A 69,995-nucleotide genomic window follows, 5' to 3' on the forward strand; every position below is an offset into this window, starting at 1 on the left:
AATTTTATATAGTAAAGGAAATTCAAACCCAAATGAGTTTCCCAACAAAGCACCACCAACGAGACCCCTTTCCAACTTGGAAAAGAAAAAGAAACAAAAAAGGGATGGAAAGGAGACTCTTCCTTGATGCCAATGGGAGCAGCAGACATATCCAATCTATATAGTATGTTTCATCATATCAATACCTTTGCCCAACTGAGTGATTCTCTACAAGGCGAAAGCAGCTTTTCTTCATTCGTTAGCTTTCATTTGTTCTTTGTTGGCTGTGCAGAGGAAATCGATCAGTCTATGCAAAAACAATCATGTGCTGGGGAAACAACATGGTGGCATTTCAACTGCTGATATTAGCAATGTTAGAGGTGCTTAATGAGTTGAGTAATTCGTCAGCAACTCCAATTCGACTTGGTCAAAACTCGATTAGATTGGCTCAACTCGAACTCGAGCTTGACTCAAAACCTTAACGAGTTGAGTAAAACAAAAATCCAACTCGACTCGATAAGTTTGCAAGTAGCTCATTAATTTTTTATATATAATTTTTAGAAGTTATCTTTAAAAACTATTTCATTCAAAAAATTACTAATTTACTATGAGATAATAAAAAAGATGATAAATTGTTAATCTATTAATTTTCTAATAAAAAATACTAAATTATCAATTAATATTTTACTACACCCAAAATCAGAACCTATTTATTATTTTAATATATTCTTAGATTGTTACTTTGGAGTTTAGACTTTGAAATTGCTTCATACACTCTTTTGATAATTTTTTAGTTAAATTTATTAATTTATGTTTATTATATTAAGCTCTATATAATATTAGTAGATTTTAACTATAGTTAAGAAAATAAGGTAAAAATTTTGATGATCTTAACGAGCAACAAGGTTTTTTTAACGCGATTGACTAGATTGATAAGCACCCCTAGACATTGCCATTGCAGCTCCAAGAAGTAATGGCATGGAGATTTCTTAAGTCAACTAGCTACATTATCGGCCTTTAAAGATCCCATTTAAAAGGTCATAGTGATTAGCATATATGTATATATATATATGAGGCAGGATTCGTTCAAAACGTTTTACACTTTTTTAGGATCGTTAGATGATTGAAAATAGACGATTGAGATTAACAATAAGAAATGAGAAGACATTCACATGAAAAGAAACATGATAATCTCAGCAATCTGTTTTCACTTATCCAACAATCCTAAAAAGCTGTAAAACTTTTAGTTTTACAATAGGTGCAAATGGATCCTAACCCCCACTATATAGTTGTACGAACCATCTACATTAAGGCATGCTATACATGGCCTTGTCGGAATGCGTGAGGGGGTTAATATAAATGTGCCTGTATTTATCTATAAAAATGATATTAAGACGCACCTTGTAGAGATTTTTCGAACTCTTTCAATTGCTGGATGAAACCAGGATTAGGAGCTGCCAAGGGTCGTTTGCTCCTCACATGTTCCAAGGCCTCTGATAAGCTCATACCATGCTTTTTCATTAAATAAGCAAGAACAACGGTCACACTGCATGACAACAATTTCAGTACACAAAATGACTTATGTGAGAAAAGAAATCTTCATGTTATGCATCTAGCAATTCAAAGGACCAAAAAAATGTGTTATTTAAGCGTTGCAAAACAGAGAAGAGAATTATGTTACAAATTGTTGATCCTTGTAAAGTGAATAGGCGCTATATGCAAAATGTACTTTTGATAATAGGGCTGCTAACTGGAGCAAATTATACCAACCCCTGGATGTTTAACTCTATTTCCAAATGTAATTGTTACAGTGCTTCTCAATTCGCCACTACAGCATCAACAACATGAGCAAAGTAACCATACTTAAAAAGGTTAATCAGTACATTGCTTCTTTATAGAGATTACATTCAAGTGCAATTAAATCCTTTATTAATGATTTAAAGCAGAGATCTGAAGGCATGTAAACCTGGGCTGACGCCTCACAAAAAAGCACACTTAGACACATCATGCACGTGCCTGGTCGAATATGACTCACAAAAAGGGTTTGAGGCATTTTTTAGTTTTCTGGTGCTAAAATGCATGCCTTAAAAACAGTGGATATAAGTATGCCAAGTTGGCAACACAATACAGAAATGTGGATATTGAATGCAAGTCAACAAAACGCATAAATATCTGTAGGAACCAGTCAAGTCAGAAAGAACACAAGATCAGTAGTGACATTACCTTCTTGATTTTCCAACAAAGCAGTGAACCAATACACCACCGCCTTGTCTTCTTGCTTCATCAATGAAATTGAAGCATTCATCAAAATACTGACTTATGTCTGTGTCTTCTTTGTCTAAGACTGTCTCAAAGATGGGGGGAAAAGATTATAAGAGTTGTTACTGAAAGCCACATTTGGATGCTCAGTAGGGTTATAGTTACAAAAAAAAAAGCATAAGAAACCATAGATGCAGGATACACATCAGATTGAAGCACCAACACTTGTTCTATGGAAGGAAGAAATTATAAAGCGGCAGACGAAGCACACAAAAAACTATAAAAAATCATTATATAACAAGAGGAACAAATCTGGTAGAAATTAATAAAACACAAAGGGAACTATCAGGATGATGGAGCACAGAGAGCAGACAGCTAAATATGCGGTGATTAACATTCAATTGTAACTCAAGGATAACTTGTCACAATCTTAGTTTTCCTTTTTTGACCAGTGAGAACAATCTTCGACTTAGTTGGAAACTCATCAATGGATATTACTTTTACATATAATCATATATTAACTATCATCTTACTTCTTTTCCAAGTAAGAGGATTTTGGGCTTACATTTGGCATTTTGTAACTTATAGGGGTCTTGGATGTTGAATATTTTCTCCCTCTGTTGATTCCTTTCTAATGTTCTCAATATTTCTTTTGTTCTCCCCAAATTTCCTCCAACCCCTCACTCACTATTTTCATTCAATTTCCGATTTCCCCACCCGGTTTCTATAGTTTCTCTTCTGCTTGCTTATCCTACATCACTCGTTTTTAAACAAAATTCTGGCAAAGTTAAAGTATGCATTAGAAGATAATTTTATTTTCACTTGGGTATCGTCAAGCACACTGAACAAATGCACACCTTTTAGATAACAACAGGCAAATGAAGTTACAATGCCAAGGAATTCGGAGCATGAAAATTTCCAGTTTTACGATATATTAGTTCAGTCATACAACCTGATAAGGGAGAACATTCCCACCTGGTATAACTTTGTACACAAAGTCATCAGTATTCGCAGGCTGCAGGGAGCTAGCCACAGTTAAGATATGAGTTATATTTAAACGTTTAAGTGCATCCACATTATTAGCAGCTGCGATAGAACCCAAAAAGAGACCCTGAAAAATTGAAAGCAAAAAATAAACACAAATCTTCAGAAAACGATCAAGGGTATAAACAAAATAAAAAAGAAGACAAGGAAGCCATGTCTATTACCTCTTCAATTACGCTTGGTACGGTGTCTTCTTTGAAAGCTTTTGTGAAATTTATAACTCGCAAAAGAGCTGCTATTTGATTTCGCATAGAATCTTCAACGTGACTCATTGCGAGAAAAATAGATAAAATCTCCTTTATATCTCTCTCCTTAAAAAACAAGCATAAAACAACCATAAATTGCATGCCCCAATAACCCTAACTAGAAATAGGCATCCTAGTAAGATTTCAATAACAATGGAATTACAATTTCAAAAACCTTCTGAATCAAAATCAATAAATGATTTTGTGCAAGAAATTAATTAACCAAATCCAGAAATGTTTCAGAAACCCAAATTAATATTTCTTTTTCATATTTATAAGTAGAGAAATCTATAAAATGGGGGGAAATTATATGAAAAAACATCGTCAAAAGTAGATTATATTACATGAAAAATAAAAAATAAAACGATTTCTGCGAAAACAGCGAGATAGGTAATTCAAGAAACCAAATCATCATCAGAGCCCCGTAAAATTATAAATTAACATAAAAAATAAATCAAAATCCATATCAACTTTCAAGAGCTGCTCCCAGTTCTAAAACAATAATATTAATTGCATTGGGTATAAAGGTATTTTAATTATTTATTGAAAAGAATCAAAATAATTTTACCTGTAAAGATGTGAATCCCCTGCCAATTCAGAGGAAATAGTTCGAAGGAAGAAAATATGGAAATGGGAGAAATTCCGCCAAGAAAATCCAATGACGATCCCTCGCCTTGGGTCGACTGAAACGGTGCTTTTAACTTGAAAATATTTTTTATTTTTAGGATAAATATAATTTTTGGTATTGTTATAATATTATCTCAATTTAAATTATATATTATATTTTATCTAAACTTTATAGGCACAAACATCATATTTTTACCCTAATTTATTTAACTTTTATATAACTTTTAATTTTTACTAATAACCAGTTGGTCCAATGGAATGAAACATCATATTCCTTAAGCAATGTCAGATGTTTGAATAAACTGCATTAGAAGGGTTGTGTTGAAAACATTTTGATGTTTCGATATAACAAATTAAGTATTATTGGATTTTAAGATTTTATAATCATTTTCAAGGTATATTCGATTTAATTATTCGAATATTACAAAAATTACTCCAAGGATTTCAAAGGTCAATCTCAATCCTTACTAAAGTGTAAAATTATGTTTTATACTTAAAATATTTTTAAAACAATTTTCACAAAATATTTCGAACCAAAATCGAGCCAAAAATCAAATTTACAAAGTGACGTACCGATGCACTACATGATGCATCAATGCACTTCCCATTTCGAATGCATTTTGTGTACCGATGCACAAGCCATGAATCGATGCACAAGCCATGCATCGATGCACTCTTGAATATTTTGAAACATCGAATACATTTTGTGTACCGATGCACAAACTATGCATAGATGCACTCCTGGCTTGTTTGAAACATCGAATGCAATTAGTAAACTGATGCACCCCTAGTGTACCGATGCACTAAGACTTATAACGGTCGAAATATTTGAATTTTATACATAGTGTACCGATGCACCTTGTCTATGCATCGATGCACCCCACGCTCCCACCAAATTTTTAAATGATAATTACACAATAACGGCTCTATTGACTTCACCAATGATCCCCAACGTTCAAAAGTGATCCAATGTGTTTTAAACAAGCTTAGGAGCCATTGATCAACAACAATTAATAAGAATTGAGATAGAATCAAAGAGAAAGCATCAAACCCCAAGTTTGAGCATTTTCAAGCCTATTTCATTCAATATTCATCTTTGCTTTCAAGAACACTTATTGTGCTCAATTGTATTATTCTTGAGTGTTCTTTTTTTGTTTTAGAATTGTACAAACATCTTGCCTTGTGAGGTTTTTCTGTAAGTTTGCGAAATTTGTTTGTTCTCTTTGGGAGTGAGTGTTCTCAAGATTTTGGGGTATAATTCTTGAGGGATTTGTAATATTACTCTTTGTCCTCAAAAGAAAGACAAATTAGTGAATTTGTGGAAAATCCTTAGTGTGGATAGCTAATGTAGTGGACGTAGACTTTGATTGAGAAAGTCGAACCACTCTAAATCGCTGTGCAATTATTTTCTATTTTCTGCAAAAGCTTCTACTAAAATTTTTATTGCCAATTCACCCCCTCTTGGCTATTTCGTCGATCGATTAACTCAATAGGTTGTTCTTGCCTCTGCAGTACCTGATCCGAATTAATCGATCAATAAATTAGAGACCGGTGGATGTACTAAAAAGGTATAATTTTTAATAGAGAAAATAACCTCATTGACCAAAAATGCCTTATAATATACGATTTTAACCAACTTTTTTTGGATTTGCCAAAATGACCAACTAAATCGCAATGCGATCGATAATTCGCAACGCGATCTCAAGTATCGCAAATCAGTTTCCAGATTCGCAACGCGAACTTCGACTATCGCAATGCGAACTTGGACTATCGCAATGTCAAATTACCTCTATTATTTATAGAAGTTAGTTGTGATGTTCTTCTATGTTTCTTAGCAATGTGGGATTGTTTTGTTCTCATATTTTTACTCTTTAGACTTTTGGGATGCTCTTCTATGTTTCTTAGCCATGTGGGATTGTTTTTTTAAAAAAAATTAAACCAAACAATATCATTTTGTTATGATTTTTTAGCCCCAAATTTATTTTTTAATTATAGTTATATAATTATATTTATTATTTAATATGTTTTACCTTAAATATTATGTTGTAGTTAATTTGAATCATTTTGTTTCACTTGATTTTATGGTTTTTAATTTATATATGTTATGACTTGCTTTGAATATGACTTGTGATATAAAAAATTATTTTTTATTAAATATTTTTGGTATTTTTATTTAATTTTTAAATAATTATGACGTCGTCCGGTTCGACCGGTTGAACCAGTGAACCGATAGCATGGCCGGTTCGCTAACCGGTCCGGTTCTGAAAACCATGCTCCATGGACGCATTATCTTTTCTTTTATGCCATTAGTAACAATAGGTTATATATAAATTATTTTAATTCATTATTAATTAGGTAGTTTTTTCGCACGAACAAGTGATTTCAATGGTAAAGAAATTGGTGTTATTCCTTGAGATTCTGGATTTGAGTATCAGAAATATCAGGGTATTAACGTTCAATGTTAAATAGTTGAGAGTTGTTTTTAAACAAATATTGCCTTGTACTTATCCCAGATTAATAAAAAAATTAAGTAGTTTTGTCTAGGGGTGTAAATGAGACGAGTCGAACTCGAGTATGGAGAGCTCGACTCGACTCGAAAACTCTGAAATGGAGCTCGACTCGACCCGAAAACTCGTGAGCTTAAAATTTTCAAGCTCGACTCGAATTCGAAATTCTAAACTGAAGCTCGTGAGTAGCTCGAAAAGGAAAAAAAATCTTAAACTTAACTCGATTGAAGCCTCAAACTCAAACTCGAACATGAACCTTAAATACATGAAAATCTTACTGTATTTTTAAAAAAAATCAATACATACATATTAATATTATTAATAATTTTATTTTTTTTAAAAATAAAATCTTAATATATTATATTTTCGAGTTGTTCTCGAGCTTTTCGAGTCGAATATCGAGTAGCTCGTTTTCGGCTTGTTAAGAACTCGAGTCGAGCTCGAACTCGAGTCGAGTCCATTCGATCCGAGTATTTATCGAGCCTTGATCAAGTCGATCTCGAGTAGCTCGCGATCTGTCTCGTCTCATTTACAGCCCTAGTTTTGTCCAGTGATTTATGTGTGCCTTGTCCTATCTAATTGAATATTAAATTTATTTAATTGAATTTAAACGAAGACTAAATTGATAAATTATTTAAATATTAAGAGCCAAACATATAATTATGTCAGTTTTTAATTATTACGGCACCATATCCATTAAATGTTAAAGGTTAATGGTTTGATTGAAGTATTTAAATAGTTAGGTGATTTGATTGATGTAATCAAAATATTAATGGTCAAAATGAAAAGAGGCAATAATTGAATAGTCACTCGTGTAGTTTACCCTATTTTATTCTTGTCATTCCAACTTTATTCTTTCTTTGCAATGTTAAGCAAGAAAAGTTTATTCCTTCCAAAGTTATGCACCTCAGCATTAATATACATAACATACAAATCAAACATAATAAAATACGAATTTTGAACATTCTATATATTCAACTATCGCTTTTATTATGTTTCGGTCATCTAACTATTTTAAAAAACACACACACATAAAATTTAGTTTTGATTTTATTTTGGTCACCCACCGTTAAAAAATTAACTGGTGATGTTGACGTGCCACTGTAAGACAATGTTACATCATCATTGAAAATAAATTAAAAAATGCCACATCATCAGTTTTGTTAATTTTTCAACGGTGATTGATCAAAATGAAACCAAAACGTAACGTTAGATATGATTTTGGGGAAAAAAAATAGTTGTGTGATCAAAATGGAACAAAAGTTTATAGTTGTGGGACTAAACTTGTAGTTTACCCTTAATTAAACTCATGATTTTTCGTTAAGGATTCCTTTTCCATCCTTTAGGTAACCTAAATAAAGGTACATGAATACAAGGCACTATATATATAGTGTTCCCTGTCTCGATTGATTAAAGGTTGATATAGTTAAAAGTATGGGTTCTGGAGGATCAAAATCAACTGCATTAATGCTGTTGGTTCTCAATCTTGGGTTATACATCACTCTAACAATAATAGCTGGTTGGGCTGTAAATCATGCAATTGAAACTACTCATGAAACAGGTATTTCTTTCAACTCTTGATTTTGTTTCAAATCCATGCACCTATACATGTATATGTACATGTATTGTGTTTGCGTTTTATATGCAGCATCTGTGTTATCAATCCCGGCTCGGATATTCCCCATATACTTTCCAATGGGAAACATGGCGACGGGTCTGTTTGTGATATTCTCCCTCATTGCCGGTGTTGTTGGCGTTGCCACCTCCGTCTCCGGTGTCACCAACGTTCTTCAATGGAATGGCCCTAATTTATGTGCCGCTGCTTCTTCTTCCCTTCTCACTTGGGCCCTCACTATGCTTGCCATGGGGTAAGTTTTACTTCTTTAAGATTTTCGATCATCGGTCGTGTTTATCGATACTGATATTAATTAATCTAAGTTTTATCTGAGATAAAATTTTGGTATGCTTAATATTTTTCGATTAATGTTTACTTATGGTCTATCTATTCTTACAAGACTAATAATCTCTTTTCAAAAAATATATTTAAGAGAATATGATATCTACGCTCCTTTAGGACGTGATATTCTCTTATTCTATTTCGTTATGCACTCTTCACGATTATTCACCTTATCTACTTTATTCACTAAAAAATTCGAATTAAAATCAAATAATCAAAATTCATTCTGATATCACTTATCGTGGGCTATTACTTTCCTAAAAAATACTATGTGGATGCATAGCATATCAAATATTCTTAACCCAATGGTCTCTTAAGCAAGGTCAGGGGTTCGAATTCTGAAATTTGCGAATGGAGCAAACTGGGTTAGGAGAATCGCCCTGGCCTCTGTAATACCCGATCTGGATTAGTCGGTTAATAGATCGGATAACAGTGATTAATTCAAAAAAAATATTCTTAACCCAATGAATTTTGCAGGTTGGCATGTAAAGAGATCTACATTGGGTGGACAGATGCCAATTTGGTAAGTCTTTTAATTATTAAAATGGTGATAAAAGTAAGTTCTGTTTCAATTAAATCGAAATATATATTATTTAAATTTAATGGTGAAATTAATAAATATAAAACAAGATTTGAAATGGTTGCAATTGATGATAATGCAGCGGACATTGGAGGTGATGACCATAATTGCGAGCGCAACGCAGTTGTTTTGCACTGGTGCTATCCATGCCGGCGCCGGAGATTTTGCTCCGACCACGCTTGCTGCCGGAACAGTTTAAACTTTAAATCCACTTTCTGGTCGTCAAAGCTTATGTCAATTGCCTTTTGTATGAATGTGTATGAGTTTTATTTTAAATAGAAACTTATTTATTATTGGATAACATTGTAAATATTCTTTAATAGAACAAATTAAGTTGGGAGAGTCGTTATCGTCTCTGCAGTATTCAATACAGATTAGTCGATCAATAAGTTAGATATTAATGTTTATACCAAAAATACTATATTGGACCAAATATGAATAGAACTTTTATATAAACATGGGTTGGAATTAGATTAATTTTAAGAGTTAATTATATTATACGTATTTAAATTATATTTTTCATTTTAAATTAGGTTTTATTTTTTAATGTTTTATTCTCATCGTTAAACTATGAGTCTCATCTTAAATTAGTTATTAAATTTTTAAATATTTTAATTTCATCTTTAATCTATGATCATCATTCTAAATTGGTCCTAAGCTTTTTAACATTTTAATTTTATCTCAAGCTATCGGTATATGCAAATCACACCTCTTGCTAATAAAACTTTAGGTCAAACTATATTATTATATGTTTGAAAAAAAATTCATGGTTTAAATTAATTACATAATTGGAAGGATTTGAGGATGGAATTGGAAGATTTAAAAGTTCGGGGCTAATTTAGAATGAGGGTCATAATTTGGAGATGAAATTAGAATGTTTAAAAGTTTAAGGGCTAATTCAGAATGAAGACATAATTTGGGGACGTATAAGATGTTTAAACCACTCTAATTAATATTAGTAAGATGTTTAAGCTTAGTTAGAAAATAAGTGCTCAAACTATACAACTTTTCTCAAATAGGTACTTCAATTTTTTTTGCTCCATCTAGGTGTCTAATGTTACAAACGTTATCATTTTAGGTGCTCAGGCCGTAACAACTATTAAATTTCTCCGTTAAGTGATACATGTCATGTTTTGATAATTTTAAGAATTTTTATTTAAAACAAAGAACAAAAAATATAATTTAAAAAACTCTAAAATTTTCTTAAATTACAAAAAAACTTAAAAACCCTAATTTCAATCCCTTTGCCACTCTCAACCGTTACCATCATCGTCAATTAGTCGAAATTCTAACAATGTATGGTCGAAGAACACACAACGGCTGAAAACCCCTACTCAACCTTTAATTGTAGCGAAAATCAGTGATGGAGGTGGAAATCAACGTCAGTGAAATGTTGCACCTACATCGTTGTTAGGTGCTCAACCGATTGCGGAAACAAGGGGATTTTGGTCATGGGTGGTTGGCTGATCACACGTTGTTGAGTGATCGGCTGATTGAAGGCGGTGATGACGGTCGACAATGAAAATGTGATTAAAATTAGAGTTTTAAAGGTTTAGAGTTTTTTGTAATTTTAAATTTTTTTGGTTTTTTTCTTTTAAAAATTATAATTTTAAGGTTTTTTTTTTCAATTTAATTTTTTAAAAGTTTTAAAAAGGTGACATGTGTCCTTTAACAATAGAATTTAACGGTCAAAACACTTAAAGTTGTAAACGTTAGGCACTTGGATGGATCAAAAAAAATTATACTTAAAGTGATAACGTTTGTAACATTAAATACCTGAATGGATCGGAAAAAAGTTTATGCACCAGTTTGAGAAAAACGGAGTAATTTAGACACTTATTTTTTAATAAACCTTAAATCAAACCCAACTATGACCCGATTTGATCCGACGAACCACTGCCGGGCATGTAAAGTGACAGCATATCCAGTGTCGTTATAGATGGAAGCTTGAGCTATAACAATGGTGGGATTGGGCATTGTTGATAAGGATCTAAAACCCGTTTACATTACCCAATAACCCGCCAATCCTTCACAATCTTAACAAAGAACAACAAATAAGCCCTTCCAACTCTCTTCTTCCCCATCAATTCCTCCAATGAACTGCACTCACTGTCCATTTCCAACTGTTAAACCCCCTTTCCTTTTCTTATTGAACCCTAATTTCAAAACCCTAGCCTACCCAACATCTACCCGGGTTCTGAATTTCCCTTCGAACCATCCAATTCGTAAACCGTTACTATCATATTGGCGTAAATCCCCCAATTTTAACCCTGTTTCAGAGAATTTTCAAGTTAAAGCTTCAATCGGAAGTAACAATGGTGAAATGGGGAAATGGATGAGCTGGTTGCCCACTGGAGGTTTAGCAGCTGATAAAATTTTAAGATTGATTTCAACTGCTACTTCAAGTCCAATTTGCCAGTTCATTTCTTCACCAACCACTTTCTTGCATTCAGTGGACCCTAGAATCAAATTGGTAAAGACTTTAAATTTTCAATCTTTTAAGATTGTAAAATGTGATGAAATTTGTCAAGTTTGGTTCTTGGATAGTTGGCTACTTGGTACTTTTGATTTCTTCTGTGGGGGGCTTGTTTTTATGGGTTAAGTTGTTTTTGGGTTGATTAGATTAATATCATTATTGAGTGCTATGAATAATTTTTTTGTGTGGATTTTTTTTAATGAATTTTCTTCATTGCAATTTGGTGAAAATGTCCAGCTGAAGTTATGACACATTCTAAGCTTGGAAGTTGCCTAATTATTTAGCTGAATGTTATAGTATTGTGAGTTGTCTTCAGGTTTCCTTTCTCTCTCAATGCCTTATGCCTTAATTGTTTATGCCATTGGAAAAATACAGAGACTAACTTAGATACTGATCTTGATTATGCAGGTATGGCTGTTGGCGTTAGTTGTTTTACCAGCACGTGCCCAAATAGTTGTTCGTTTTGGATTGGTAGCATTCATCGCTCTTTTGTCAGTATTGTTTCTCCCAAAACCTGTGTGGGTGGTAAGGTTTTAATGTTAACTGCTAGAGCTCAGTATATTTGGATAAATTATTCAGTTTCTGAATGAAACTTTCATGTATATTTCTTTGAACTTTTTGCTTAATGATCTTGATCAAGTTTGGATTTTAAAACATAGAGGGTAAAATGAGAAATTGTATTTTTCTGATGAACAGAGTTTGTTGCTGGAGATTAAACTTCTGTTAACTTGTGCCAAATGTGTTTGGTTTTTTTTTTTTTTTTGTTACTGGAGGTAGGTACTTTGTGCAAGTTGGTATAGTTTATAATGACTTGTCAAAGGTTCTGTTCACCTCCTGTCTATATAGTATATATGAGTGCAAAATTATGCTGTTTTTAAACTTTGAAGACACTTTACACCATAATGGCTTTTGGTTGCTTCCTCTGTTGCTTGGTTGGTTTGTGTGCCTTAAGCTGTGTTCCGACTTTTCACGTCGCGTTTGAAGTTTAACTTGCATTGTACTAAGGAAACATTCTGTCTGTGATTGTTGCATGTTGTACAATTTACTGATTTAAATAATATTATATTGTAATACTAGCATACTGATCTCAGCAATTCTTGTAGGATCAATTGGGAAGGGTGTCACTCCTTTGTGGAATTTTATTCATTCTGTCAGGGCTTGGTACTGATGGTGTACCACAACTTGTTCAGTCAAGAACCCCATCATCTTCGCTAACGGGGTTGCCTGATCTTCCTAAATCGTTAAGTGGGTATTCATATTTAATCATGAAGCTAGGACCACTACAGTTAACACGGAAGGGCTTATCTGTCGCTAGCACAGCAGCAAGTTTAACCTTCATTGTAAGTTGCTTACAACAGAAAAAGGATATAATATTACTTTGTAAAACCTTCTACGAGATATACATAGGCAACTATGTAACTACACAAATATGTATATGTCTTGCATAGTAGCTCAGCAGTATTGTGTTTGAGAAACAAACAAACTCTTTATAATTCTGAGATAGGTCTCTATTTTTTGAAAGATCTTTCAAAGTGCAAGCCTCTGCTTAGCAACCACGACCCCAGAACAACTTGCATTTGCTTTGCGGTGGTTTATGCTCCCTTTGAGATATATAGGTGTACCAGTGGCTGAAATTGTTCTTACACTCATGCTTTCCTTGAGGTTTATCAATTTAGTGTTTGATGAGGTAAGAAAGATAGTGACAGTACTACTGCATTCTCTTTACTAGGAAATTTTTCTTGTTTTATGCTTGTGTTTGTTAATGTGGGATTAATCATGTCAAAATTCATGTGTGAACAGGTTCGTAATGTTGCGTTGGGGATTGTATCTCGTAGGATAAATTGGCAGCAGTTGACGATGAAGGAGACGGTTGATGGTAAGAATATTCACTTGACAAGGATCTCTCTCTCTCTCTTTCTCTCCCTCTCCCTTGATTGTGTGTGTGGGACGAAAATTTAAGTTTATGGGCCATAATAAAGTAAAAGATTTTTTTTTGCATAATGGCTAGCTTTCATGACAAAATTACAGATTGTTCATTTCTCAATTTTGTGATGGACAAATTCATTGAGACCGTTATCCGCATCTAATCTTTTCCTTGGGCTTCAATTTCAGTTTTTGCTTCCTACATTCAGCGGATCTTCAAGAATATTTTTAAGCATGCAGAGCAAATCTCACAGGTTCATATTCAGACTGAGCTCTTTTACATGCTATTTCTTTACCGAACTCCAACATTTATTTAAAATCACTATTTTCCGGGAAGAAAATTTAGCATTTTCCATATGTGGTCATCCTTTTTAGTGAAGTTTCCCAAGTATGGATCAATAGGTTGCTTGTGCCTTTGATGAATAATGCATGATTGTTCCATTTTAACACTACTGTTGCCGATGACAAAATCTTGGATCATGTTTAACCATCCTAAACTATAATATCCAACTGGAATATACAAATCGAGTTTGACAATCGATTTCCATGCCTTTGAATGGTTCTATTTCAGTAAACCTAGATCTATAGGTTTACCCTAACTTGCTTGGTGAGGTTTCTCCACTCCGTCACTCGTGGCTTGTTATTTTTCTTAAAGTACTTATTTCTGTCACATTCAGGCATAGCTAGGGATATGATCCTCCAACATATAGAGAAACATATCCGACACATACCCGTATTGGACATTCAGTCTCAATGAGAACGAGTAATTCAGCCTCCGTTAAAGTAAAATATCTGACAAAGTGTATTGTATTTCTACAGGCCATGATAGTTAGGGGATTCAGGGGTGACAGTAATGGTCATAAACTATACTTCTTATCAGACTCATCGTTCGGGATGGCAGATTTAATTGCCGTAGTTTGCTTGATCGGTGTTACGACCGCCGCTCTATTGTCTGAGAATTTCGTTGTCTGATAACTAATTAACTGTACCTTCTTCATCTGTTCACCTCAGTAATTTTCTCCCTCCGAAGTTATTGTTCACTCCCCCCCCCCTCTCTCTTTGGTTTCATTTTCCCACCATTAATCAAAGTATGATCTGTAAATGTTTTTGCAGAATAAGCATTTGAATTGAATTTCTGAAAGAATCAATGTTGGTACAGAAAATGGATGTGAAAACAAACTCTTCAAAAAGCCATTGGACCTCAATGTATGTTACTAAGAATTCCAAAGCTTTTGTAAATTGTTGGTGAAAAGTACAAACTTTGAGGTTTGATGAGAATTTCACTTACCCTATAATTTCAAAATTTTGCACGTATCCATTAAGGTCTAATAATCATATCCCTATTATTGTTTATTTATATATATATATTTATAAGTATATTTATAATTATGAATTCATTGACCTTACTGGTTAAAAAGAGTATTGTTCTCTCTTGAGATTCTGGGTTCGAGTAGCTTTATTTATAGATGTATGTTGTCAATTACTAAGAAATATTATGGACATATTATCTTACAAGTATTTCAGACTATATATAGGATTAGGATCTACTTACAATATGTAAAACTAATAAGTTTTACACTAATTTATAGCCATTAGATTTAAATAAATAAATGGCTTAGATTTAATTAAAGTTTATAACTCATAAATAAATATTTCTTTGACTCACAGTAAAATAATAGTTTTTTGTTTAGGGTTTAAAGTTTAAGAATTTAGAGATTAGGGTTTAGAATTTAAGATTGTGGTAAAAAGAGATTTTTTTATTGCGAGTTAAAATATATTTATTTGTGAGTTATAAATTTCAATTAAATCTAAGTCATTTATTTATTGAAATATAATGGATATAAATTGGTATAAGACCTATTAATTTTACATAGTGTATAGAATTTAAGATTGTGGTAAAAAGAGATTTTTTTATTGCGAGTTAAAATATATTTATTTGTGAGTTATAAATTTCAATTAAATCTAAGTCATTTATTTATTGAAATATAATGGATATAAATTGGTATAAGACCTATTAATTTTACATAGTGTATGCATATTCTGTCCCATATATATATATATATATATATATGTGTGTGTGCGCGCGCGCGCTTGTGTGTTTTAACTGTTTATTTATATTGAAATTACAACGTTAAACATGTATTTAGTTTAATTATATATGGGTTTAAGATAAATTTATTAATTTTTCTATATAAAATTTAAAGTCTTAATTGAATATTAAAGTTTTAATAATTTTGAGTTTAGTTATTTCAATTGATTAAATTTTTGTAAAAATAGTTAAAATCTACTTTGTTGATATTGAGCTCAGAATCAAGAATAATTGTTTAAATTAAAAAAATAATAAATGGTTATTTTATTTTTGATAATCGTTATTTTAAATCTTTAATAGTGGAATAGGACCACACTCTGACCAAAAAAAAACATAAGAAATATTGTCCGCCATTTCTGTGAATTGAAAGCTCAAATTAATACTTTTTTTACGTCACCAAGAGTTTCTTTTAGGGCTGTAAACTAGTCAACAGTAGCTCGAATATTTGTTGAGCTCGACTCGATTTAAATTTTTTAAAATAAAGTTCATTTCAGTTCGAAAAATTTATGAGTCTAAAACTTTTAAGCTTGACTCGAACTCGAAATCATGAATTGAAGCTCGTAAAAACTAAAAAAAACTCGAAAAGAAAAAAATCTTAAACTTAATTCTATTGAAGCTGAAACTCGAACCTGAACCTTAAATACATGAAAACTTTATACTGTAATTTAAAGAAAAAACAAAACATAAATGTTAATACTATTAATAATTTAATTTTTTAAAAAAATAAAATCTTAATATATTATATTTTTTAGTAGCTTGCAAGCTTTTAAAGTCGAGTATCAAGTAGTTTGTTTTGACTCATTAAGAACTCGAGTCGAGTTTTTATCAAGCTTTGATCGAGTCAATCTTAATTAGTTCAGGTATGTCTCGTCTCATTTACCTCCCCAGTTTCTTTATTTTAATTTACAATATTATTTCATAAAATAGTTTACATAATTGTGGATTACTTATCTTTTGTGTATTTTGATGTTTCTAATCATTTATATATATTTTTGTTCAGTCCCTATTTGTTTAGGAATATATATGAAATTTATATTCATGATTATGATAGTCAAATAAATACTATAGATGTAACTTTTAACTCAACAATTTAAGCATAAAATGTCATATTTTATATTCTTAAATAAAATTATAATATTTAAATGTCATATTTTTATAATTCTTAAATAAAATATTTAGCTGTTAACTCTATTTTTTTTTCTAAAGTACTTTATTTTTTAAAAAAGTATTGTCTTTGGCGGTGACATGTTGATGTTGTTTTTCTTTTCTTTTCTTTTTGTTGTTAATTTTCTTAATTTATATATAAATAAACATCATTCTCATTTGGCTTAATACTAACATACGTGCTTAAACTATACAGCTTTTTTAGAATAGGTACATAAAATATTTTTTTGACTTATCCAGGTTTCTAACGTTATAAATATTACCACTTTAGGTGTCTCGATCGTCACTAGAGGAGTCAGTATATATTAACGGGTGTCAATTGGCACCCCATTGACACCCCAAAAGTTTTAAAATTTTTATTTATACCCATATAAATTATATATAATATTATATAAAAGAAAAAACGACACCCCTTTTTAGAAATATTTTGACATATTTTAAAAAAGAAATTGACCCCATATTTTAAAAAATATTTAACAATAAAAATTTTAAAATTCAATTTTCCCACCTTAAAAAAAATCTTTATATAATTTCTAAATTTGACACCCCAAAATTTTTGTTGTAATTCCGCCCATGTCGGTCGTAACAACCGTTATAAAACCCTATTAAATGACACATGTCACAATCTTTGAACTCTTTGATATATCCTACAAGGAGGAGGAAAGAACAAAGAAAGGGAAGTCTCAGGTGCAGCGGCGTTAATATACGACTAAGAAAAGACGCTATCGGTTTTGCTAACATATCCGGTAAAGCGCTACCTAAGACATTATTTATATAATATATAGTTTTGAAATCATTTTGAAAACTTATAAATTTTGTTTCGTTTCCTATTATAAATTTCAGTGTTTTAATATATTTTATAAAATTTATTGCGTGTACGTGAGGAGTTCAACATGCAAGGTTTTACATCCCAAAATAATTCTGAAATACCTTTATATTTCAAAATTTTCTTTCCCTAGATTATTCCCAAAACTACTTCGGATATTTTTACTATAAAAATATTAATTATTTTCCATTTTATAAATATTTTATTATACACCTTCTATTAATTATGTTTAATTTTTATATTAAATTAAAATTTTATAATTAAAATATTAATTTATTATTTAAAGATAATATAATTTTTTTATTCTTTAGCATCGTTTCAATCAACAAAATAAAGTAAATTTATTACTCACTTGTTACAAAATTTGCATTCCAACCATAACTACCTATACGGATAGGGATCAACACAAAATTTTATGTTAGCATGACGATTTTATAAAATTTTAAAAGGGTAAAAATATATTTAAAAAAATTCAAAATATATAAAAATTTAAAGGAAGCGAACGCCTCTACCCGCCTAGATCCATCCCTGATTATATAAATATTGTAAATGTAGTTTCAGTTAGGTTGAGAGAATTATTTCCATTAGATTTGTGTGGTATCTTTAGACTAATTGACTAATAAATCAAATATAAAAAATTGTAAATGTAGCTAATTACAAAAGTTATTTTATTTTTTACAACGACCAAATTAATGAATAATTAAAAGTTTTAAAATAAAAGAGTATAAAAATTTAATGTTATAAAAATATGAATAAATTACATGTTTAGTAATTAAATTACTGATTTTATTCTATTTTAGTCATCCATCTATTTTTTGTTTCAAAATTATATTTAACGTTACATTTTATTTTAATTTTGATCTCTCACCGTTAAAAAATTAACAGTGATGCTGATGTGTCACCAATACTACTTCATCATTGGAAAAATTAAAAGAAAATATCACATAAATAAATTTTTGTTAGTTTTCTAACGGTAGGTGACCACAATGAAACTAACACGTAACGTTAGGTATGAAATTGAAACAAAAGAATAGTTAAGTGATAAAAATAGAACAAAAGTGATAGTTGAGGCAATAAACGTGTAGTTTACCCTAAAAAATAAAATAGAAGAACTAAATTGTAAAAATGAAATAATAGGGAGATTTTTGACATGTTTAGACCTTATACAAATGCATTATGGTTGGAGTGAGTAAAGTCATCAGCAGCGGGATTCATCATTGGTTCCCAGCCTATGTGTGTTAACTCGGCGGCTCATTTCTGTACCCGGTAAGAACTCGGCATCTTCGAGATTTCAGCCTCTAAATTGCCCAATTTTTCTTCAAAAAAGTTCGCCTTTTAGAAAACCATGTGGCGAAACTCCGTCACTTTAAGCTTCTCTTCGAAGCTTCTTGCTTCTTCCTCCTCCGCCAATTTTAATTACTTCCGTGGCGCGTCCGCTTTCTCAATTTTCGCTCCAAACGCCGTCGTGGATCACCCAATTTCTCCTTCTCATCAACGCTTCTACTCCTCATCGGCGGCGCCTTCACCATCTCCTTCATCGGACTCCGTTATAAAGCTAGGGTTTCTCGCTAACAAAACTGATGGTTTCAAAGCTAATGATGCGATCCAGATAGCTCGTCACTACGGCCGATGTTACTGGGAGCTCTCCAAGGCTCGTCTCAGGTCAAATCTCAATTGATTTTTTTATGCGAATTTTGAATATTTGATTTTTATTTTAATTTTGACTTGATTTTGGGGATACTAGTATGCTGGTGGTGGCGACTTCGGGGACTGGATATGTTTTAGGTAGTGGAAACGCTGTTGATTTGGCAGGGCTTTGTTACGCCTGTGCTGGCACCATGATGGTTGCTGCTTCGGCGAATTCTTTAAATCAGGTTGCCATTAAGTCTTTGATTGCTTTCATTGAACGCGTTGTTAAGAACAATTGTAGAATTTGAGAAATCTGGATTAGAGTTTTGATTGAGCTGATTGAATTATCACATTTTATCTATACTTGCAAGGATGCTAACTGATATCTCTATTTTAAAAAACAAAATCACATTGAACAATGTTTCCCTCTTTCATTTCTTGAAGGATAAGGGTTTTTGCAAAATGGTAAAGCTAATGTCTTTCCTGGATATTTGGAAGTATGTTTTGTTAAGAAATAAGGAAAAAATGAAGAAAAATATCACTATTCAGGAGCTTGCCTTTCATGTAACTCCTGCATGCCAGAAGAGGCACGTTTCAGGTGCCAAAATCTTGTACTTCGATAAAGGTCCTTATGAATTAGGACCAGGACCAGGACTAGGACTAGTATGTAGGCGAGGCACAGATGCACAAATAAATTTGCAAAAATTTAGCATCCTAGACCATGGGTACAACAAGGATCCTAGTTCTCTAGCGCCTTTGAGAACTTTGCATATTGGAATTTTGATGGATTAAACTATCAAGGCTCTGTCATCATAATCTCTTGTCCTTGATTTAGAAAGATTAACCTAAGGGTATACCTTACAATTTGTCAATTTTTAGGGTATTTAGGAATGTTCTGTCTGTGTGCTTGAAATCAAGTGTTGCAGTAAAATGAAGGAAGATAGGGCCTTTAGTTCATTTTGCCTGATTTGAATCCATGAAGATAGCTTTCTTGATAGGAACGATAGATAAGTACCCTTACAAGGGGATAGAGAAGGAAACAGTTTAATTCTTTAGAATTCTCAGAATTGAATTCATGATTTGCAAATTGTAATTTCTTTTTCATTCTTTCTTGAAAACTATGTTTTGTTACTTTTTATTTAGTTGATTTGCAAGGATGTGATTGTGCACGGTAGTTGTATTTTAAGTTACTTTTCATGCATTAACTAGATTGACCGACATCAGTTAACCAGTGTTATTATGTGTCTAGGTGTTTGAGATAAATAATGATGCCAAAATGAAGAGAACAAGGCTAAGACCTCTTCCTTCAGGACGCATTGGGACACCACATGCAGTCACTTGGGCAGCTTCTGTCGGAATTGCTGGCACTGCTTTGTTGGCATGCAAGGTGGCCAGATCAATTCACTCACTTTTCTATAATTCTTTAACATCAAAATGTTATTTTATTGCTTCATTAAATGCTTAAGACGTTGTCAGCTGGGGGACTAATGTTGCTTCTGCCACAAGGTTATTGCAGGCTAATATGCTAGCAGCTAGCCTCGCCGCTTCCAATCTTGTTTTATATGCATTTGTCTATACTCCATTGAAGCAGATTCACCCCGTTAATACATGGGTTGGAGCTATTGTTGGTGCTATTCCTCCTCTTCTAGGGTAACTATTTTAAATACTATTAATTATTGTGATGACCATCTAAGAAATTATAGTTGCTCATATTTTATGTTTGGTATGGTATTTAATTATGTCAGTTTTTTCCATGCCTGTCAAATTTTGTGTGTCATACAAACAGTTTGGAACTAAAAGTTATTGTATTGAAGCCAAGAAATATTCTATATATATTATTTGTTCTTTATGATAAAATACTTGCCTAGTGAATTGATATCGATGGCATATTTGGGTTACTTAGGATGGAACACAACCCATATGCTTGCATATATATATTTTTTCTCTGTGATTAACTGCCTTGTATGAGAAGTTGATGATGATGGCATGTTTTGACTACTTGGTAGTTTCATTGAGCTTAGGTTCCTGAATAGTAGTAGTTTTTTTTTCTTGAAGCTATAAGGATTAAGAAAGACGGACACTTTTTGGTGATGAAAATTGTCTATACAAGTTACTAGCTTGTGGTGAGTGAAGTGCTCTCTGATGAGCTTTATCTTTTGGCTTCTGAAGGCAATGGGAAGAAATTTGTAAATAACAGAAGGCCCAAAGATGCAGTCCTTTTATGACTATTGTTTTAATCGGAGGTCTTAATGATGAGATGGAAGAGGTTGTCTGGCTCGTAGCTAGCATCTAATGTGGCTTTTCTTGAGTCTTGTTGCCTTAGAGAGCGTTTTATGAAGTCTTTGATGATCTAGGCTGCTAATAGATAAGGACTTCCTACAAATATTAATAGTCAGAACTGGGTCTATTTGGATTAACTTTCCTGACATAGAGGTGATACCCCACTTACTTAGTCACTGTTCTGACTTTTCTAACCCCACTTATGTAGTCACTAATCTGATTTTTCTGTCAACTGGCCATATTATTTTCAACTAGTGCTTCTGCTTTTATTTTAACATTATTCATTTGAAATTTGCCCCTAGTTGACATGAGTGATTGAGAACACGGGGCAATGATTTGCTGATTTGTTCGCTTTTCATGGTCTCTGGACTCTGAAAAAAATTGCCTCTTTCAACTTGCAAAGCAGGAAAGACTAAGACTCCCTTGAAATGAAGGAAAAAAGAACAGAATATCCCCACACTGTTTGACAGATGTGAATCTGTGTGTAGATTAAATACATATATGTACCACATAGAGGTGGTTTGTTAAACTTTTTATTATATATATATATATATATATATATAAAGATGATCCTGAGGTAGGCTTTGCTTTGAGTTGCATTAAATTTTCATTTAAATTTAACAATTTTACACGGCTTCTTATTTTCTGTTCCGACTTAGATGGGCTGCAGCTTCTGGTCAGATTTCTCTCAACGGATTAATTCTTCCTGCAGCTCTCTACTTTTGGCAAATACCCCATTTTATGGCCCTAGCATACTTGTGCCGTGATGACTATGCTGCAGGAGGGTAAGCATTTTCAGTATTTGTTCTCTCTCGAACATTGTAACTGCTCATTTTTCTTTATGCACAAGAAATTGAACATTTTTGTTTCCTCCTTTTTTTTTGTCTTGTGTTGAAATTTGGGTTTGGCTTCGAGAAATTATCTTCAAGTATCTCCACTGTTGTAGACAAATGCTGTTGAGATATAACTTGGAAAGTGGAAAGTTTTTTTTCCCCTGAAACATAATATTTCAGTTCAGATTTTCAGAAGTCATTTGGGATGATTCTTTGTGATAATGTGAGATATGTCAGTGCCTTAGCATGTGAATTGTGAATTCTTGGTGCATTTCACAAGGTCCAGCTCCCTCTCCCTCCACTTCATTTTCTGTGTTTTGTTATGTTTTCAGGTACAAGATGTTTTCACTTACGGATGCTTCAGGTCGGAGAACAGCTGCTGTGGCTTTCAGGAACTGTCTATATCTTGTCCCCTTGGGGTTCATAGCCTATGACTGTAAGTTACCTTAATTCCAAATGTTAGACGTATCATAGTATCACCATTTTTAGCAGTCCTCGTTTATATTTATTAAAATTTAACTTTTCATATTTAGTAATATATATTTACAAGTTTTAAACATTGGATATGCATAAAAAATCTATTTTGCTTAGATATTCAGAAATTTTTCTATATAAACTATCTTAATTAGTACTATAGCATACGGTATGATCCATATGGACTTGTTATATCTTACATTCTCATTTATATTCCATAATATATAAACCAGTGAAATTCTTTGTGTAGGGGGTGTGGCTTCTGGTTGGTTTTGTCTTGAATCATCACTTATCACCCTAGCAATAAGTGCTGCAGCATTTTCATTTTATCGTGACCGGACTACTCAAAAAGCAAGAAGGATGTTTTATGCCAGCCTTTTGTATCTTCCCGTATTTATGTCTGGCCTCCTATTCCATCGCCTCTCTGATGAGCAGCAATGCCTCGCCGAAAATGCCGACAGAATTGCTGAGCTTTCATCATTCCCCGAAGATGCAACTGAAAGTGGAAATGATGATATGAAGAGAAAATTTAGGTACGTCACCTCTAGTCCACTAGGACGGCCACCTGTAGCATATGCATCCATCGCTCCGTTTCCCTTTCTTCCCGTTCCTTCCTACGTTGATCAATGACATATCGAATTGGCAACTAGTTTTGTATACCAAGTGAAAGCTGTCAAAAAGGCATGCCGGAAAACCTCTTCCGTTTTTCATGAAGCCTTTCTCCTGTCTTCATTTTAACACAGTTTTCGGTTTTTGATCATCTTTATTTTTGAAATAAATGTAACTGGGATTAAGCTGTTTGTGCACTACGAGTGACCTTCATCTTGCAGGCTACCGTGGGAATAAAATTATGTTGTACATGGATCCGTTGCAACATTTTCACTGTTTTTAGTAAACTTTTGTATTTGGTTTCGAGTTGTTATACACTAGGCTTAATACAGTTTTACAAATTTGTTTGTTAGAGGACGTATTAAGCTTAACGCAATATCCTTCCATTTATGGATTAGAGTCTAGGCATCGTATCAAATTTTCAGAAAAAGAATATATGCAATAACCTTAGCGTCACTTAAACTGATTTTAAAGAACTGAAACTCGAGTGACCCAATGAGTCAGACAATCTGAACTGAATATGACACAATTGATCGAGCTCAACCTAATCTGATGAAATTCAATGGGAAAATTTTACCCGAGTCCAAATATGGCCGAACATGATCAGCCGGGAAAGATGTGTTATCCACTTTTGGACCTCACAAAGAGAGAACGAGTCATTTCCTGAGTTCCCCATTCGCAGAGCGAAGAAAGCAGACGCTTTGCCTCGGCTACTGTTACCCCTGTGAAACCAAAAGAGCTACCGGCGTAAAGGGATAATCACCCCGTTAACAGCCCGGAGTAAAATAAAATCTAAACTATTGGGTCATAGGACAAGGTCTTGTAAAATCTTTCATCAAATGCAAGCTTGAAAGCCACTTCAACCTAGTCCTAGAGATGGCAAAATATGTAAATTTCATCAACCAAGAAAAAGGAAGCAATGGTTATGGTTGGGGGTTGCAAAAATGTAGGACTTCAAAAAATCAAACTAGAAATAGAATTGAATAATTACTATACATAATCTCTGACAACATACAAATGATTTTCTAATAGATGGACACAACCAAGGTGAATTTCCAGTTTTTTCCTTCATTTTCTTTTCCCCTCTTGATCTCCTTTCCACGCTACCCTCAATCTCCTTGTTTATTGGGTGCTGTCTGGGGAAAGAGAACGTGATCAGGATGATGGGGATTCAAACCCCAAACTTATTGGAAGTTACTTCTTAAGTGTGTTCACATGAATCAACTGAGGTAAGACCCTGATTTTTCCCCCCATCTCCTTTGAGAAGCCGTTTGTTCATTCCGATGCCTAAGTTTGAAACAAACAAAAATGAAGCAGCAGCTCATGTCCGTCCAAAATTCCTTATCTATTCGAAAAGCAAGCTAAAATATCTGAATACTCAAGTTAGGCCAAATGAAGATGGTCATGAATCATGACATCTATTATAGTTGCAATCCACCGTACATGCAAGAATTGAATTTCGACAGAGGCACCAATATTCTTTGTATGGGATACACAACCATGGCATTGTTGAAGGCAGTGTAGCTCCCATAGAAGATGCAACTCTGGAAAGATGAGGGGGCAGAGGGTACACAAATTTAAGTCTAGAATACAATGTGAAAGCACGAAAGAAAAGAACAGCAACGAAAATCAACTTACTTGTTACCACTAAGAAGTCCAAACACCGACATTGCAATATACGATCGAGAAACTCCTGAAAAAGCTTTTCTGAAATGGGGTAAGACCATTTGTCCTGCAAGGTTTTTCCACAATGGTTAGCTTACTGGCATTCCAATGAAATCCAAGCAAACAAAGAACTAAAACATAAAAACATAACATCAATGAGAACAAGAATATTAAGTGTCATATTCAGTTGCCAGATGAAAATACAGAAAAGAGAAATCAAAAGATTTAGCTTATTGCGTCATGTGAATTTTTTTACACCTTCCATAAAAGCCTTGAGAATCCTGGATGCAGAAATAAGCCCTTCTCCTTCGTTAGATCCTCTATTCCTTTTAGTAAAATGGTGTATGATAAGAATTTGTTAAGAATTGTCCATTCTGATCTAGATTATCCAAAGAAAATCACGAGTTCAAAGAACTGATCCAGGACTCACCTATGCTCAAATAATTGCTGTGGAGAACTGAAATCAAAACGCTGGATACCGTTCTATCTATATCCTCTTTTTGTGGCGCCTCGTCAACCGGAAAACTGTTTCTATTGATATAAGCACTCCAGGGGGAATGACTGCTACTATTGTGACAGGCTATGATTTCAAACCAAATCCCCAATGGAAATCTTTGAGGTTTTATCAACCGAAGGGCAATTTTAATAAAAGGAGTAGCATGGATAACAGATATGATGACTTCAATGAACATACAGCTAAGGCTGATGGCTGTGTTCAAAATGCTGAAGAAAATATAGAAAACGGATGTGGTTGGCAATAGAAGCAAAAGAGGTGTAAATAGAAGAGATCCAACAACATGCTGCTTCACGGTATAGTCAAAGCTATCTAATCTTTGACGAAGAGGATTCCACTTCCGTCCCCTGCAAATAACAGGAACTCTTAGAACACCTTGAAACAACTAAATAAATTTATTGATAGTTTACTTCTAATTTTTTTATAAAAATGGGAGGCCTCGTTAAACCCCCCCCTAATACCCATCAATCTAATCATAAATGATATCTTTGCATGCCTTTCAGATTAGATCAGCTAAAGCTATTGGGCAATAACAGATGCATGACAAAATAATGACATTGATATTATATCGGTATATATCAAATAAAAAACACTAGCCTTTAAAAGCACTGGATCCCTTCTCCAAGAAGCCAGTAATTTACATCGAAACAGAATTCTAAACAAAATGAAATGGGGAAACACTTTGATTGAGATGGAATGTCATGAGCTCGTGATATGATATGGTATGTTCTCCTAGAACATGAAAAAGAAATCCTCTCACGAGCACTTTTTTCCCATCTCTGAAATAGGATCCATGAATCCCATTCATATTTCAGCAGTACCAGATGTCAGAGATAAATTTTTGTTGGACCTGGAATGATCTACAAATATGCTCTATCTACTTTTTAAGTTTTTGCTGCACCATTGTGCACGAAAAATGGGCTTCAGAAGCTCCCAAAAATCATTCAGAGAAGATTTAATACTTCTATGGAATGAATCAAATAAACCGAACTCATTCTACTGCATGGTAGCAATACCCCAGTATGACATAGATATTACTACTATATTTTTACTATAACAACACGTTCAATTGATTTTAATTTACAATAATAAATAACCAGATTAGAGAAGCCAATCAAATCCAAAATAGGGAATGCAGAAGTGGTACCTGAAAATACGCCACAAGGCTGCTAGCGCATGTAACTGCTGTGAATAGAGGATCGAGATAAACCAATGAAGTGTTGAGACATGCAGTGTTACAATCACAATCATGTCTATGACCAAAGCAGCAGGTATCGTCACTCCCAAAAGAATAGCTAATATACCAAGTCCTTTGATGAAATAAATGAAGAGAGAACCCACAAAAATCCAAAGAGTAGACCAAATTTGAATTGTATTAAGAGAAATCATGCCAAGAACTTCAGCCAATTCTATGTTCAACTTGAAACCAGCTGGGACACCCATCAGCCACACAGAACCTGACCTCAACAACTCATTCGTTAAATCACTGGCAAAATTTGAAACCCATGAACAGACAGATTCTGCGTGAAATAAGAGTGCCAAACCAATCAAATCTCCCAAAAAGATATCCACAACCAAACTTGACCACAAGGAATGCTTATGTAATGCAACCTTTTCTGCACATTCCACACTTGTTTGAGACCTAATAAAGAACATTATATTATATATCAGGATAAAGAGGGGAGGCATAACAGACATTGTTCTAAAACTTAGTATAGAAAAACATGCCTCGGCTCAATATGAACTGAGAAAAATATCACTAAAGGAATTCACTTTATTCTACAAAATTTTCACCTGAGGTCATTGTCCTTCAGAAAGATAGGCCAATATAAGATCTGACAACAACGAATTCGGAAATTTATCCAGGAATTGCTAAATGCCTTTGCTGATGCAGAGTATATCCATGATTGTGATTCAAAATTCAAAAAGCTATGGAAAAATTGAAGAAAAATATAAAAAATTGTAGATAATGATGCCAATGACATGGCCAATATATGCCACACGAAGGTACAAAACCTGCAAAGTCACATAATGATAAGTGAGAAAGTGAAGAGAGATACATGGCAAAAGCATGAGGTAAATGAAGTTAGAATGAGATTACATCAAAATAATGGGAGTATTTGCAGAGGATTGCTTGCAGCTATCATGCCTCTCAAAAATAATCTGTGCTGCAGCAGCACTGTTGATTGCCAAAACAACTGTATCCTGCTTTCAAAAATTTTTAAATTACCCCACACACACATATATATATACACATATAAAAGCTTTCCTAACTCCACCATAAGGCTCTCATGAACTATTCTTACCATGTCATTTAAAGGCTGCTTTTGTTGAAGCTCATCAACCCACTGTGGCTTCTTAAGAGAAGCTTTCCCTTGCTCAGAAGAATTCCAGTATCGCAATGAGAAATGGTGAGCACCATATATTGGAATCTCATATAATATAACCTAAACTTGTTCAGGAAAAAGAGCAATGGATTAATCACCAAAGACAAATACAACTCAAATGATAAACCAAAAAGTAGAAGCAATCTAAATTTCATACATGGACATCACATTGAAACACTATTTCCCTCTTCCAATGAAGATGATGCAATTTAGGAACCCAATGAATTCCCTTGGCTTGAAGATGAAGAGAATCAAATGCCAGCTCAATCCAGTAACTACTTTCTATAGATGTCTGTCTACACTGGCCTAATACCCCATCAAGTTTAAGGCATCCGCAGCTACGTTGTCCACAGCATTTGCTAACTCCATCTACACCATGAGTACAGGAGCTTCTCATATCATCCTCTACTAATCCGTTTTGACCATGTCCGAGACAGGATCTATACTGACCCAACAAAGAAAATTTTGATTTATCTTGAAGAGATACATGCATATTGTCATTGATAGAATGGAGGGTCTCCTGTTTACAAGAAAAAGAAAACCCGACATTTTCAAATAAACTCCCGAATTAAAACCATGTCCAAACGCCAAACAAGCTCAGCAAGATAATTGTTCCATAACACAAGAATCATTTTTTTTCTTTAATTTCGAAGTACCCCATATCCTAAGCAATTACAACTCATGCATAAACTTCTTAAAATTAAAAATAATGGAAAAATAAGTACATTGCCTGAAGCATTACAAACTCTAACTTCAAAAACACACCAACTAATTTCATTTCTTCAATTGCTAAGTTCCCTTTTCCCTTAGCGATTATAATTCATAAAATCTTTACAAATTGAAACCAGAATTAGTGGTTTGCCTGAAGCATTACAAACTCAGCAAGAAATAACTTCAAAAACACAACAGCTAAATTAATTTCTTCAATTCCTAGGTTCCCTTATCCCCTAAGCAACTATAATTCATAAAACCTTCACAAAATGGAATCAGAAATTACAGCATTACCTGGAGACCAGATTGCAGATTCAAAGAATACTTATGATTGGCAGCGAAAGCGACAACAATGTCAAGAGAATCCGAAGAACAAGTCACGAACCAACCAAACAGGAATTTGCAGCAAGATAGTTGGGCTGAAGATAGCTGCTTTGGCCACCAAATCCGACACTTTCTTCTCATTTTTCAATCCGCTTTTCTTCACCTCATTATTTTTCACCTGAAAGTTGGCTCAAATTGCAATAGTTTAAAGATTAAACTGTTGATTCCGTCCATTTTCAGTTCGTTTCCTTCATTTTTCCTTCCCCTGCTTGAAACCCTATTTCTTTTTTCCTAAATATTTATTTTCAATAAGCTTATGTTTATGGCGAAATATTATATATTTTAACAAAATTAAAAACTATACAATTAAACTCACAAAAACAATTTTTTATCATATACGTGAATCGAAATTATATTACATTTTTATCATTCTTCAATATCAAATAAATCTCATTGTTTGAGTTAAAATGTTGAACAAGAACAGAATATTTGAATAATTTGGTAAAACTAAAATATAATTATAGTTAGAAACTAAAACATAATTATGGTACCGACTATATAATATTGTTTTATTAAGTCCATCAACTATTAAAAGTTATAAAATGGTCGATCGACTATTCATTATGCTTCAAATTCATCATTTTCTGTTAAAAATTGACAGTTATCTAAGTTGAAAGTTAACACGGTGACCGAGAAATATTAGTCGTTTGAGATTCTATAATAAGATTTTATCATATCACAGTCAGTAAGTTAACTTTCAACTAAAAAACCATCAATTTTTAATAGAAAAGACGAGTTTGGAATATAATGAATAGTCAGGTGATAATTTTGTAACTTTTAATAGTTGAGGGACTCAACAAAGTAATACTCTATAATTAGAGAATCATTTTATAATTTTTAATAGTCGAGGGACTTAATAAAACTGTAATACCCTAAATTTTGTCTAGTGACTAAAATGTAAGTTTTGAAAGTTTAGTAGCTAAAGTATAAACTTTGAAAAGTTTAGGGACCAAAATTATAATTATTAAAAGTTATATATTTTAGCCTGTAAATTAACAGTTTGGATTAAAATATAGATTTTAGTGAGAAACAGATTTTCGGTACGTGATTTGTGTTAAAAGCTATAAAGCGGTAAAATTCGGTATTGAAATTGAATAATCGGATCGAATCAGAATTTCACGAAAATATAAAGGATGCTAGATAAAGGTTGGAAATATTATTTCTATATTTATAAAAGTGAAATTTAACATGGATCAATGGAATTAAGGTCGATTTTCCATGTTAAGCCAAAAATTTAGAATTTGGTGACTAAATTACAATTTTCAAAAATTACAAGGACAAACATGAAAAACCAGAATTTGTAATATTTTTTGTTATGAATATGATGAGGTAAGGGATGATGTCATTAGAGTGACAAAGTTGTAGTTATGAAGATTTATTAAAGGTAAAATGATTATATTAACAAAAAAATGAATTTTTAATTCATTTTTAATGGTTGTTAAACATGTGTAAAGAAATTATAATTATAGAGACTCCATTAATAAGGTGAGAAGCTTTGTTTTTAATTTCTGGTCCATTTTTACTAGAATTTTAAGTTAGGTTATTAAATATAAAATAACCTACACAAAATTCTCTTTCATTTGGTATACAAATCTTCATGTTTCATGCTTAAGTTGGTAAGATGTTGATGAAGGGGAAGTGTGATTTTCATGATTAAAAATTGATTCTTGATATTAGAAGTGTTGTGGAGTTGAAATCAAGCATGGAAGTTGTTTAAAATCAAGTATAAAATTTTATATGGGATTCAACTATAAGGTTTTTATTTAGGAAATATGGTGTTTGATTTATAATTAATATGGAATTAAGTTGAAATGATTATAAATGATGAATGGGTGATGAAATTGAGATTGAATTAAGTTTAGGGATTATTTTGTAAAAAGTTTAATTATTCAGCCTAAGGGGAGATTATTTGGAATTTTTGTTTAATAAGGGTTTAGAATGATTGTAGAAGTGATTTTGTGTATTTGAAATAATGTTTGGATTAATTGAAGTTTGGTTGAAACTTAAGGACCCATTTCATAATTTTTTGGAATTTTGGAGGATTTCTGTACAAATGTCAAAACATTAAGGTCCTTTGCTGGAAATTATTGTAGTATGATAGAATGTTGGAAGTGAGTTTGATTTGGATCAATTTGGAAGCTTGAATAAGAAAAAGGGCTAATATACAAGTTTTGAGAATTATGGGACATTATTGCAAGAAGTTGATATTTGGGGTGTTTATTGTTAATTTTTATTATTTGAATGCTGGAAATTTAAGTTGGAAAGTTATTTGGAATCAAATTGCAAATTTGGTAAAAGTTTGGGTAGGAATTCGAAAGGTTCTAAAAAAATAGGGACTTGTTTGCAAGTTAGTAAATGTAGAAGTATCATTTGGGTAAATTAGGACAATTCTGGAAGCTTTCTGATTTTTTTGTTTAATTATCAAGTTTGTATCAAATTACAAGTTTACACAGATTGGAAGTTAAATTGACAAAGTTTAGGATGGATTTGCAAACTTTTGATTGTTTAAATATTGATTTGAATATTTTATTGAGGTGATGGAAATTTTATGTTATTAATGTGAAATAACCATAATGGTGAAGGATCATTATGAAGTTAATAGAAAAGTTAAGGTGAATTTTGAAAGATTTCATAATTAGTGGTTTGATTGTGTAATTAGCAAAAGTTGAATGGTTGATAGTGAAAATAAATATTATTCACATAAGTATTTTGAGAAGTTTGAAAGTTACGATGGAAGTATGATTTAATTTTATATCGATTTAAGTATCGAATTCATTTTTATCAAATTTTATATTTAAGTTTAGATTATGTTAGTTCGATGCTAACATATAGTTTGAATATTTTATGTTATTATATAATGTCTTCAGATCAAGGTAAATCTAGTGATTCAAGTAGCTCGAAGGGAAGAAAAAAAATTATGGGATCAAGAATATCGTGGAAAATGATTTTGAATTGATTGTTAGAAAAATTGAATTTGGTTTTTATGCGATTAATTGATATGTGGTTTACTATTTTTCAAATGAATGTTTTTTAAGGAACAAAATTTTACTGATATATGGTAAGAAATGTTTTATAAAGTTCATGTGACATCTTCGACTCGTGTTTAGTGACGGATACGCGAAAAGGATGTTTTAGTATTGATATTGTTCGTTGAGTATCACTACCCAAGAGTGGGGTATCGATACCATTTTCCAATTTCAGATTTCAGTAGCTAGTTTTGGTATCAATACCAAGGGTGGGTATCAATATTGATTATTTTTCGAAGCATCGAATTCAGTCCTCAACAGATAGTTACCAATACCCCAAATAGGGGTATCAATATTATAAGTTTTCTCATATTCCAATAGTTAACTTTAGAGGGGTGTGTCCCGAAATGCATCGAACCTTTCTGCCACACCATGTTGCCTACCTCAACATGTATGTTTAGCATACTTGTATGCTTATGTCTTTGCTTGCTAGCATGACCAAGTAATGAATGCATGTTATATAGTTTAGTTATTATTATGGCATTGAGCTTGTGAGCTCATCGTTCACAATTTGTTTCTGTGCACAGGTTCTTAGGAGGAGCGTTGAGGAGCTTATCACACAACTTGTAACATCCCAAATACTGGGCTAGTGACCAAAGTGTAAGATTTTAAAACTTTGTGAATAATTTAGATAAATTAAAAAGTTCAGGGACTTAATTGGAATTTCTTTTGTAGGTTGATTAGGAAGAATTAAAGGATGAAATGGCATAATGGTCTTTAGGCAAGGAAATGGAGGTAATATAAACATGTGAAAAAGAGAGGAAATAGTTAATTGAGAAGTCTATAATTTTCTCTTTCTTTATCCTTTTTTTCCTCATTTCCACCGTGAGTGCTTGGATAAGGTAAGAAATCTTTAAATCAGTTATTTCTTGTAATTTTTTATTAGTTTTGATTCTTGGGGAATTAGGGAAGCTTGAGGAAGCTTAAAGAGAAGTAAAAACTAAAAGATGGATAACTTATGGGTGATTATGTAAAAAGGATTTTTGAGAAAATTTATGAGAAATCATGAGTAAATGAATTTTGAAGGTAAATTTGACTTTTCATAAGCTAGAATAAGAAGTTTAAGGTGTTGGAAATGAATTTGAGATATGTATATTAATTGGTGTGATTTTTAGGTTCAAATGATTTAGTGGGATTTTGGATGTATAGATATACTAAAGTGATATATGTTAGTTTTAAAAGGAGTAGTTGAGTTTTAAGGCTTGAAAGAAGTTAAAAGTGTTGGATTTAGCTGAGTTTTGGTAAATTTTCGAGTTTAATTAGGTAAATCTGGGTTTGGGTATCGATACTGGAAGAACAGTATCGATACTGGAAGAACAGTATCGATACCATAAGGTAAAATTTTATAAATCCTTAAAATAATATAGATACTAAAGGAGTAGCATTGATACCAAGGGTATCGATACTAATGGACAAGTATCTGTACCATTTTTAGAAGTCATTTTCCACAATGTAGATTGTGTATCGATATCATAGTGAGGAAGTATCGATACTGGGCCTAAGGTACCGATACTATTCAGATTGAAATGGTGATTTAAGTGTTTCGTTTAGCTTATGTTATTGATGATTAATTAATAGTAATACGAACTCCAATATTCATCTTGATCGTATTATTGTGTAGATATCGAACGAAGACAAGTTCCGGACGATTTGAAGTTATAATATCGATTAAGAGTGATAAGTGTTTTGCTTTGACTAAGTGAGGCCAAGGTGAGTGCATATTACTATATATATATATATTGTTTTATGGAAATAAGACTTGCGATGAGTCTATTTCCAATGTTTTGATTGAAACAATGTTTTGAAAGTTTATTAAATGTTTTGAGTACATGTTTACATGAGTATATAATATGATTTTGATTTCATTACTACATGAATATGCATTGTTTACATTTCATAATATATGATAATGAACTATGTGATTATATGAATATAATCGTAGTTTTGAATTTGTTATTGCGTGAACATGCACTATTTAATACTATGTGATATTGACATATGTGATTACACGAATATATGATATAAGCTATGTGTAATGTATAAATGGTAAAGCCCAAAAGTATGTGATATGAGAGCTAAAGGTATAATTGGCATACCAAGAGTCGAGGGTTTTACGAGACATTTCTACGTGGCACTTCGGTACATATTTTACGTAACACTTCGGTGCAATTCTATGTGGCAGTTTTGACTGTAACCCAGTGCACAACCTCAATGCACTTACATACCTTAAGTTCTCAGTGATATACCATGAGTTATAATAAAAGAAAATAACATGAATGAACAGTGCATGATGTTATATGTTTATATTTTGTGAAATGCATTATGGTTTCTTTATTATATGATGTTTTATAAAGTTAAGTGCAAGATTAAATGTTTTTAATGTTTTATTACACACTTTATTGTCTTACTAAGTCAAACACTTAGCATGTGAGTGTTTTCACACGTAGGTTCAAAGAATACGGAAGAACAGAGCTAGGATAAGTCAAGACAATATATCTCTGCAAGAAGATCATATCAGAAACAATTTACGCAGTATGTCATTTTGTTGTACTAAATGTGTTGGCATGTAATTTAATGTTTAAATCGCATATGTTCTGATCAGATTTTGTAAACTTATTTTACTTTATTTATTTAATATTAAGTTTTATTTTCAGTTTGAGTTTAAATATCCGTAACTAATTTCATTTAAGGGTTTCACAATTTTGATATAAATAAATGTTTAAAATTTCGACTAGTTTTTAAAAGTAAATGCTTTGAAAAGTCAATGTGACACTTTGAATTCGTATCCGGGTCAGATACGAGTTGGGGGTGTTACACATCTTACATTCCATATCATTCAAAACAACAAAATACATCTTCCCTCTTTTATTAGAGGGCATGTACTATTCATAGACTTTCATGTATTTGAGTCGTAACTCTATTTTTAAATAATGAAATTGTATTATTTTGGGATGTATGTGAGAGCTCCTTGTTTTGTAAACTTGATTGTTTATGTTTTTATCTTATGATATTTAAATGATGTTTCCATGTGATTATAAAGAAAAATCTTGGGTTTGCCACTTCGGTAGTTCCATGAATATTCTAATAGTTTGTTTATGTTTGTTTATTTATTAAATGAACGAACATAAATAAGATTTTGTGTTCTTTTAATTAAATGAATGAACACGAAAGAGAACTCGTTCGTTCATTTACGTTAGTGAACGTTCGATAATATGTTCGTTTATGTGCGTTCATTTATATTTCACCCAATCTCTCTAGATCCATTTAAAATATTAAAACCCAATAAATTTTAATCTAATACCCATAAATATTTTAAAATTCAATTAATTTTAAATACAAATAAAAAAGTCCAAAATAATTAAATAAAGTATAATCCTAAAATTGTCAGAAAAGAAAAAATATATATATTTTCATTTATGTTCGTTTACATTCGTTTATTATGTTCGTTTATGTTCATTTATTATGTTCGTTTACATTCGTTTATGTTTATTTACATTTGTTTGTTTATTTTCGTTCATTTGTGTTCGTTTATCATTTAAGTGAACGAACACAAACAAACTATATTCCTTAACGAACGAACATGAGTAAGAAATTTTTTGTTCGTTTATGTTCGTGTTCGTTCATTCGTTCGGTTAAACTTAAACGAACTAACATGAACCTACCCCGTGAGAAACCGAAAGTAAATCAGTAATCCAAAAACCAGCAAAAATGCCTACCAAATGTTGTATGTAAATGTAAGAATCACATATCAATTTTCCTTCCAGCCTTTTTTTCGTTTCTTTTTGATTCATTAATAGAAACACAACTTTCACGGACGCTTTTACATCCGGGCATCCTTTAAGCCTCACTTCGACTGATTCTGGCTCTTAGCTTTCATTGCTCTGCTCTTTTCCTGCATCTTCTTCTTCTTTGCTTCAGCTGTGATCCAAGCATAATCTTGGGGTATCGCGAATGGATCTTGAAGGTTTTCGATCTTGTTGTTGCTGTGATTGGATGAGCCCGGGCGTTGGTACGGCGCCTTTATCCACTGAAACCAAGATGAACCTGTCGAATGTGTCACTGCAGGGCTTTCTCGCCCGACACAGGGGCTTGAAGGGGGCGTTGCAAACTCGTCCACCGGCTGTACTTCTTCGAACTTGGTGAAAGAAACCAGTACTCTGATCGTTGGAACCACTGGGATAGCAACCTAAGTGCAACCATGAGCATTTCTTAGTATAATTGATGAGACAAACATTGTTTGTCATTGAGCTAAATCTAAACAATATTCATACATTTCATTTAGTGACTGAGCTAAAATAACCGTATCGACACTTATTTGAACATGATAAACAAGATTATAACCCTCTAAATATATGGGAAAACTTGGAACAAATTTGTGCATACCATGTGAGAAGCATACCCATATCGGAAACTCACCCCCGAGTCCGATTAATTTAGAGGATTTGCATGTGTTAAGGAAATACTCCACTCTTATAGTTCAAATTTTCATTAATCTGACAGAGTATACAAATCAAAATCAAAACATTTAAGAACTTTGAACACATTTTAGTCCAAGATGCATATGTAGCGAAAAAACAAAGTTTTCCAGAAATACACCGAACAGGTGACTGCCGCTGTTAAATGCCGCTAAAGTATATGAATAGAAAAGAAGATAAATGAGAAAATAAATACTTGAATCAAAATCTTCTATTGCTATGAGGAACAAGTAACAGCAGAGTCAACTCAGAAAAGGACTACAAGTGTCGACTGTTGAGCATACAGCAAAGATGAATTAAACCAACCAAAAATCAAAATATTCAACGCAAACAAATGAACAAATAATATCCATTTCAAGAAACCTGGAAAGATGAGTCCCTTTTAACACTTTCCATCACTAAATGCAATACTTGGAACGGATTGCAAAAGATGTAAAAGGTTTCAATGATCATGCAAAATTAGTTGGAACAACGCTGGCAATGGAAATAAAAAATAGGACCTTCAAAATCTTTAAGAGAAATGCTTCGAGGAAAATGGAACCAACTGTCATTTTTGTTCGATATGGGTTACTTTCTAGGACTTGCCAATCATTACTGAATAATTACGGCAATGGCTGGCATTCATTTTGCTTAGTCATCACAACTCACAAGTTTTGGGTAATCAGCAAAGCCTCAAAATACGAAGCAGAAAATCATTTACAACTGCCCAGGTGATCACTCTAACATATAAAGACAACCTATCTTTTGCAAACTACACATCTCTCTAGAGGGAAATGTCTTCCCATAATTGACAAGAGATCATACCAGACAATCATAAGAGAAGACAATATGAAGAAAAGTATAAGGTCGTTAAGAAACTTACATGATGAGAAACAACATAAATCTGAACAATAAAGACAAATGAAGTTAGAGAAAATGTCACAGAAATTTTCATCAAAAGAACATACCTTGACAGGGAAGGTTCCAGCAGGAAGCTTTGTAGTGAGTAGTTCCCTTAACCGACGAATTGCCTTGACTTTGTTCGCAAGAATGTCTAGCAATGGCAGGAGTTCTTCGGTTTGAAGTGGGAAGCTTGGAGAAAGCCAAAGAACAGGCCTCAACCCTTTCTTATACTCGTTCTCCTTGCCACTATCCTTGCGCCGATTACCACTCTCTGAGCTCATAGAAGTTGCTCTCAAATCTTTTATCCTCCTATGATCATCCCTTGCCATAATTTCCACAGAATGCCTACCAGGTTTTATCTGGTTCTTGAGAGGAGAATCTCCTAGTAAGTCGCTCACTTTTTCATCCACAGTAAGAGAACTTCTAGGCGGCACAATCTTTCTTGGTGGTTCATGCTTTGCCTCCCGTTTCCTCCATCCACCAAACCATCCTTTCTTTTCCTGCTTAGTCTCTACACTTTTATAACCATTGGTCCCCTCGAGAGGGATTTCCCTAGACTCATAACAACTATGGCGATGCCCAATAATGGAATCACCATTCTCATTGGATATTTCTGAAGAATCCAACTTAAGAGCAACTTCAAGTTGTCTCCTTTCAGCTTCTGTCAATATCTCATCGAGCTCTTCACTTTCTGTTTCATTCTCATTGGAAGCTGCGAAGAACTCATCATCGGTCATGGCCCCAGGCACCCTCCTAGATTTTATCCTAACAATGACATTGTTCATATCATACACCTTAGCCTTCCAGGCACCCACCATTTCAGTTTTCTCTTGTCGCCTCCATGTCACTTGTGGCAAAAGAACTGCCTGTGTCACATCTATCCCTGGCCGGAATATATTAGTTTGAGACATTGCAACCACTTCTTGTCGAACCTCTTCATCAGTTGCTTGAGAACCAGCACCATCAAAAGCATTTATGACCTCTTTATCCTTATGTGAGATCATGCAAAGTGACCCAGGAGGAACCTTCTCATCCTCAGAGCCATCACCAAGGAAAAGAATACTCTGATCTGAACGCTGAATTCTGAATCCGTCAAATCCAGCCAAAGTCATATCGGCTCGCAAATTGGCACCCCTCTTCCAAATTTTATACGTATCTGAAGGAGCAATTCTGGAAATGAACGGTATCACAGAACTCTCGAAATGGAATGTGATCTCCATGTAAAAGTCTCTCATCCTTTGCATAGTTCCCACCAAACGAGGCAACCTTCTACACCATTTTGCCCACGCCAATGGCGGGTAATGCCGAACAATAGTCATAGCAATAGCTTCTTCCCTATTACAAATCGCTTCTTGGAGCGCACTCCATCCTTGTTCATTCTGCAAGCTCCAATCAGCACCGGCAACCATAAGCATTTCGGTTGCAGTTTCATCACCGAGTTTAACAGCCAAGTGAAGAGGAGTATCCCTGTTAGGAACATCGCGCCGATCAATCACAGAAGAGATTCCATCAGCCTTCTCCTCCTCGGCAAACGAGGCTGCCTCAGTCCGAATCTCGGTCGGGTTCCCAAGACGTGGGAGAGAGGCGAGTATCCTCTTGAGATCAGTATAATCCTTCATGGCAACGGCTTTGTGCACCGGACTATGTGCATACTTAGAAACATCAACACCAGCCATGCCACTCAGGAGTCAAATACGCTATTCAAACCCTAAAATTAGCTTCCAAATTGAAAACACGATTTCAATCATTCAACATAAGAACACTCGATTTCAACTCAAAATTCCCCAACAACGCAAGCACATTAGCAAACTATTCCTCCCTAAAAAATAAAACAAATTAAGGAACATTTCACACCCACTTTGCAGTAATGGACAGTTATTATAACTATCATAAAAAGAATCTTTGGGGACACGAAATAGAGATCCAAAAAATTCTTACCTGGTTCTTTCCTTCTTCCTTTTTTTTCCTAGGCAACCAAACAATGTTCCCAGAAAAAGAAAGAAAAATAAGTTCAAGCACTTAACCCCATCAAAGACACCTCCATTTCTCTCTCTCTCTTACTGCTACCTTGCGATCCAATCCAGATCAGAACAATACTGAAGAACATGCACGCCGTTGTTTCAAACAAAATAATAATATTAATTAATAAGAATAACAGGTGGTGAATCCGGTACGGTTGAGAATACAAAATGATGCGCAAAGAATTAAAGAAAAGAATTAACTATACAAGAAAGTAAACAAAACCCAACACAAGATGAAGCATTTATAAAATCAAAAACTGAACAAAGAAAATAAAGGACAAACCCAAAGTTACAGATTTTTTTTTTAAATGTTGAAAATTTGAAATTGGGATTCTTCATGTGGATGTGATCTTTTTATAATAATGTATTGAAATTATTTTTTAATTATTATTTTTTATTTTTTTTTACCTTTTTTAGAAGGATAAGAACAAGGGAAAGTCGAGGGAATTTGCATGTGAACCAGGAAATGTGGAGGATTTGCTTTCTAATTACCAATTTTGTATTTTATTTCTTGTTTTGAAATAATAATATACTTTTAATGCGATTAAAAACAATAATAATAAACAAATGGGTCAATTATGGATTTAGTACCTAAATTATCAGTTTTAATCCGTTTTAATACCTAAGCTTTCAATTTTTTAAAAGTCATATCTAAAGTTCAGTTTTCATTTAAATTTAGTATCACACCGTTAAAAACTTCCGTTTTTGTTTCATTTTAGTACCTCATTCAAAATTTAATGCTAATTTTTTTTAAAAAAGTGAAAGTTTAGGTACTAAAACGAACCAAAACTGATAGTTTAAGTACAAAATGCAATGAGTTTTTAACAAAGATTTACTAAAATAAAATGAAAAACAAACTTTAGGTATGTTTTTGAAAAAAAAAATTAGAAGTTAAAATATTAAAACAGACCAAAATTAATATTAAGTACTAAATATGTAGTTTACCCTAAGAATTAATATTTTATATATCGAATGTGAAGCGTTTTATTTATTTATTGGGTAAACAACATAAATGACCACCCAACTATGGGTTTGGTCTTGAAATGACCACAATTTTTAAATTTATGTCAATATAACTACTTAACTATTTAAATAATTTTAATATAGTCATATGTCGTTAACATTTAATGGAAGTTTTTATGTGGCAATAACAAAACTAGTATAACTAGGGAATAGGTCCTTATAAAGTTACGTATTCGAGGCACTATACCTTAACTTTGTTTCTTCCATTTTGGTCACTACTTGTATATGATTTGTTTCATTTAATGCAATTTGATCCTAATTTTGTTTTTAATTTGTCTAATACCTTAATTTGATGATTAACTTTAAAATCTTTTATTCTAGTCATGTATTAAATTTATAAATTAAATCTCCTAGATTTTAGAATTAATCACTGAGTCAATTCTCATACTTGTTATCAAGATAATACATATGTTATATAACTTGTTATCAAGATAATACATATGTTATATAACTTGTTCAGGTTTAGGAATAAAAATAAATCTAAAATAACCTAATTGCATTTGAACCCAAGATCAATTAATAGTCAAGCAAAACCTTAACCAATAAGTTAAATCTCATATTTAGGAATCAATTAAAATATTTTTATATATTAAATATTATAGTTAATGATAGAAATAAAAATAAACAAGTGAGGACTTAAATCTAGGTCAATTGAGAATATGATAACACTTAAATTGCTAAAAAAATCTAATATAATATTTATAATTAATTTAAGATTTTAATACTTTTAAATTAAATTTATTTATTTATTAATGATTGTATATATGAAATTATATTTAAAATCAAATTAAAAATTTATTTAACATACCCGAACTCACGAGCACAATTTAAAATCAGAGGATAAATTTATAATTTGAATCTTAAATATTTTTTTGTAACACCCTTAACCTGTACGTACTTAAATACAAGTTAAAGATGTCACATTGACTTTTTATACGTTTCGTACTTGATAACCCGTAAAATTTTATTTCATTTTAAAATTTCAAATTATCAATTAAAAATCTATTTAATCATTCGTTTAAAAATATAAAATAATATTTCATCGTCAAATTTAGGCAGCAATTAGGCAGTTCAATGTTGTTTCTCAACATATATAAACTACCAAAATACTAGCTAATTTAAAAATAAACCAATCAACTTTTAAAGCAGTTCTACCAGAACAATAGAACATGTGTAATATACATGTCACTAATAAGTTAAAGATGTCTTATTGATACTGTAGGTCAATAGGATTTCCCAAGAAAAGATGGGCTCAATACTTCTCACTCCAAGTCTTTTTTTTCTTTATTTGAACCTACACATGAAAATCATCACGTGCTAAGTAAAACTTAGTGAGACATTAACATAACTAAAGCGAGATAAAACATAAATTTCATAAAGTATTATAAACATAAATATGTAATTTAAACAAAAACATTAAAACTTCCAAACTGAGTATTCAAGATGTTTTCCTCTTCAAAACCTGAAAATCATCATCTCATGATTTTATTAAAAAAAATCATGTAAATCAGCATCATATATAACAAACATTTCATATTATTTTCATTCGTACATATTTCATAACTTTCATTTTATTTCCATATTCTTTTCTTTCATATACTTATCATAAATTTCATATTTACCTTCATAGCCCAATGTATATGTAAGAGAACACAAGGTATGTGAGTATAACATAAGATGCGTACTAGGCACATCACGGTGCCAATCATCATAGTAAGATGCACTCCAAGTGCAAATCATAACATGTGCACTAACGGTGCAATACTTAATGTACACAAATGTACCATAATTTAACTTAACTTGAACTTGACTCAACTTCCTAGCATGTCAAGTGTACCTACGACTCTTAATGCAACATTGGAAACTAGACTCGAATATGAATCTAACCATATAAGGCACTTCTTCTATTTCAACTTGTACAATTTATAACAAAATTTTAAATTTGACTTACATAAATTGTTTTGAGCAAAATCTGCTGCCTTATTTTTTTACCTATCATCGATTAAAAATTTATATCTCTTCATGTACACCTCGAAATCATTAGTCATTTATTTAAAACGAAACTAAACTGATATAAAAATCCAACGGTATATAGATCATCCTCTAATCGCTTCTATATAATTTTTGGTGATTTTCTAAACTTATTGTTCAAATCATAATTTCTAGGCAACTTTCCCTAATTAGCATCATTAGTTTATTCCATAATTCTATTAGCTTACCAAATGAACATTTATACATTAATCACAAATCTTATAATATTTATGAGTCACTTCTTACCATAGTGACTCTGTCACTGGCTCAAAAAGCCAAACTTCGTTCGAAAAGATAAATACAAATTAAATATGCACTCACATTTACCTCACTATCGAACCTTTTTTACGATAATCTTCTCAATCCTGCACTTTTTCCTTCCATTTTGAGTCACTTGGATCACTAGACTTATCGTGGTCTGACAACATCATTTAATAACATAAAATAATCAAAATATATGTTAGTATCGTACTAACATAATCTAAACTTAATAATATAAAAGCCTATAGAAATAAAATCGATATTTAATAGATACAAAACTAAATCATAAATCCATAATAATTTCAACTTCCCAAAATCTTCATTTGATTCCATAAATATTTATTTTCATCAACCTCCCTTCAACTTTTGTAAATTTCACAATTAAACCACTAATTATGAATTCCCTTTTTGAATTCATATCAACATTTCCATTTAATTCATAACGACCCTTCACCATTATGATCATTTCACATAAATTACTAAAATTTCCAGCATTAAAATTTCATACTAAAATAATATCATCACATTTGAAAATTCATAATTAAGTTCCAACTTTTGAGACTATTCTTCCATCACTAAATTTACCCAAATTTACACTTTGATCCCAAATCACTTATTTAACTTAAAATTCCAGCATTCAATAATTAAAATTCAACATTGAATACTCCAATTTACATATTTATTCATAAATGTACCTCAATTCACAAAACTTGCAATCTAGCCCTTTTTATATCTCAAGGTTCCAAATTGGTCCAAATTAATTTCCAAAGCCTGTAGAATCATTCCAATATTAATTCTAAACATATGAAATTTTTGAATAATTTTCCCTATTTTCCCCCCCTTTGGCCGAATCTTCATTAAGCAATAGGTCAAGTATTTCATTCAATTTCATGCATGAATTCAAGCTCCTAAGATCAAATTCATGCAATTCCAATCATCGCAACATCAAATTGAATCAAAATTCAACCAATTTTCCCAATAATCCCTTACTTGGCCAAAACCCATATAAGTTTTTACACTTGATTTTTTTCATCACCAAGACTTGTAAATTAATCTACAACATCAATAACATAAAAATCAAGCTTTAAATCACCAAAATCCAACTTGTTCTTCAACCACCCAAATCATAAAATTCATCATCCAAGCATGTTTCCATGAACTTTTTATACCAAATGATAGAGAATTTCAAGGAGATTAATTATATATCTAATAGCTTAATCCAAAAATCAATTAAATAAGCCTAAAAATGAAATTGAAAATCCTTTCCTTACCTTCCATGGAGTTCACGGTTTGAGGAAGAAGAAGGCTGAAAAATTATTTTCTTTTTCTTCCTAATTATTACTTAAACACATGGCTTTATACTAATTTAAATGAATTTAAAATTCATTTTATGAGAAATCGTAAATTTTCCATTAATGAATTTTGATAATTACCATTTTCCATTGAAATATCTTCCATTAAAATATCTCATAGTCAAAGATGAATCAACCTGTAGTTGAGTTTTTATTTTGTCCTTGTAATTTTTAAAAATTACAATTTAGTCACCAAACTTTCCCAATTTTAGCTAAATAAGGAAAATTAACTTCAATTCCACTTATCTATATTAAATTTCATTGTTCTAAATATGGAAATAATATTTCAAATCTTTATCTAGCATCCTTCAAATTTTCGTAAAATTTTGATTCGATCCGTTTATCTGATTTCTTACTAAACTTTACTGCATTATAGACTTTAATACAAATCCCGAATCTAAATTCTGATTATTACGAAAACATTTATTTTGGGACAAACTATTCATTTATAGACCAAAATATATAACTTTTAAAAATTATATTTTTGGTCCCTAAACTTTTATAAATTTATACTTTGACCACTAAATTTTCAAAGCTTGATTTTTAGTCACTGAACAAAATCTGAGGTATTTCGTTTTTCTTATGATTATAATTTGAATATTAAATTAATTTTTAATGATTTATCATAAAAAAATATGAAATTATATTTTCTGTTTAAACTTGAACAAGTTATATAACATATGTATTATCTTAATAACAAACGTAAGAATTAGCTCAATGGTTAAGGCATGCGCAGGTTACCCTTGGGACCCAAGTTAGATTCCCTTGGGTGTCAAAACCCATCTTCATTTATTAAATTAAATTGAAATTAGGACCTAATTAATAATTAAGAATTAAAGTTAATCCTGGTGATCAAATCGATTAATTCTAAAATCATAGGGATTTAGTCTATAAATTTAATGCATTACTAGAATAAAAGATTTTAAATTTATTGATCAAATTAAGACGATAGACAAATTATAAAAAATCAATATCAAATTGCATTAAATTCCAAGAAACAAATTATATACAAGTAGTGACCAAAATGGAAGAAAACAAAGCAGGGTTCCAGCACCTCGAATACGTAATTTTATAAGGTTTCGCGCCCTATATATGAATTTTGTTAACTACCACGTAAACACTTCTATTAAATATTAACGACATGTGGCTATATTAAGACCATTTAAATAGTTCAATGGTCATATTGACACAAATTTAAAAATGACAATAGTTTCGAGACCAAGCCCATAGTTGAGTGGTCATTTATGTAGTTTACCCTTATTTTTTTACTCTACGAGTATGATCAATAAGTAAATATAATCATGTTAGGATTTTCGAAAGCTCGAATCGACAATCGGAATATTTTGCAAAGAGGGGTCGAAACGGTTTTGTGTTTAGGAAGTAAGGAGATTGAAATATAGAGAATTGCACATCGATTTATAGTAGTTCGACTTTCTCAACCAAAGTCTACGTCCACTACCTTAGCTCCTCAACAAGGATTTTCCAATAAATTCACTAATTTGTTCTTTCTTTTGAGGATAAAGAGTAACCTTACAAACTCCCTAGTTTTTCCGAGCTAAACTAGAACCTTTCCCTAGCTTTTACACGGGATTAGCTAGAACCTTTCCCCTTTACAAAAGGATAAGAAATGTAAACAAGAAAACCTCTCTAAGGTAGGTGTTTACAAGAATTAAGCTCACAGGAACAAAATATTTACAAGAGAAAGATGAAATAAGAATGAAAAACTCTTCTCTTGTGTTTGATTGCTTGGATGGTTGTTCTCTTTCTTCTTTAAGTGTCCTTAGCTTGTATTTATAGCTTGGAATGTGTTTGAAGTTGTATATAGCTGTTGGGGATGTTTTGGAGCCGTTTGGGGATGAGAATCAATTAATAAAACAGCTTGGAGTGTGGGGGGAATCAGTACCCCCTCATAGGGAATCGATTCCCTAAGTGTAAAATTCAAATATTTTGACCGTTGAACAGGGGGAATCGGTACCCCCTTGGGGGGGAATCGGTTCCCTCCAAGCATTATGTTTTTCTCGGAGCCAAACCATTCAGGGGGGAATCGGTACCCCCTTGGGGGGAATTGGTTCCCTCTGGACAATCTGGAATTTTTGGCTTTGAAATGGATCGAAATACTTTGTAAAATTGTTTTGAAATTATTTTAAGATTAAAACTTAATTTTACACTTGAGTAAGGATTAAAAATAACATTTGAAAGATTTGGAGTAATATTTTGATATTCGAATAATTATATCGAATATACTTTAGAAAACCTTTTGTAAAATCTTAAAATTCATTTAACTTAATTTGTTATATCGAAACATCAAAATGTTTTCAACAATCTCCCCCTTTTTGATATAACAAAACATTTGAGTAATTTTAAGATTTTGAAATCAAGTTTGAAATTACTCCCCCTTACTTTAACACTTCTCCCCTTTAACACCTTAACACTTCTCCCCCTTTTTGTTAAATCAAAAAGACTCTAATCTTTGAAGTTCAAAATAACTTTGGAGAGTAAGTAGTAAATTTGACATTTTAAAATCATTTGAAAAAAAAATCAAAGCTCCCCCTCAATAAATGCATTCTAAATAAAATTATGCTTTTAGGATCTTGACACTTAAACAAAATTGAATTTCAACAAAGAATAACAAACATGTTAGTGGCACATGAAATTCAATACATCCAAGTCTAAAATACTTTATGCAATATCAATTATTGAAATTAAGTGCATATGCATAAAGTTTTCAAAAAGTGTTATGCATTTGAAATTTTTTGAAAACTTTGATATCAATTGTTAGAGAGATATCACTTTCATTTAAACCACATGCATAAACATTTAAATTTAGGTCAAAATGTTAAAAATTTATAAAATAAAAACATTTGAAAAGTTGATATCAATTGTTAGAGAGATATCATTTGCATTAAAACCAATTTTGACCAAAATTTTATTATGATGAACTAAAAATTATAAAAAATCATTAAAAATTTAAAATGTTCATCACAACCATCTTTTCAACATACATGAGATTAAAACAATGATGCATAATCATTTAAAACCAAAACTCATGCATGCTTAAAATCAAATGAGCAACCAAATAACCAAAATTAAAAGTATTAAGCTTAGAGGTTACCAATTCCTTTTTCATGTGTGGCTAGAGCATCTTGAATATCATCATTTTCATCATCATTGCTCTCACACACCTACAAGAGACATTTAAGTAGATTTTGGTATCCAAATTGCTTTGGATCCTTGAACGTTAGTTTCAATGCCTCTTGTTCCTTTAGGAATCCACACTTGTCTAATTTTAAAACGTTTTCCTTTCTTCAAATGACAAGTATGTTCCATATGACCATGATAATGACAATGTGAGCATATTGTCATTATTGAACTAAATGAATTATTTAAAATGATTTATTTTTCTTTTGTTAAGCATTCAAGCTTAACTTTTAAATCAAAATTTTCTTTTTCAAAACTTTCAATTTTTACTTTTTGAAAGCTCTAAATCCTTTTTCAAAATTTCATTTTCGCTTTCAAAATCTATTTTTGTTTTCAAAAGAAAATCGTTTTCGATTTTAAATTTTGAAATTATTTTCTTATATTTGGAGTTCATGGTCTCAAACTCTGAATATAACCTATTAAAAGCATCTTGTAACTCATCAAACGTATATGAATTAAATTCATTTGAGTTAGAAGATACCTCGGGCTCTTCACGAGCCATTAGAGACACCACCTTTGTTGGTTCTTCTTTCTTATTTCCATGGATTTCCTCAAGCTTATTCCAAAGATCCTTGGCACTTGAACATGAAGAAACCCCTTCATATATTTCATGATCAAATGCACAAAACAGCATATGCATGGCCTTGGCATTAAGTTGAGCTTTCTTCCGTTCTTTGTCACTCCTCTTCTTCTCCTTCTTCTTTGGAGAAGAGTAACCGTTCTCGATTATCTCTCATGCATCAAGATCATTGGATTGGATGAATACCTTCATTAATTTCTTCCAATGGTGATAGTTGACTTCATTGAAGTATGGAGGCTTGTCCGTTGGTAGGGAGTCTTCCATGTGGAACGAGTCGGAGGTGAAAGCCATCTTCTCGATTGTGTCGGGAATCGGTAGAGCTTCTTCTAGGATCGTCTCAAGGTGTTTAAACCTTCTTAACTAGTTAGGCTCTGATGCCAATTGTTAGGATTTTTGGAAGCTCGAATCGACAACCGGAACGGTTTGTAAAGAGTGGTCAGAACGGTTTTGTGTTTAGGGAGTAAGGAGATTGAAATATAGAGAAATTTATTTGAGTATGTGTACTTTAGTTAAGAGTATAAAAGGGAATAAAACATGAAGGATGTGAGCTAATATAGGTAAATTTTTGGGCTTAAAAAGTGAATTTTGGGTTAGGAGTATCGATATTGCTTTATCCAGTGTCGATACTTCAAGACAAAAAGAATGACAATTGTTATAGGGGTATCGATACTAGTTAAACAATATCGATACCATAAGCCTGAATTTGACAAAGGCGTTCATGGGGTATCGATACCTGGAAGGTAGTGTCGATACCAAGGGTACCGATACCATAAGGACAGTATCGATACCATTTTTGAAACGAGGATTACAAAATGCAAAATGGGTATCGATACCCAGGCTTGGTATCGATACCACAGCTAGGGAAGTATCGATACCCTACAGGGGGTAACGATGCTACTACAAGTAGAAAATGAAATTAAGCCTTTCTTTTGGTCAAAGAAATTAAGGATCGAATTATGATATTTGGAATGCTGATATGAAATAATATGTATGATTGTGTAGATATCAAGCACAAGCAAGTTCCAGAACGACCATAGAGTTAGGATCGATCCAAAGAGATAAAATCATAGAAGTGGATTTGAAATTAAGTGAGGCTAAGGTGAGTGCATCGTGTATAGTTCAATTGAAATAAGACTTGTGATAAGTCTATTTCCTGTATTGGTTTCATGGTCCAATAGTTATGAACATGCATATATATAATATGATCATTATAAACACATGCATGAGTTATATATGTTTGTATGATTTGATACATGATATATGATTCATGTGAACATACTCAAATAACATATGTTATATGATATAAGATTGGTGGTCATATGCACACGTGATATATGATAGAAGAGAAGAAATATGTGATTATAAGAGAAATGACATGAGTACATAAATATGTGGTGAAATTATGGTTATATGAATGTATGAAATATAATTATAATGCCCATGTTATACGATATGAGAGCTATAGGTATAGTTGGCATGCCAAGAGTCGAGGGTTACATAGGTCCTTTGGGACATATACTTAGGTCTTTCGGGACATATTTCACATGCCACTCAATGGATTCTTATACGAGTTGTGGTGACAGCATATGTGCATAACCTCAATGTACTCGCATACCTTAAGTTCTCAGTAATGTATATGGACCTATAAAAGATGTAAAAAGTATTTACATGATTATATGTTGACATGTTATTATTGTTTACACTGAACGATATATGACATTATTGAATTATGATATGATAAGTATAATTGTATTTGGATAGTTAGATTGCATGTTTATATTTATAGGAAATGCATTGTTATATTTTTATACCTCACTAAGTTTATGACTTAGCGTGTAAGTGTTTTACACGTATGTATTGAGAAGCAAGAGGATCAGACTTAAGATCTGCAGAGCAGCATGTCTCCTCTTTCATAGCCTTGATTTCATCTTTTAGTTGTTTCTATTTCTCTTCTAGTTGTTTGTTCTGTTCTTTTCTGACCTCCTCATTAAAATCTGGGATATCTTCAACTTGGTGTGGGTTTACGGAGGTGTCGGGTAAGTTTATGTGCACTCTTCCTGGCTAAGCAGTCGTTCCTTGTTGTGTTCTAACATGCAGTGGTGTAAAGCCATAAGGGTATAGGGGTTTTTCGGTAGTACCAACAGTTGGATCCTTTCTATGATCTGTTTGTGGTTTAAAGCCCGGGGTATAAAGGTTTTTCGGTAGTAGCACTGAAAATTGGAGTCTCTTCTCGGTTTGTATTCCTTCCTTATAACATGCTTGTAAGTTTCTCAATCATATCATTATGAGATTTCAGTATTTTTTCATAGACCTCTTCTTGAGCTTTCTTTAAACTCTCAAGTATTTCTAGTTGATTTCTCTCAATTTGGTCGATTCTCTCCTCCATTGGCTTTTTCCTAGTATTGTACGGGTGCTTGGAAGTTTCCAGTATTCTTTCATACAACCTTTTTATTAACGTTGATCTTTTATTAATGAATATGAAAAATATGGCTATTAATGAATACAATGCAATACGAATAGTAAATGCAATGTAGAAATTAAAATGTAGATGCAAAAATGTAAGGTGTTGATTCTGGAACGATTCCTTAGAAAAACTTTTTTATATTAGAAACGAAGTTTGATTACAATGATTAAACATATCACAGATAGATCTGAGCTATCTCCCCTAATTGTTGCATGTTCCCGAGTAATTCCAATATCCTCTGAGTTTCTTCAGTCTCGGGCTCTAATCATTCACTTACAGTAGCAGCTTCATGTGCTAAGTCAACTAAGTACTGAGCTACTCTTTGAGCATGTTCCATGTAGCTTGCGATGAGGTTATCCTTTTGCGTAACTCTTAATTAAGCCTACTCCCAACGATGGTGCCATTATATAACTCCTTCATAGGGGACTATCAGTAGTTCACTTGCCTTTCTCTGAAAATCTTGAACCATAGCCTCAAGTTCATTCACATACTTCCTCAAGTTTTAAACTTCCCCACGGCTTGAACTACCTTCTTGACTTCAGTATCGTCGTAAAGCTAACTCTAAACTCAAGACCCTGCCATTCAAATTCTCATTTTGGGCTTGACTCTCTTGTAGTTGTTGCTTTAATACACTCTTTACTTTTGAAAGTAGTTTCACCTGATGTCTACCATGTTTGAGCTCTTCTTTGCTTCCCCGACTTCCCTCTTTAAACTCACAACTTCTTGTCTCCATTCAACAAGCAATTTACTCGAGCTGGTGGCCATATGAGTTTTTACCATTTGTTGGTATGATAACTGGAGATCATCAAAATCCAATCTGAGTTTATTTTTTTACTTTTTCAATTCAGCCAGCTCAACATTTTTAGATATCGACTTATAAACCTCTTTGGTACACCTCATCCTCTATCTTTTGTAACGTTTCCTTCCACTATTTTATTTAAGCCTCAAAATCACGTCTGGCTAGTTCTAACGGATATGGTACAACTCTAAGATGTTCTTCCATAGGCTGAGTATTTTCGGGATTGACCATTGGGATATTATCATTAACTTGGTTACTTCTCCATTCCTTGTATTCATGTGACAATTTTAGGTCAAAAGTGAAGAGATTTACTCTACGAGTCTGCTTCCATGCATCAGTAACCCCTTTAACTTTATTTTTGTATTGCTTTCATTTGAATGCAAACTCTGACCCAGACAAATCCCAAGTTGAAAGAATGAACCGCCTTGACCCAAATTGCTTGGAAACCAGTAAAGAAGTGTATCCTACAAAACCCCTTATACCTGGCAACATAACCCAATCTCGCTCTCCACACCTATAAAGTATGTCTAAAGAGATGTTCCACGAAGCGCGCCATAATATATCACCATTTCTAATATCCTTGAAGATGACCATCCATTTTTCTCGGTGAAACCCCCAAGCTATTCTCGAGAAAGGAAATCTTTCAAGGGCGAAAACCCTTCTAGAAGCACACAGCCAGGTGCCCTCTCCACGTGTTTGAAGTGATTAAGGATCCAAAATAGCAATAGTGGTGCACACCCTATGAAGCGTCATTCTCTTTCTCATCTGCAGGAATTTAAGGAATGGAATATCTCTGCTAAAATATCCAGAACGAGATCCACATGCCTATCCAGTCTCTCGAACAAAGCAACCAATGACACATCAACACGCCCCAGGACCTTCGGGAATATGACTAGCCCATAAATACCCAGATAAATAGGTCAATCTTTTTTCTCTTGTTGGGATGATGATCAATTACTTCTCTTAGAGCGATCCAAGTGATACATTCATTATCTCATTTCTTCTTGATACTTCTTACGACCTATTCTTCACTAATCCAGTCATCAAGAGTAGTTTCTTTTTAAAAGAATGAGTGTTTGGCGGTTTGGTGTACACCTTGTCTACTTGGAATCTCGGACAACGAATCAAGGCGTGATACTCCTCTATGGTAGGTGTCATATCCACTCGGCCAAAATTAAAGAAATTGTAAGCGGGATTATGTAATTGCATAAGATCTCTAAACAAATTTCGGTTAATCGGGACATCTAGGAGATAGGAGATATCACCATATAACTGAAAAAACAACTGTTTATCGACTGTTTCCCATTTTCCCCATATCTCTTTCAGCTCGCTCAAGTCATTTTGACGGACATTTATGTGGGTGTACCCAATCAAATATGATACATATCCAGGCTGTAAGCTATCTTCATTTGTAAACTGGGACTACTCGGACCATCTCAGAACATCTGCATTGTCTCTATCTCATTTTGAATCCTTCGTTCCATATTACTAGCCTTCTATAGGGATATCGATCACGGATCAATACCATGGAATGAATAGTACAATGCAAAAATAAAAACAAAATAAAATAAAAAGGCAAAATAAAACTAGTCAGTAATCATAAAGAAATTAATCGGGTATAATATAGTTTGTCAATAAAACCTACCCTCATATGTTGGCTTCCCAATAATGCTTTAGCAGATCCTACCCAAACATGATTTCTACCCCTATGGTTTATTTAACATAAAAATCCTAACCTCATACCATCTAGTTCGCATGCTTATGCGAAAAAAATAAATCTAACCACATGATCTCTAGTTCTCATATATTTATTCAAAAAAACAAAATTAGACTACAAAAATTACAAGACTTAAAAGAGTTTTTCCTTGTGTACTCTCCACACGGGATTCTTAAGGTCTGGGTTAGGCTCTACTTAGGTTCGGGTTCTAGATTCACTATATGCTATGTTCGGCTCTAAAGCAAAAGGTTCTCGAATTGTCCTTATCGGTGTCCCCTTAGGCTGCCAGACCCTCAATCTTGGCTCATCACAAGCTTTCGGATCGAGTTCAATTCGAGGGGACACACCTCTTTATGTCCGTACGGAGGTGAAAACCATCACGATGACCATAAGGCGTGAGCCCCAGGAGCGATCCACTATCCCATACGGATGTGAAAACCACACGAGGTAGTAGTTTCTTACTCCTACTTAAATAAGATGGAGTGGGGTTTTAGCTCATGTTATGATAATGCGAGTGCACATTGTGTGAAGAAAAAAGAAAAAACACAGAATCACACAACACAAAAAACTCTTTTCTCATTTCCCTTTAAGACATATTTAATCTGAAAACATTAGCAAACAAATTAGTACAACTATTTAGTGGTTAGTCAAATTATAAACAAAAACTTTATTTAAACCTAACAAGGGAACAAAAAACTAAATTAGAATGAACTTGTAATTTTCATTGCAAAGATAATTAATTAATTGACTAATCGGCTTGACTCTCGAAAAGATTGTCCCCGGTGGAGTCGCCAAACTGTCAAAAACGATTTCTTAAAAAACAAATTTAATTTTCTATGTGTTTAAAAAATATCGTTTCGATTAATTTGGAGTTTTCTTTTAAAATCAAAATAAAACATGGTTTGAAGAGTCACCGTCAATCTTTGATTAGGGTGTGATTGGTCACCCAAAAACATACTTGTCATTTTAATAAAAATATTAATTTTAATTAAAACAACAATTTTACGGTCTCGGATACACTTAATGGGATACATTTTCATTTATGTGTAGTCAATTTTTAGGGTTTCACTTAATGGGATACATTTTCATTTTAAAATTATCGAAAGCAACTTTCTTATACGTTAAGACAGTCACTTCTCGATAACCCTTAAATGAACAGATATTACCCTTAATCAAATTATTTTGATTTGAATCAAGTAGTGCTTATAAGGAAATCATATGAATTATTTAAATTTAAACTTAGAGTTATATGCATCAAATTACAAACTTGCGTACATAACATGCATAAAAATATAATTAGTCCATATAAAAATATTCATTATTATACTATATTATAGTTAGTAAGCAAATATTAATAATATAGCACATATGTATAAATTTAAAATTTATAAAAAATGTAATACATCAAAAATAAAAATTTTGTATTTTCATATCTATTTGCATATATATACTTTTAACTTAGGATAAAAAAATTATATTATATCTAGAAAATGCAAAACACACACACACACACATATATATATACAGATAAAATAAATGAAATAAATATACATACGGTATAAGGTATTTCATAACTATATAGATATGCACATATAAAAGACTAAAGTAAAATAGTGAAGAATATAGGGATCAAATTAGAATAATTAAAAATATAAAGGGCCACTAAAGTAGTAATCCAAAATTATTCCATGAAATAATTAAGCTAAAACAGTTATAAAAGCGTGTACAAATAAAATTATAGGGACTTAATACGTAAATATAACAGTTTCAAGCATCATTGTAAATATAGACTAAAATGTGAGTAATGTCAAATTAATAAACTAAATTAAGCATTTACCCAAAATATTAACATAGTAGGTCGTGACTAAAATATAAATATGGCAAAATAAATAGGATCTAACACGACATTGATCCCTCTCCATTTCATAACCGAGACAAAGAAGTTACAAGCATGAGGGACCTAAGGTGCTATTAACCCATAAAAGTTGAAAAACACGATTAAGGACTAGGGTGAAACGGCGTCGTTTTAGACCCTTTAAATACCCTATTATAACTTCAAGAAAACCCTAGCCCCATTTGTTTCTCATCTTAGACGCTCAAACCCCCCAAATCTCTCATCTTTCTTCCTTTTTTATTTTTGGAAGAAACTAAACCAATGGCCACGAACCACCATGGCCACCACTGAACACTGCCTCGATGAGGGACTAACAACCTTCAAACAACCTGAAACAAAACCCCTAATCTCTTAACCCCTTTTAACCGAACCAAATCAACCCACAAATTTCAAGAAAATTGAACTCAAAATAAATAAAAAAAGGGCTACCTTTGGTGATCGACAAGTTCTCTCATCGCCTGGGAAATAAAAATCTTTGAAACTGAGGTAAAATCTCTCTCTTTTTCCCTTTTTTGTTTTCTGTTTTTTCTCTGATTTTTTTCTTTCTTTTTTCCTTCGGTTCTGATTTCCCCTTTTTCCCTCTCTGTTTTTTCTTTTCTGTTTTCTTTCTTCCAACTTCCCCTCCCTCGAACTGAAACTCCTCTCCTTTTAAATCTGGGTCTTTTGCTTGCTGGATGAAGGAAAATCTAGGTTTTTAATGATTCCTTATTTTTCGGGGTTAGGTCTAGATTTGATGATTAGATTTAGTTATTTTTATTTTGTTTGACTGATCTTTTCTCACTGTTGATGCAAGATGATGATGATGAGTAGTTAAGGATGACAACTATTGGATGACTGGAGTGGGTGACCGAAACAGTGGCGGCGGCGAGAGTTTTCCCTTGCTGGCGACGGTGGCTGGAAACCCAAGGGTTTCAAATCCTAATGGTTTTATTGGGCTAGGGTTTGGGCTAGGGTTTGGGTTAGTTAGTCTTGAGTTGTAATTGGGCCCGATTTGAGCATATTGTAATGGGCCTGTAAAAGAAAGAAATAAAAAAAATAATATTAATAATAATTAACAGTTTCAACCCGGACAAAACGAGTGTAAACAATATCAATACTTCTTCACAAAAATCGAAACTTTCGAATTAAAAAAATAAAAAATGAGAAAGCTGCAAAGTATTGAACTTTTCCACAAATACAAGAGCATAAGTATCAATATAAAAAAAGTATCGAACCTCATAACATATGTATCGATATTTTAACTATCAATCATATTTATCAACTTGTTCAATATCTAAAAGTCTCTATCATCATCACATAAGTATCGATATTTTAAATTTTGATCTTTTTATCAATATTTTCAATTTTTAAAAGTATCAATCATTACCGTATAAGTATCGATATTTAAATTTTTAAACTATTTTTTTGTGCAACCTATTTATTAATAAAAATATTAACATAACATATCGCAACATATTTCTTAGTGACCTATGACATTCTTGGGCGCAACCTATTTTATTAAAAAAAATATTAACATTACATATCGCAACCTACTTTCTTAGTGAATCATAACATTCTTGAACGTAACATGTTTTATTAATAAAAATATTAATATTACAGATCATAACCTATTTATTAGTTAATTATAACATTATTGAACGTAACTGTATTTCTTATATATATTAATAACATTTCAGCTTTTAATTTATTCTTTTATCGTGGGAAAATTCAAAGCTCCATCAGCTTAAACTCTGATAACATTTTAGGCGCAACTCATTTTATTATTAAAAAATATTAAAATTTCATATTGCAACATACTTTTTTAATGAACCATGACATTCTTGGACATAACCTTTTTTTATTAATAAAAATATTAACATTACAGATCGCAATATATTTATTTGTGAACCATGATATTATTGGGTGCAACTGTACTTATATATATACATAACATTTTCAGCTTTTAACTTATTTTTTTATTATGAGAAAATTCAATACTCTATCAGCTTTAACTTTAATAATATTTTAGGCACAACAGAAAATATTAATAATATTCATGACATTTTATAACTCATTTTCTTACGCTGTAACACATTTAACCTGTAATATTTTTATAAATCATATCGTTTTTTAATATTATTTTAAGCAATCTCGGAGCAGAACCTCTCAAGTTATAAAGAGATGTAGCGCCGTCTAAATCCAATGTCCCTAAAATTTAGGAGAAACAAAAGGGAGGAAATCCAATGTTCCTTAAAACAAGAGAAACAGGAGGAAAGAGCACACAAACAAGTTGGAGTGGAAATAAAAACAATGGTCGGATTCATCCACGTGGGCTACCGGACCCCTAATTCCGACACGTGTTTCTACCAATACGTGGAATTTCACAAGCCCTACAAACACCACACGAGTCATTGAAACTGATAGTGAGAAGAAAAGTTAAAGGGCAAATTACAAATTTAATCAATTGACTTTCATTCTACTCCTATTTTGGTCACTAATTTTTAAAATTTTAATTTAATTATTAAATTTTAAATTGTTTCTGTTTCGATCACTAGTGGCCTTATGGGTATCTTAAAATTAAGGAAGATGAAAAGGCAAGATGTGAGTTTTGAAATGAACTCACAAAAAATGTCAGCACAATCACTTACGTTCTTTCTAAATCAAAAAGAGCAACGGCATTACTAAATTAATGGTTTATTGGACACGATTGTAACGGTGACAGAACATAAGTTACAACTAAAAAGTACGTACTTTAAAATGAGTATGATCCAACAATTAACAATAAGGATTACACAAGAAGAAATCAAAGCATTTAACGTTGAAATTATATAATCTAGAGTGTTTTTTTATTAAATGAACATTGAATTTATGTTTGAGAGACGAAATGAGTTTCATAAAAAAATAGAGATTCATTGACCCAAGGGCGGACCTTATAGTTGCCCTGGGTATCCCAGGCAACCCCTCAAAATTGTCTACTTAGTGTTAATTGTTTCTATTTTTTTTAATTAATACAAGTGACACCTCTAATATTGTGTGTAACTGTTGCTCTTTATTATAGGAAAAAATTAATATTATAAGAGTTTTTTTTTGTGTAACTCCTGAATTTTTGTCCTGGGTCCGCCTCTGCATTAACCATCCCTGGTGATGGTTAATAATGGCTGATACGGTTACCAAAATTTGGGCATAAAAAAAAGAAAATGAGAGAAAAAAATAAGAAAACATGACAAATGGAAAATGATAAAAAAATGAGTTTTATATGAATTTAAAATGACATCATTTTTATACATTTACTTTTTCAAAATGATATCATTTTGATGCAATATATCATGTCATAACATCGTTAACTATTTAACGTAAAATGATCAACACATGAGTAATTCAAAAATTTAATGATTAAATTGAATATTTATACATTTTAGTGAATAAAATAGGAGAAATAAGAAAGTTCAATGATAATTTTATAGTTTACCCAAAGTAAATTTATTTTTATTTAAGGTTTATAGAAATAAAAAATAGGGAAATAACAAAATGATGGATATTATCTCATATTTGTGTCAGATCCGGTCCGATTTTCAAAATGATGGATATTATCTCATATTTGTGTCAGATTATTTAGAAAAATAATATTACATTTATAGTTTAAAATGGTTTTTTTAAGGTTAGCGGTTGATTGAAAGGTCAACAGATGTCGACTTTTGTGGCAATTTTTTCATATTTCGATAACTCCCACCATGCTAATGACACGTAACAATGTATATTGTAAGATATATTTCGATTAAATTAACAACTAAGTACCTTTCATTTAATTTTTATGTTTATGAGTAGTACAAGTTGTCCCTTTTTCTGCTTTTACTTTATTGGAATATTTAGATAAATCCAAAGCATAATAGAATAACTTTTTAAAAAATAGTTATGAAAGATTTTTTATATAATTATTCATATTTAATTTATTAATTGATTAATTTAAATTAAATACTATAAATATTCATTATAAAAATAATCTTTTTGATTTAATTTATTTTATCAAAACGTTATAATTTAAATCTTAAACATCGAAAGACGTAACGTTTTATCCCATCTCTATAAAATTTTATAATTTATTTTTACAAGAACCAACGACGACCACCAAATTGACATGTTTCAAAAACTTGATAACCATTTTGTCCTTACCCATCTGGGAAACAATGCTTCTTTAAGCACTCATTACATGTGTACCATTATGAGTTCCTTTTTCTTAAAATTTCTCAACGTATTTATTAGAACGAATTCAATGATTTATTTTTTTTTATATTCTATACATTTAAATAAAATTATATTCTGACTATAAATTTTAAATCAATTCTATATTTAAAGGATTGATTAAAATCTATAATTATGGGTACATGTATATAATGTATAATGTTATCGTAAAGTATAACACAAACTAAAGTGATTAATTATGTGTAATCAGGGGTGCTTATCAAGCAAGTTGAACGCGAGTTGTGTAATGCTCGACTCGTGCTCGTTAAAAAATTTTGTTACTCGACTCAACTCGTTGCTCGTTAAGTTCGTTAAAATTTTGTTCGACTCGTGCTCGTTAAAAAAAATTTGTTGCTCGACTTGTGCTCGTTAATTTTTTTTTTTGTTCTATTGGTTCTAAAAGTTTTGATGATGTTTTCATTGGTTATGCTTTAAATAGTGTGGATTATCGATTTATTTCATTGTATGATTATTCAATTTGTGAATCTCGAAATGTTGTATTTTTTAAAAACATTTTTTCTTTAAAGAAATCTATTTCAATGCATGATAATTTTGCTCCTTCCGCTTTAAATAAACATGCTAGAGATATTGATTTTGATAGTGAACTTAAGAGGAGTAAAAGACAAAAAACTACAACTAGTTTTGGTCTAAACTTTCTCACTTCTTTTATTGTTAAATTTGATGACTTAGACTCGATTAATGATTCTATGGCTCAGACCTTTCTAATAGATTATGATCCAAAAATGCATGAATAAGCTATTAATTCTACTTATGCTAGATTTTGAGAAATGCTATTAATGATGAACTTGAATCTATCTTATCTAATCACACTTGGAAATTAGTTTTGGTCTCTGATATACACTGTGCTGACGTAAAAAATTAATAACAAATCTCTTAATCAAAATTGTCAATACAAAAATCGCATATATATAAATACTTACCGTATATCGTAGCCGCCAACCACTCGTTGATGAATTTAACACATGCACTTGCCCACCCAACATCAATGCTCCACCTGCGTGTGACCGTAAAATCATATATGGATCGACGCAAGATTTTATATTAGGATGATTAATTTTTAAAATATTGAGAGATATGAATTTAATGACTAAAACTGAAGTTTTTAAATTTGAGTATATTCTATTTTTTTTTCCGATGAAAATCTCTTCATTTCATAATATAAATCTAAACTATTTATTTTCATTCATTTGACGATCCAGAAAACATATAAAACTTAAAATCGTTACTCGTTTGCCGAGTCTTCCAGGTTCCAACTGATGAACAACATTGCAAAGTACATGGCCCCCAATGAAAATATCATGTGGAAAAATCCGTAGTGATAACGTATAAAGAATACCCTGCACCGACACGAGCAACTTCTCCTGCAAGAAAGAGGAAATGAGGTCCTTAATTTGGGGTATGATGAAAAGGAGAAACGTCTTCTCTGTAGTTTCTAGAATTAGAAGATGTATAGCTCCACTCATGATCCTAAAGTACAAGTAGAGCACTGGTGCATACATCCATACTAACATGATTAAAGTTTCGAGTTCTTACAATCGGGATTCGAAGCAAACATACCGTATACGTGGATGAAATCTGGAGGGAGGAAGAATGGTACAACCATGGATACAAGCAACAGGACGAGCTTCATCCCCCACCATCCTGAGTGCCATTTACTGCAAGCTTCATATAATTTTCTTGCAGTGAATGTGGTTAGAAACATGAGAAGGAAAAACATCTGGAGTTTATGTCAAGGAACACGATTTTCGAAGTTGGGAAGTAAACATGAATATAAGTACATGTCAACACATACATACACTGTTAATGGGAAGATACAAAACATCCGAAACTCACTCGAAGAACTCCGAATGTGTGAAAGCAATCGTGTCCGGTGATTCCACAAGCTTCTTTATCTGTGAAGATAATATTTTTCGTACGTAAAATACGGAAGAAAAGAAAACAGAACATGTAATCCAACATCTCCCACGCAGGTTCAGATGAGCATTACTTCAACAACAGGAATGTACCACAGGATATATGCTCAAAATCAATGGAAACATAATTTTATTTTTGATAATACACTCAAGGAATCACAGACTTGACTCACAGTAGAGTGGAGGGAAAACACTGTGGCCATAATCTCGAATGAACCAAGCGGTTAGGTTGGCAACGAAGAAGATTATGCCGTAAACGTATCTGGCTCGGAGTGACTCGTTCCTCGCTTCGAAACAGTCTATATTCCTCGGATCCACTGACGATACCTTTAGTTGCTGAGAGTTGCTTGAACTTATATGTATCACAGTAGATTCAAGTTCAACTGCTGAAATAGACACGCTCATCTCTGCCATTTTCAAGCAATTAAATAGTTGTAATCAGTTGCTTCTAATCTGTATATTGCGTATGTAATTATCATCTTAGTATGCCATAAGAGAAGACCAAGAACAATGGAAGAAGATCTCTTTGATGGACATGGAAAATATTAATTCAAATGATAAATAAATAAATAAATAAATAATGCATGAAAAAAAGGTTGAAATTTAGAAACCTTTTCCTTTTGAGTGTAAATTCCCTGTCTGGCAGTCTTGAAGAACATAAATATCAATGAATCTTCCTCGGCTATTCGTTCAAGTTGCTTCTTTTTCAGCCCTTTTTAACGTTTTTACATTAATTTTCTGATCACCATCCAAATCGTCTTCAGCTTGAAGCTTTGAATTTCTATCATTTTCTAAGCAACCAAACAAATATTTTGCATATTATTCAGGAAATTGCCCCCAAAGAAATAGCAATAAACGTATTTCTGTTACTTGTTCGTCTCTCCTTTTTTTACAGCTTCACGACGTCTTCTTCCGTGTCGTTGATGGTGGTCTATTCGGGGGTCGACGATGTTACATTTTGTTGCTTTATAAATATTTTACACTTAAATAATTCGCATGTATATATTTTATTAAAAAAACTAAAAAAAATTTATTTATAAATATGATGAAAGGTACACCAAGACACTTGGACATCGTTACATATCAATATGGCAGTACCAATAATTTGTAGAGAATGATCATCTCGCTCAACTCTAACTCTAAAAACAAAAACTTGAAACCAGGGAAATGCCCTTAGTGTATTGTTAGGAGGAATAACCTCAATAATCCATGCCTCCCATACCGCTGGGCATTGCCGGAACTTCCTTCTCGTCCTTGGGAAGTTCGACTACAACGGCTTCGGTTGTTGTCATCAATGAGGACACACTGCACCACAAAGGAAACATACTCAGCTACTTACTTTCAGGAATCCCAACCGATAATGTGATCCGAGAAAACAGTTATACGACGGCTTACCTTGCAGCATCGACCAAAGCAGTTCTTATTACTTTCAATGGATCAATGAAACCCGCCTTCACCATATCGACATATTCACCTGGTTATGCAGCAAAGATATATGTATAAGCTAGGCTAGTTTTTTGGAGCGTAAATAAATACGATGAAGGTAACTCGTAAGAGATTCACATACCTTTGGCTGCATCATACCCGAGATCAGGGTTATCCTGCTCCAACAGCTTACCGACAATAACGGCTCCCTCGACTCCGGCATTTGAAGCAATTGTGTGCACAGGTGTCTGCAACAGAAAATTCATGTATAAGGGGGCAGAAACCTCACACATCAAAATCACAAGCATTTTGAAACCTTATAGTCAACACTATAACGAGAATAGAATTCTCAGCATTCGATCCATCCGACATGGAGAAAAGGTTCACAACAAACCTTTAGAGCATTCTGGATAATTTGAACACCTATCTTCTGGTCAAAGTTGGCTGTAGGTAGCTTGTCCAACTCTTTCGATGCATACAAAAGAGCGACACCACCACCTAAATGATACAATTCCTTTAGTAATGTTTCCATGATATTCCAAGTTTAACTGAAACTTCATGAAAAAACCATTGACTTCAAAAGTTAATTACCTGGCACAATACCCTCTTCTACAGCTGCCTTTGTAGCATTTAATGCATCTGTAACTCTATCCTTCTTCTCGCCAACTTCAGCTTCGCTAGCTCCTCCAATCTGGCAATGTCCGACAAGTTATGAGTTTCATCAACTCCATTTAAGCAGAGCAGCAAATAGGAACCGAACAGCCATTACATTTCAAAGTAGACAAGTTCAAAATATCAAAAACTAACTAATAAGGTACCATACCTTCAAGACAGCCACACCACCAGAAAGCTTTGCCAGTCTCTCTTGCAGCTTATCTTTATCATAGTCAGAGGTGCTCAATTCAATTGCTGACCTAATCTGTTATCGCGAAAGACATGTTATATAATATGAACTGTTAACGAAATCATGTAGAGCTCAAGAATCAAAAGATATAAACAACTGTTTGTAAAAGAACAAAACCTGTTCACATCTTTCTTCAATAGATTTCTTGTCACCATTCCCGTCAAGAATAACGGTGTCATCCTTCGAGACCGTCACCTTTAGCAGCCAAATGAAAACTATCATGCATCAAAAAAGATGTTCGTCTACATACAAAAAAAATGATGGAATATCACATTGGGCAAAGACTTTAGCGTCCAGACTATAGATATCATACCTTTTTGCAAGTTCCAAGCATGTCCAGATCCACCTTTTCAAGGTTCATGCCAAGTTCTTCGGTTATAACCTACACCCGATAAGTAACAGATAACATCACCATGAGGTTATGAAAATTCACGTCAGAAGAACCATACACCATGAACAAGATACTATTATATAGAAGAAAAACAAAATCGCCCTACCTCTCCTCCTGTGAGGACAGCAAGATCATGCAAACTAGCCTTCCTGTTTTCTCCAAAACCGGGGGCTTTGATGGCACAGACCTGCCCCATAATTAATACATATATATATTCACAAGCATTCCTAAAAAAGAGGAGAATTAACAAAGGAAATCATATCTGACTGAAAATCAAACCTTGATTCCAGCACGAAGCTTGTTAAGAATGAGTGTAGCAAGTGCTTCACTCTCTACATCTTCAGCTACGATCAGCAACGACCTTTGCCTCTGAACAAATATAGCATAGAAGATATTAATGTTATGAAGGAAATCTAATTTCAATACAGTCTCAATGAGAAAAACATTTAGATGAATGATGATTAATCAAAAGGATGTATGCATGATTTGTTAAAAATTTGTTTACCTTTAAAGCTAACTCTAGTACTTTTACAACAGCATTCAAGCTCGATATTCTCTTCTCGTGAATTAGGATAAGAGGATCATCTAATTCCTGCCATAACACAATGAATTGAATAAGCAGCATCATAACTTGATCAAAACTGGGGACTCAAGAGATTCTCCAGTTCTGTCAAAGGAGAAATGAGTTACTTACACATTTTTGGTTTTTCGTATTGGTGATGAAATATGGAGATATGTAGCCCCTGTCCAGCTTCATGCCCTCGACAACTTCCAATTCGTTAAACAGAGTTTTTCCATCCTGAAAAGGTTTAACCCAAAGTAAGTCATCATATCAGGTATAAAACAGTTCAAAAATTTTGATTTATTGCAAGCAAGAGAAACCAACACTTTAACTTTAAAAGCCAATATGATATGAAGGTACTGATACCTGAATTGTTATCACCCCTTCTTTGCCAACCTTCTCCATGGCCTTTGCAATTAACTCGCCAATTTCCCTCTCTCCATTAGCTGATATTGTTCCAACCTATTAAGAAGTATTTAACTTGAAGCCTTAGTAGATTAAAGTTTACCACCACTTCGGTTTTGATCCAAAAGTACTGCATTGTTCTGACTGCAATAAGCTTTTGATAGAAAATCATTCAATAGGAAAAACAACCTGAGCTATCTCTTCAGATGTGCTAATCATCCGTGCCCGACTTTTCAAGTTTGTCACAACAGTGTCAACTGCCACTGTTATGCCACGCCTCAGGTCCATCGCATTCATTCCTGCAGCCACCGACTTGCATCCTTCTGTAAATATTGCTCGTGTAAGCACTGTCTCACAGGTGGTCCCTGCAAAAATGTCAAGAATTTCATGACTCAGATCCCCATATATAAACAATGCAGTTGAAAGCAGATGTTTAGAACGAAGGATATAGTACATGCAAAAAGGATGCATCTACAATAGATGTCAAGACCAATAACCTTAAAAAAATCTAATTTTGAAGATTCAAAACGAAACCATTTGATTCGAAAACACGCTTGTGCCTTAACATCACCAGCTACATCGTTGGTGGCATTCGCAACTTGTTTCACAAGACTGGCACCAACGTTCTTGACTTTGTCTTTGAATTCAATGCTCTTTGCAACAGTTAAACCATCTTTAGTCACTTTGGGGGCACCATAGCTTTGTTCAATAACCACATTACGCCCCTATCAATAAATACATTGCATCATTTTTCCGTTCAATAATGACGAGGAAGGAACAAACCGATTTCAATCAATGATCACCATTGGAGCTAATACGAAACGAAGATGGTGAATATTGGATTTACCTTAAGACCCATGGTTACTCTAACAGCATCAGCAAGCTCTTCGACACCTTTAAGCATCGAAGCTCGAGCTTTAATCCCAAATCTAATATCTTTTGCTGCATAGTTCCTATTCCAACTCAATCTACTACCAATCTAAAACACACCCAAAGTGGAAATCAGTAAAAAAAAACTCAAATCAACCTAAAAACTAACAATAACAATAACAATAACAATAAAAAGATCGGAACTAATGGTAAATTAGCTACCTGATGTGAAGTGTTCCTAGCAATCCTGAAACCAAAGAATGAAAAACAGAGAGAGTGTAAGATAGATCATTTCAAAGGAACAAAAACAGTGAGAAATGAAGGAATTGGGATGGAAAAGTACCTAGCTTTGGAAGCCAGGCTTGAAGCAAAACGATACATGATTGGTTTGGGACGACAAAAGAATGTTAAAAGTGGAAGCTTTGGGGGTGACAATAGGCAATGTGTGGGTTTCAGGCTCTGTGTTTTAATAAAGAGGAAGCCGGAACAGAGATTGGGGAGAAGAAGGCTCTAGAAGCAGTTTCTTAATCCTTTTTAGGGTTTAGGGTTTTATCATTTCATTTTGTTGTTGTTGTTATGGAGTCGTTTTTTAAGAGTAAATTATGTGTTTAGTAATTAAATTTTTAATTTTTTTTTATTTTTGTACCTAAACTTTTAATTTTTTAAAATCATACATAAAATTTAGTTTATGGAAATATTTCATCCACCCGTAAAATCTTATAAAGTAAAAGAAACTGATCAATAAAATTTAACATCATTAAATTTGTTCATCTCATAAATTTGTATAATCCTTCTAGTCAAATGTAAATTAAATGAGTTTTTTTTAAAGAAACATTAAAAAGAATTAATGTGATATATAACACCAAATATTAGAGACATAGGTGTGGATACATAATGGATAATATTGTTTATTACTGGTATCTGGTCCAGAATATAAATACCTAGCTCACCTTATTATGTACTATGATATCAATTTAGAGGTGGCAAACGAATCATTCAGATCAGTTTCATTTCTAATCATTTTGGTTAATATTTAATTCAGATTAAGTTTAGGTCAGGTCGGATCATTTCGGGTTTCGATTTTATTCGAGTCTATAGTAAGTCGGGTTGGGTCATTTCAAGTTTCAATTTTATTTGGGTCTATAGTAAGTCGGGTCGTTTCGGGTAAATATCAGATCAGTTAATTTTCGAGTCGGATCAATTATTTTCGGTTTGATCTTCAAGTCAATTCAAGTTGAGTTGGATATAAATCAAATTAAGTATATATAGAATTATTGATATGTTTTTGTAAAATATGTTTTTCTTTAAATCTTATCAGTTTCATTCAAATTCAATTATTATATACGGATTATAATTTAATTCAAACTCGATCTATAAAATATATTAGAGTTTGTGATATTTTTTTATTGACTCGAACTAAAAAGTTTATGGTACGATCTATTTGATTAGAAAACAAAAAAATTAATTATAAATTTTATTATCTATTAAAATTTTAAATTAGATACTTAAAGCTTAATTATAAATATATTATTTTTATTAAACTTAAAAGTAATAATAATATACTATTTAAGTTTGAATAAATATTATTCTAAATATATTTATAAATAATATTATATTATTATATCATCGCTAATATTTTAATTTTAAATTATAAAAAAATAGATATCTTTATATTATAAAAATAAGTTATTTGTGTAGTATAAAAATAAAACATTTTTATATTAGATTTAAATAACCATATTTTTTCATATACGAAGGAATTAAAATAATTTGTAAATTAATTTAATAGTTTTGGAAAGTTATTTTAGTAGTTCCAAAGTAAAATATAATAATCCATTTCAATCATAGTTTAACCTAAATTTTATTTTTTTTCCAAACATATAATAATATAACTTACCGACTAATTAGGGGAAGTCTCAGGTGCGACAACCTAGTATACGGTTAAGAAAAAGACATTAACGGAAATGTTATTATTTTTTTAACATTTCCGATAAAGCATTACCTAAAACACTATTTGTTCTACCGGAATGTTAATATTGGACGCTACCTAAATATTATTTTTTTCAACCGGAAATGTTAATATTGGATACTACTTAAAATATTATTTTTTTCTACCGGAAATTAGCTAGTGAAATCAACATTTCCAGTACAACAAAAAATGTTTTATGTAGCGCTTTACCGGAAATATTAAAAAATAATTACATTTCCGATAGTACCTTTCCTTAACCTTATATTAAGAAAGACTAGTTAGTTTGAAACAAGCTAAATACTAATAGAATTTGATTCGTTTGCATGGCAAGCAAGCAATTCACCAAACCATGCTTAATATACAGGTTAGTCCAAAAGTGTCTCGTTCGCCACCAGATTTTATCATAAAATACAAACCCTTTTCCTGCCATGAAAGATCCTCAAAATATGACCCCTAGGTAACTAGGTTACTGGGCCTAAAATGTAAGCTTCGGATACAGATATGTATCGAACACAGAATTGATCATGCGTATCGAACTTTATGTGTACTTAAGCAAGAAATGAAGAACCGAAGCAACAGAGTCGATAACATTTCAAAGAAAATAGAAAAGAAAGGAAAAATAGGATATGCAGACATTCAAACATTTCTCCATTACAACATCAGAGAAGAAATGATTAATGGATATGCTTATCTATCGTAAGAAGTTTGAACTATAACCTATACACAATCAACCAATATACAAATGGCAAGCAAACAGAAAACACGTGGCCAAAAACAACATAGCAAAGCAAACCAATTTATCAAGACAATCTAGTCGGCAAGGTGGCAAAGTGCGGAACAAAGGAAATCCAAGACAGATTTAACAATGGAAGCCATGGCAGACTGACAGCACAATGATAAGAATCAAGGCAATGAGGATACCCAAAACGATCAATTTTATCTTCATATTCTGAAGCCACATCTTTCTTCTCATTTTTGTTCCCTGCTGCCTAAAATCTTGGGCCTGTAATTCAGTTTTAAGTTCATTTGCGTTAAATGTATTATATGGTGTATCAAAATAAGATACAGTTGGAATGGGACTAACCTGTGAGTGAAGGTTCTCAGTTTTATCCACCAGCAACTCAATCTTCTCACCACGATCGAGGACCTGGTCAAAGAAAAGTGTTATTAATGAAAGAAAACAACATGCTACAAGCATTATATCCGAACTTTCATTCTGTTTTGTACGCCATGCCTCGAAAGTTGGAAAAGCTGGTTATACATCTTGCCATGTCTTAACCCTCAAACTACACCTAGAACAGTGATGGGTTTAGCAGCAATTTATTACCTTCTCGATGTTTTCCATCATGACACCCTTGACTTCAGAAACTTGAGCTTTCACTTTAGCAAGTTTGCTGATCTCTTCAGGATGGTCCACACAGTACTGCATATGCTCCTTCAATTTGGACCTATCATGTATAAAAATATAAGCATATTTCCAAGAAGTCAAAAAAGAAATCTGAGAAGAAAAATAGAGAGCTAGATACCCAAACTCTTTATTCAGGCTTTTGGCCGGAGCAGTTGCTGCCTTCCCTCCTCCATATCTCTTGTTGAAGTCTTCCTTCACTCTTTCCAGAACTGCAATTGGAACTTGCCTGCCAACAGATTCAACAGCAACTACACAGTAGGCTGTAGCACCAAAATCATACCAGAAGTCAGCAAGTAGATCTATGACTAAAACCATTAAGTTTGGAAAAAGGAATCTCTCCCTTACTCTCCATGAAGGCACCATGATGCATATGACATACAGCTTCAATATTATCAATATGAACACTCTAGCACCCAAATAGCAGCTAAAAGACAACAGCCTGCTGAACTGTATAAATGAGAGTTACATGGATTTGCCCCATCGATGGGAATGATTAGAAGGTAAGATTCTTTGATTGAAAGGCTGGTCATAACAGTATAAGCTAACTAAAAATGTGTAACTAGGATTTCTAGTTTTCTTATTTCCTTGTTTAGTACGGATTTTGCTTCCTAGCAATGTTCTTTACTATCTATATAGTAAGCATTCATTTGGTACAACCAGCATAGAACCCAAACCCAAATGCAGAGCACATGCATCCACAAATACGTTAACAGAGGACGGCCAGAGTTCAATAGGAAATGCAACTAGCTAGGGGAAGGCACATAAATCAGTCCCAAATCTTGCAGATCGTAAATTATGCGAACCATTAAACGATGTTACAATCTCACTGGATATTACATCAATTTGCTTATCTAAAAAAGGAAATGGAAGACATCCAAAGAAGAATATAAGTCTGTCATTAACACACCTATTTAGATTCTTAATTATACATCCAAACAAAACATGTCTTTGCTTCTTTTAATTGATGATAAACGGATAAACGGATAAACAAAACAACAGTTACATAAAGATATGAAGATATAGA

The 69,995-nt window shown here is 32.5% G+C and overlaps 9 protein-coding genes across 10 annotated transcripts in view; 3 read left to right on the top strand and 6 right to left on the bottom strand.

Moving 5' to 3' along the window:
* Nucleotides 1-103: 103 nt before the first annotated feature.
* On the bottom strand, nucleotides 104-4,185 carry LOC120175240 (dual specificity protein phosphatase 1-like). The gene is made up of 6 exons (XM_039181911.1): nucleotides 4,096-4,185; nucleotides 3,447-3,593; nucleotides 3,214-3,349; nucleotides 2,203-2,323; nucleotides 1,380-1,525; nucleotides 104-263 (listed from the first exon to the last, which is right to left on the bottom strand). The coding sequence occupies exons 2-6, from the start codon at nucleotides 3,552-3,554 to the stop codon at nucleotides 232-234; spliced, it is 543 nt and encodes a 180-aa protein (XP_039037842.1). The 5' UTR covers nucleotides 3,555-3,593; nucleotides 4,096-4,185; the 3' UTR covers nucleotides 104-231.
* Nucleotides 4,186-8,095: 3,910 nt separating this feature from the next.
* On the top strand, nucleotides 8,096-9,397 carry LOC120175175 (membrane protein PM19L-like). Its single transcript, XM_039181863.1, has 4 exons — nucleotides 8,096-8,222; nucleotides 8,310-8,529; nucleotides 9,096-9,141; nucleotides 9,281-9,397. The coding sequence occupies exons 1-4, from the start codon at nucleotides 8,096-8,098 to the stop codon at nucleotides 9,395-9,397; spliced, it is 510 nt and encodes a 169-aa protein (XP_039037794.1).
* Nucleotides 9,398-11,158: 1,761 nt separating this feature from the next.
* On the top strand, nucleotides 11,159-14,607 carry LOC120175077 (protein ABCI12, chloroplastic-like). The gene is made up of 7 exons (XM_039181780.1): nucleotides 11,159-11,671; nucleotides 12,083-12,199; nucleotides 12,778-13,014; nucleotides 13,197-13,361; nucleotides 13,475-13,550; nucleotides 13,787-13,851; nucleotides 14,417-14,607. Exons 1-7 carry the CDS (start codon nucleotides 11,294-11,296, stop codon nucleotides 14,567-14,569), a joined length of 1,191 nt encoding a protein of 396 aa, XP_039037711.1. The 5' UTR covers nucleotides 11,159-11,293; the 3' UTR covers nucleotides 14,570-14,607.
* A 4,314-nt stretch (nucleotides 14,608-18,921) lies between these two features.
* Nucleotides 18,922-23,803, top strand: LOC120175252 (protoheme IX farnesyltransferase, mitochondrial-like). Its single transcript, XM_039181921.1, has 8 exons — nucleotides 18,922-19,338; nucleotides 19,421-19,550; nucleotides 20,555-20,692; nucleotides 20,822-20,955; nucleotides 22,245-22,370; nucleotides 22,751-22,854; nucleotides 23,143-23,552; nucleotides 23,632-23,803. Exons 1-7 carry the CDS (start codon nucleotides 19,022-19,024, stop codon nucleotides 23,520-23,522), a joined length of 1,329 nt encoding a protein of 442 aa, XP_039037852.1. The 5' UTR covers nucleotides 18,922-19,021; the 3' UTR covers nucleotides 23,523-23,552; nucleotides 23,632-23,803.
* Nucleotides 23,804-24,397: 594 nt separating this feature from the next.
* LOC120175250 lies at nucleotides 24,398-29,387 on the bottom strand. Of its 2 annotated transcripts, none has more exons than XM_039181920.1 (9): nucleotides 29,073-29,387; nucleotides 28,225-28,587; nucleotides 27,987-28,127; nucleotides 27,782-27,885; nucleotides 27,475-27,696; nucleotides 26,828-27,322; nucleotides 25,597-26,027; nucleotides 25,140-25,233; nucleotides 24,398-25,045 (listed from the first exon to the last, which is right to left on the bottom strand). In XM_039181920.1, the coding sequence occupies exons 1-9, from the start codon at nucleotides 29,241-29,243 to the stop codon at nucleotides 24,904-24,906; spliced, it is 2,163 nt and encodes a 720-aa protein (XP_039037851.1). In that variant the 5' UTR covers nucleotides 29,244-29,387; the 3' UTR covers nucleotides 24,398-24,903. The 2 variants fall into 2 exon arrangements, with proteins under 2 accessions (XP_039037851.1, XP_039037850.1); XM_039181919.1 differs by having other exon boundaries at nucleotides 27,782-27,888.
* Nucleotides 29,388-35,854: 6,467 nt separating this feature from the next.
* Nucleotides 35,855-39,751, bottom strand: LOC120175113 (ankyrin repeat domain-containing protein 13C-like). The gene is made up of 3 exons (XM_039181816.1): nucleotides 39,484-39,751; nucleotides 37,611-39,364; nucleotides 35,855-36,374 (listed from the first exon to the last, which is right to left on the bottom strand). The coding sequence occupies exons 2-3, from the start codon at nucleotides 39,219-39,221 to the stop codon at nucleotides 36,033-36,035; spliced, it is 1,953 nt and encodes a 650-aa protein (XP_039037747.1). The 5' UTR covers nucleotides 39,222-39,364; nucleotides 39,484-39,751; the 3' UTR covers nucleotides 35,855-36,032.
* A 20,953-nt stretch (nucleotides 39,752-60,704) lies between these two features.
* On the bottom strand, nucleotides 60,705-61,461 carry LOC120175115. The gene is made up of 3 exons (XM_039181818.1): nucleotides 61,211-61,461; nucleotides 60,958-61,016; nucleotides 60,705-60,786 (listed from the first exon to the last, which is right to left on the bottom strand). The coding sequence occupies exons 1-3, from the start codon at nucleotides 61,449-61,451 to the stop codon at nucleotides 60,751-60,753; spliced, it is 336 nt and encodes a 111-aa protein (XP_039037749.1). The 5' UTR covers nucleotides 61,452-61,461; the 3' UTR covers nucleotides 60,705-60,750.
* Nucleotides 61,462-62,057: 596 nt separating this feature from the next.
* Nucleotides 62,058-66,040, bottom strand: LOC120175114 (chaperonin CPN60-2, mitochondrial-like). Its single transcript, XM_039181817.1, has 18 exons — nucleotides 65,938-66,040; nucleotides 65,817-65,841; nucleotides 65,572-65,703; nucleotides 65,296-65,449; nucleotides 64,914-65,089; nucleotides 64,686-64,781; nucleotides 64,452-64,556; nucleotides 64,263-64,349; nucleotides 64,037-64,126; nucleotides 63,864-63,944; nucleotides 63,680-63,748; nucleotides 63,484-63,561; nucleotides 63,286-63,381; nucleotides 63,054-63,153; nucleotides 62,857-62,960; nucleotides 62,605-62,710; nucleotides 62,433-62,511; nucleotides 62,058-62,342 (listed from the first exon to the last, which is right to left on the bottom strand). The coding sequence occupies exons 1-18, from the start codon at nucleotides 65,973-65,975 to the stop codon at nucleotides 62,237-62,239; spliced, it is 1,722 nt and encodes a 573-aa protein (XP_039037748.1). The 5' UTR covers nucleotides 65,976-66,040; the 3' UTR covers nucleotides 62,058-62,236.
* A 2,208-nt stretch (nucleotides 66,041-68,248) lies between these two features.
* LOC120175048 (vesicle-associated membrane protein 721-like) overlaps nucleotides 68,249-69,995 on the bottom strand; it is a 2,478-nt gene continuing 731 nt past the window's right edge. Inside the window, exons 2-5 of the mRNA XM_039181757.1 lie at nucleotides 69,090-69,231; nucleotides 68,891-69,011; nucleotides 68,648-68,710; nucleotides 68,249-68,566 (exon numbers count right to left, since the gene is read on the bottom strand). Of these exons, the coding sequence (XP_039037688.1) occupies nucleotides 68,423-68,566; nucleotides 68,648-68,710; nucleotides 68,891-69,011; nucleotides 69,090-69,231 (470 nt within the window). The 3' untranslated portion in view covers nucleotides 68,249-68,422. The remainder of the gene's footprint in view (nucleotides 68,567-68,647; nucleotides 68,711-68,890; nucleotides 69,012-69,089; nucleotides 69,232-69,995) is intronic.

This window comes from Hibiscus syriacus, unplaced genomic scaffold, assembly GCF_006381635.1.
Source record: "Hibiscus syriacus cultivar Baekdansim isolate YM2019G1 unplaced genomic scaffold, ASM638163v2 tig00112159_pilon, whole genome shotgun sequence".
Classification (NCBI taxonomy): domain Eukaryota; kingdom Viridiplantae; phylum Streptophyta; class Magnoliopsida; order Malvales; family Malvaceae; genus Hibiscus; species Hibiscus syriacus.

Excerpts from the sequence above, each read along its gene's own strand:
- LOC120175114 (XM_039181817.1), bottom strand. The coding sequence starts at position 65,975 with ATGTATCGTTTTGCTTCAAGCCTGGCTTCCAAAGCTAG. Across the intron at positions 65,842-65,937 it reads AGCCTGGCTTCCAAAGCTAG|GATTGCTAGGAACACTTCAC; the intron begins GTACTTTTCCAT and ends CTTTGGTTTCAG. Across the intron at positions 64,782-64,913 it reads CATCTGAAGAGATAGCTCAG|GTTGGAACAATATCAGCTAA; the intron begins GTTGTTTTTCCT and ends ACTTCTTAATAG.
- LOC120175240 (XM_039181911.1), bottom strand. The coding sequence starts at position 3,554 with ATGAGTCACGTTGAAGATTCTATGCGAAATCAAATAGCAGCTCTTTTG. Across the intron at positions 3,350-3,446 it reads TACCAAGCGTAATTGAAGAG|GGTCTCTTTTTGGGTTCTAT; the intron begins GTAATAGACATG and ends TCAATTTTTCAG. Across the intron at positions 264-1,379 it reads GTTCGAAAAATCTCTACAAG|CCAACAAAGAACAAATGAAA; the intron begins GTGCGTCTTAAT and ends TCCTCTGCACAG.
- LOC120175077 (XM_039181780.1), top strand. The coding sequence starts at position 11,294 with ATGAACTGCACTCACTGTCCATTTCCAACTGTTAAACCCCCTTTCCTT. Across the intron at positions 12,200-12,777 it reads TCCCAAAACCTGTGTGGGTG|GATCAATTGGGAAGGGTGTC; the intron begins GTAAGGTTTTAA and ends CAATTCTTGTAG. Across the intron at positions 13,551-13,786 it reads GATGAAGGAGACGGTTGATG|TTTTTGCTTCCTACATTCAG; the intron begins GTAAGAATATTC and ends CTTCAATTTCAG.
- LOC120175252 (XM_039181921.1), top strand. The coding sequence starts at position 19,022 with ATGTGGCGAAACTCCGTCACTTTAAGCTTCTCTTCGAAGCTTCTTGCT. Across the intron at positions 20,956-22,244 it reads GCTATTCCTCCTCTTCTAGG|ATGGGCTGCAGCTTCTGGTC; the intron begins GTAACTATTTTA and ends GTTCCGACTTAG. Across the intron at positions 22,371-22,750 it reads GATGACTATGCTGCAGGAGG|GTACAAGATGTTTTCACTTA; the intron begins GTAAGCATTTTC and ends TTATGTTTTCAG.
- LOC120175175 (XM_039181863.1), top strand. The coding sequence starts at position 8,096 with ATGGGTTCTGGAGGATCAAAATCAACTGCATTAATGCTGTTGGTTCTC. Across the intron at positions 8,223-8,309 it reads TGAAACTACTCATGAAACAG|CATCTGTGTTATCAATCCCG; the intron begins GTATTTCTTTCA and ends TTTTATATGCAG. Across the intron at positions 8,530-9,095 it reads CTCACTATGCTTGCCATGGG|GTTGGCATGTAAAGAGATCT; the intron begins GTAAGTTTTACT and ends TGAATTTTGCAG.
- LOC120175115 (XM_039181818.1), bottom strand. The coding sequence starts at position 61,451 with ATGGCAGAGATGAGCGTGTCTATTTCAGCAGTTGAACTTGAATCTACT. Across the intron at positions 61,017-61,210 it reads TGTTTTCCCTCCACTCTACT|ATAAAGAAGCTTGTGGAATC; the intron begins GTGAGTCAAGTC and ends TTATCTTCACAG. Across the intron at positions 60,787-60,957 it reads ACACATTCGGAGTTCTTCGA|CTTGCAGTAAATGGCACTCA; the intron begins GTGAGTTTCGGA and ends AATTATATGAAG.
- LOC120175113 (XM_039181816.1), bottom strand. The coding sequence starts at position 39,221 with ATGGCTGGTGTTGATGTTTCTAAGTATGCACATAGTCCGGTGCACAAA. Across the intron at positions 36,375-37,610 it reads CTGGAACCTTCCCTGTCAAG|GTTGCTATCCCAGTGGTTCC; the intron begins GTATGTTCTTTT and ends GGTTGCACTTAG.
- LOC120175250 (XM_039181919.1), bottom strand. The coding sequence starts at position 29,243 with ATGAGAAGAAAGTGTCGGATTTGGTGGCCAAAGCAGCTATCTTCAGCC. Across the intron at positions 27,889-27,986 it reads AGCAGCCTTTAAATGACATG|CAGGATACAGTTGTTTTGGC; the intron begins GTAAGAATAGTT and ends AATTTTTGAAAG. Across the intron at positions 27,697-27,781 it reads AATACTCCCATTATTTTGAT|GTTTTGTACCTTCGTGTGGC; the intron begins GTAATCTCATTC and ends GTGACTTTGCAG.